This window comes from Pinus tabuliformis, chromosome 7, assembly GCF_031772625.1.
Source record: "Pinus tabuliformis cultivar Carrire ecotype Pingquan chromosome 7, CPIR1, whole genome shotgun sequence".
Taxonomy (NCBI): Eukaryota; Viridiplantae; Streptophyta; class Pinopsida; order Pinales; family Pinaceae; genus Pinus; species Pinus tabuliformis.
Window position 1 is genome coordinate 496,901,085 of NC_142293.1, and position 72,089 is coordinate 496,973,173.

The following is a 72,089-nucleotide window of genomic DNA, read 5'->3' on the forward strand; positions in this document are numbered from 1 at the left end:
GTGGTGGGGATAAGATAAATATTACTGCAGATTTCCGAAAGGAATGTTGTATGGAAATAGGCTATCAAATTGAAGAGAAAACCAATTCAAACGGTGGGAAAGACAACAGATATAGCGATTTATTCAGAGGTGTTGATAACATTTTCCAATTGGCATTTAGAACTGGAGATATTTGGAATTTGATTGATGACTTTTTTAGCATGTGGGAAGACATTGGCATTAAAAACCAAAGGGTCAAAAAGTCTAAGCCATTGATATGTAGCAACAATAAATCAGCTCCTGAACTGAAGCAACTTCCAGATGATATGACCATCACGCCTTGGAGGGCGATGCAAGGAGTGAAAGATGAAAAAATTGTCAAAACAATATTATCTCGTGTGAGGTCAAGGGAATTATCATTGGAAGAAATGTCTGAAGAATTTCAAAAGTAAGTTTGCTGAATTATTTTTACTTATTTCCAGGATTATAGTTATCTTTTAAATAAAACATGTTTTTATTGGTAGTATTTGTTATACATATCATTATATTAACTTTTTTTTACTTTATCTATGCAGTCACAAAGTTTACATGAAAATTCAGGAACAAATGGTTAAATTGTTGAACGAAGATAGTTGGGATGATGTTGTACGCAACTATCCAGATTCAAGTTCTACATCAACATTAAAAGCTTTTTATCTTTCATTTAAAAAGGTAACATGATTTATACATTCAGTTTTAATCATCTGTGTACTATTTTTAATTTAAAACTTACACATACATTTGTTTGTTTGGTAAAAGATGAGGAAAGAAGATAATGGAGCACCAGACAGTTTCAAGACCTTTATTGAAAAAATAAAGATTGAAAGACTGAGAAAGCAACGTATTAAGAATGTTGAACTTGATCCAACTCTTAATCATTTCATTTGGAATGGGCTAGACACTATTCAATATCAAGTAATACAAGGCGACTGTGAAGACATTGCTAAATTCGTACCAAAAAGGGATTATGCCCTGGTTATCGCAGATATTCCCCATCGTTTCAATATTCCAAACATTTACTATGATAGTTACCCTTATACTTATCAAGCTTTTAATAAAGTGGGCGGGATTTATGGAAGTGACGTCATCACCATTATGGAGATTTGTGACATTTCATTCAGACACACAATTGGCAATGGTATTGTCAAGCTTCAAGGGGAAAACAAATTCAAGGATGCAGCTTACATGGTAAGATGTTTAAAGGTATATTTGATTAATGTTGAAAAATTCATTTATGTACAAGTTAATTGAACTTTTACTATTTTATGTTACAGGCAAAAGTCAAATCTTCTTAACAATGAAGATCAACAATTTATAAATGACTGTGAGTTCATTCATATTGATAGTTAGGCAAAAGATGATAGCCATATGTCTATGATTTTTAATCGGGTGGACAGAAAGAGTCATAGCCAAATACTGACTTATGATGTTGTTGTGAGAAAACTAACATATGAAGACAAAGAAACGAAAGGAGAGATAGTTAACATTTATCAGAAACCACAATTATTGATTAACTATCTTATAGACATATGTTCAAATGAAGGAGATTGGGTTCTGGATTTATTTTCTAACTCGGGTAGGTTTTGCCACATGGAATTGAATTTCAATATGTTCTTTTTTTTTAATTAACATGTCATTGTACTAATTTACTTCATTATTTTTTTGTGCTTGATAATTAGGTACAACACTAGCATGCTGCCTTCAAAAAGGAAGAAATTGCATTGCAATTGAGAAAGATCCATTACAATGCAATTTCATTCAGAAAAGAATTAATGCTCTTCAATTTCTTCCAGATGCAATGCAAGAAATTGGGTTGAAGAAAGGGGACTTTAGTGAATCGCGTGTGGCAAAAAAGGCAAAGGAACCCCAACCACCATTACATGGAATGTTTGGAAAGACATATATTGGGAGATTTGCAGACATCAAAGACCCATTAGAAGAGGAAATTGCACAAAAGGAAGCAGAAAATATTGTGGAAGATGACAATGATGAAACTCTAGAGGACGAAGAGTTTGGATTACATGACAATGTTGATTAAATTTAAGTTACACCTGGAAATCAAGCTTTGCAATGTTTTGACTCTGACATTTCATGAAAAGAATAATCAATGAATTAAAGTTGTTATGTGTTCAATATTTGTAATTTGTGATTTTCGCATTCATTTTTAAGTTAATTATTATTTTTTGAAAAAAAGGTTGTTATTATTATTTTTTTGACATGAAATTCATAAAAAAAACTATTATTTGACCATTTTTAGTTAATATTTTTGTATAAAAATTGTGATTTTTACATGTTAATTCTAGCAAAAAATTATCAAAACGTTTAGTTTTTTTGTTATATTTATGTTAAAAATGGTTATTTTTATGTCCATTGTTAAAAAATGTTGTTTTTTAGAAAGAATTATTTCATGTGGATTGAAAAATTAATTAAGGATGTATAAATATGTAGATTATCTAAAATTCAAACTATCGACTTTCTAATTTAAAAACGCAAAACAATAAAAACCCCACTAAAAAAAAAAAAAATTAAGATAGAGAACAAGAAAATATGAATAAAATGACCACTTCAAAAACTATCAAATTTAGAAAATAATTTTTTACATTTCACACACTAGAAAATTTAAAGTCAAAAAATAGGTCTTTTAAAAAAAAGGTGTGATGCAAAATACTCACTTTTTAAAATCAGCATGAAAATCATTACCATTCTAAAACTTAATGCACATGAAAAAAATTAAAGTTCCAAAAACCATGTTCTAAAAAAAACATGTGTATTCTGCATCACCACTTTTGAAAATCGGGTCATTTTTTTGCTATCTCTACGAAACGGGTAACAGTATCAGTTCCTGTTTCAAAGTTTACATTGTTCCTTTTAGCTGTCTAAAGTTCTGCCAATTCATGATGGCTTTCTACATATAAGCTAGAGGGTAGAGTTGTCTTTTAATTGCAGCAATGAAATCATTCCAAGAAATTGAGATCTTATCGTGTTTTTAATCTCCTCTTCGGTCTTTGATTCCCACCATACTAGTGCCGCACCCTCCATTCTCAAGGAAGCTAACTAAATCTTTATGTCATCCTCTTAAAGGTTTTGAATCATGCAATAGACCTCCAACTGATGAAACCAATTATCAAGCTTATCTACATTCGCTTCACCATTATACATGGACAGCTCGAATTTAACATCAAGTTTTAAAAAAGCTAATTTACCAGTTCCTTTTGAAGTATGATGATGAGTATGAGTAAGGGTTGTATTGGTGCAAGAGGGTGAAGATTCTTGTGAAGAAGAAGATGAAGGAGATGGTGGAGAGGATGAAGGTTTCTCTCCATTCCAATTACCTCCTTTTCCATTACCTCCTCCTGAATAGCCTTCTCCTTTGGCAGGTTTGGAACTTTCTCCTTGCCACCTGCTATTCCTCTTTTCATAGAGGACCTTCACCATCTCTATCATATCAAAGAAAGAATTTCTGAAGGTATTCTCATCTTTTGTCATGTTTGTGGGTTCTCCTTCATGAGACATGATCTTTGGAGTCTCAACTATGACTTGAGGCTGAACTGGTGTTGGCGATTGTGGTAACCTTACTCTTCTTCCCCTTGACCCAACTTCAAGGCTTCCAACCAGCTTTCCTTCACCTCTTTTGAGTTTTAACCTTGTAAGCATGACATAAACTTGCAAACAATTAAACACTTCTTTCACAAATAAAAACCTAGTGCTCTGATACCAAATTCATCTAATTTAGAATATTAGTTTGCAGTGCTAAGATCTTCCTCAGATTATTATACAAAATGATTTCATTGTTCTTAAGGATTCATGAATTTTTTCAAATGAAATGAAGAGTTTTTATGTTAATTTTATGAGAAATTTAACATAAGTCAGAAATTGAACAACAACATAAACATATACAGAACATCATCAAAAACACAGTACAACAAGCACATGATAAAGGAGATCACCCCTCTCCTTGGTCTAGCTTGCAATGGCTTGGGCCTCTCTATTATGCTCAAAAGTGTAAAAGTTTGTGTTTACAATGCTCAAATGCTTTTGAAACCTACTCCAATCAATTCAAAATGTCAAAAAATGGCTATCTAACCTCTTTTTTTTGCTAATTTGGAGGAATACTGAAGAAGTTATGACCTCCCCTAGTTTTCCCACTATTCATTCCACAAATTTCTCCCAACCTGACATGATCCTACAAATAAGCTTCAAAAATCCACTAACTAGGTGAAAATTTTGCCGCGCGGCGGCCCATAATCCGTCGGCACCAACTGTCCATCACAAATCACAATTGGCGAAATTTGGCAGGTCTTATGGTCTGTGAACACAGCGAGCGATGTGTTATTGCGATATGGCAGGCCCGACAGGACATTAAACTGCATCCTAACCTTACCTCATCTGGGATATGCAATCAGCGAAAAATTAATGGTCCTATACATATGCGGGATCTTTCCTGTTGCGATATGTGATTTTGATATCGCATCGCAACCCGAACCTATCGAGGCCAATTCTGTAACACCTCCCTTGACATTTGTGTGATTGTGATTCTCACATTGCACCCTGGCTTGCTCTAGGGCCTCTTTTTAATCTCGACCCACCTCGCAGCCTGCCACTTGGCAATTCCCGATTCGCTGATGAAACCTTCCATGTCATCTAATCTTGCCATGTGAGCAATTCAAACCTGAACTTTGACTTGCTATAACTTCTTCATATGTGATGATATTTGAGTGTCATTCACACTCCTGGAATAATAATGACGAGCTCTTCGATCTGAAGCTAAGTTTATCAAGATTATGACACTTTGATTTTTGAGCCTAATTTCGAGCACCTAATCAAGGAGAGAGGGAGGGAGATAATGAGAGGAGCATAGGACATAGAGAGAGAGAGAGAGAGAGAGAGAGAGAGAGAGAGAGATGGGGAAGAGAGAGGAGGGCAGGGGATAAATGGAGAGAGATGAAGGATGCGAAAGAGGACTTACGAGAGAGGAGGAGAGAGGGAGGGATAGAGAGATGCATTTGGAGGGGGAGAGAGGGAGGGAAGAAGAAATACATGGAGAGTGAGAAGTGGAGAGAGAGAAGGAGTGAAAAGGGAGAGATGGAGAGAGAGTGTGTATATTTATGGGTGAGATAAGAGGCGAAGAAGGAGAGATAGAGAGAAGCAGGGAGAGAAGGACAGAGGGAGGGATATAGTAGCATAGTTGGAGAGAGAGAGAGAGTGATGGGGGAAGAGATATGACTTGAGCGAAGAGAGAAAGAGAGAGAGAGAGAGAGAAAGAGAGAGAGTGATGGGGGAAGAGAAAGTGAGGTAGGAGAAAAAGGGATAGAGAGGAAGAACAAGAGACAGGACTTGAGAGAGAGGAGGAGAGTGATGGGGGAAGAGAGAGTGAGAGAGAGAGAGAGAGAGAGAGAAATATGGGGGAAGAGAGAGGTAGGTAGGAGAGAAAGGGAGAGAGAGAAAGTACGAGAGAGAAGAGGAGAGAGGGAAGGATAGGGAGATGGAGTTGGAGTGGGAGAGAGGGAGAGAAGAAGAAATACATAGAGAGTGAGAAGTGGAGAGAGAGAGGGAGTGGCAAGGGAGAGATGGAGAGAGAGTATGTATATTTGGGGGTGATATAAAGAGAAAAATAAGGAGAGATGAAGAGAATGGGGGAGAGAAGAGAGAGGAGAGAGGGAGGGATAGGGAGTGGCAAGGGAGAGATGGAGAGAGAGTATGTATATTTTGGGCTTCCAATGAAATAAATTTCTGAAGGAAACTCGCACAGCCATAACACGCTAAAATAAAATACTCACACACATAAAGTAAATACCAGACATGGCGGAAAAGGCAGAGAGCCATCATGTGGCCTCTCATACTCATGCAATTCTCTCTTATTCAAATAATTTAATAATACATTTAAATACATGAGCAAGTGGTCTTAAGATAATGCGTCTATCTTAGACTCACTTGGTTGATACAGTTTCTCGGCTTACACACTAATTTAGGAGAGCTAGTTGGAGAGAATCTCTCATCCAAACTAGAATCCTTGGTTTGTGGAATTCTCATGATTTTATTTATTTAATTTAATAATTGGATGTATTATTGATTTTTAAAAGAGTGGGGCTAACATTCCCCCTCAATGATAAATCCAAAACGAACAAGGAACCATCTTCCAAGTTCTCAAGTTGATCGTTAAAATAACATTTGCTTGAAAAACCGCCAAAGTTGGATGCTGGAAAAAACTCAAATCTGAAGAGAACATAAATCAACTGCATGACTGATTCATCTTTGAATGTCGCTTGACAACTCCATCATGTGTCAAGCTACAAAAGTATCCAACTGTCCTTTGCTTGAAAACAGCATCCAGTGTCCACTAACACAATTTGATGAATGCCCACTGGCATATCTGCTGATGATGATCACCCACTGGCTGATGAAGATGCCCACTAGCTGCTTCACTAATGTTGTCGAGACTTTCAGTATGACAACCACTTACCAATTTCATTGACATTTCCCCCCTTTGTCAGCTGAAAGGAGAGACAATCATCTGTATTTGATATCTTAACTTTGAACTCCTGCCCTTTAGGCATAGGAGAGTTTCACTGCTGTAATCCCCCATTCAACGACACGAGAGTACCTTCTTCATTTGACTATTGGCTGCAATATGTGTGAGTGAATTCAATTGTAAAATTTGTACAATCTTCTGGCTATGGATGACCATTCCCAGGGATCAATCCATGGGTAATTTATCTTCAATCTAGCTGACTGTCATTGGTTGCAGCATTTCTCTGATGTATGATTTGACTTGCCACAATGGCTATAAGGATGGAGATCAAAACATTGATTTTCTAGATGATTGGTTCTTTGACAATGAGAACATTTCAGTTTGTCTGCAACTTGAGTTTGTGTGCATTTCTATTTGTCTGAAACTTCAATTTGTGTGCATTTTTGTTTGTCTGCAACTTCAGTTTGTGTGCATTGACGTCGGTCTGCAAGTTGCTAAGAACTTGCTGAGGTGATTTGTTCAAGTAATCCGACATTGACGAACTAAATGGGATTTGAATAATTAGAAATATGTAAGTTGTCATTATCTTTGACATATCCTAAGCTGCGTCGATTTCGATTACTTTGAATTTCTTCCCATGGCTTGATGATGGGTTTGGAAGAAAGTTGAACTGGAACAACTTCAACACTTGAAGCTGGTTGGATGAATGAATTCGAATGATCATCTGTCTTTGGAATTGTCAAAGACTTGGAAGAAAAACTCTTCTCTTGCAACTCAATTCTCTGCGGTTGCGATTCTAGTTGAAGGAAGTCAATCGTTTCATATGCATGTTGAAGATGCACTTGAATGTTAGCAAGAGTGGTTTGGTTGATGTGCACCATGTCGTCGGCTGATGATAACATTAAATTGTAAAGAATTTGGGGCAGTTGAATGTGTGTCGCCATGTTAGCTTGCTCACTTTTAATTCAAGCTCGCTGATACTGTTGCTTATTGATGATGCTGTAAACACTTGCTACAGTTTTATAACTTGTTTGCTTGAACTCTTGATTTCACGCTCGCTTTATGATGATTGCATTGCTTGAATGCTTCACTGACACTCTGTGAATGCTTCAATCAACTTCACACTGGCTCGTTTTTTGTAGATGTTGTGCTTTGAACTTTCGCACTTAATTTTGACACGCTCGCTTGCTTGGTTGTTTGATTGACATGCTCACTTTCTTTTATTGTTTGAATGACACACTCGCTTGCTTGGTTGCTTGATTGACACACTCACTTGCTTTCACACTTGCTTGCTTTCATTGTTTGAATGATGATTGCTTTAAACACTAGCTTGATTTGATGCTCACTTGAACATGCTTGATTGATTACTGACACTTGTGATTTCTTGAATTTACTCACTGAATGTGATGATTTTTTTTTTTTAAAAGGAAAGGGTGTCGAACACTTTTGAAAATGCACCCAAGATACAAATGAAAAGTTCAATCTTGATGACTCAGTTGAAGACTTACTGGAAATAATGTATTCACCTTAACAATTCAAATTAGGGTGTTGGTTACAATTGATAATGCACCTATACAATTCAGTTAAAAAATGTTTATCTGCAAGTGATATAGAAAGTGTTGATGATGTTGATGTCGTCTTGGATTGAAATGATTGATGTTGATGTCGTCTTGGATTGAAATGATTGATGTTGTTGCGTCCTTAACTTGATGGCATGACTTAGCTATTGTGAAATGTTGCTGTAGAAGATTCATTTTATCAAGTCGGTGATGTGACACTTTGTGTTTATGAACTTAAGTGATTATGGGAGCTTTGATTTCAAGAGCTTGATTGATGACTTGTTTTGTTTTAGCATAAAGAGAGTGTTTTACAAATTCGACTTCAAATCATGCAAGCACGTTCAGGACACAGAGTGTACCTATGACCCCCTTATTCAATTTCGGGTGGATCTAGGACACAATCACCACAAAAAGATATTTTTTGATTGATTATGAATTGCATCAACCTTCACCTTCACAACATCGTGAATGAAATTTCTCAAACAATGAGAATGCCTAGCTCACAGCCCCTTGAAGCAACTTGTCTTCACAAATAAATGTACACTTTGCTAAAAAGCTTTCTTTAAAATACAACAATGAACTTCCCTTTTAAAAATCTTCACTTGTCACCCCAAAAATTGACAAAATATGCACCTTATGACTCCACAAAATCACTTCTTACTTCCTTACATAAAGAATTGGAAATACTCCATATCGCTCCAAAAAATAACTCATAATTAAAAAATACACCGTTTTCAATTTACTTATGTCTCCCTCTTTGTTTAACTAAAGTAATGATCTTGTTTTATACTATGTCAAAAAAAAACTTTAAACCATATCCTTTAAATTTCATGCGTTGAAAAGTCACTTAGGAATTTGTGCATAGAATTGTATACCTACATGCTCCCTCCCTCCTAAGCCGGTGATCTGTGTGCGAGCTGATTCATTCAAACCCTTCTCGGATGATGATTACTGATTGCTATAGATAGAATAAAACCATATTTTTTTAGAGGGTTTTGAACATGCAATCTCTGAATTCAAACTGTTATGCATAGTCCCAGGAGTCATTTAATGGTAGATAGGCAGGCAGGCAGTCCCCCAAATGACCAGATAATCCAATCTAGTCAATGAGATAGAGTATACAAGCCAGAAAGTTGTACTTCATAGAATTCAAAAGGTGAAGGTTTTTCCTTAGTTGGGCATGTGGTAAGATTGCGAGTAGTTCTGGTGGAGATCCAAGACAGTGGAATGACAATGTCTGGTCATTATGTAAACATCAGAAAGCGTCAGCTGAAAGAGCGCTTATCTTGCCCTCTATGCTGCAAGTTTTTGAGAGAAGCTACAACAATATGCGACTGTCTTCATACATTTTGTAAGGAATGCATTTATCAGAAGCTTCTCGACGAGGAGACATACTGTTGCCCTGTATGTGATGTTTATCTTGGTTGTGTCGAATGCTAAAAATCAGCAGCAGTGGTCTGGTACTTTCAGGGAAGATATCACACCTCAACTTGCCACAGAGCAATTGAATTAAATCTCAATCAGAAGGTTTTTTCTATTCCCAGAGACTCCAAAGGGCACTTCATTAGATCTACGACAATGAATGAGGAAAAGGAAGGCCATCTCTCATATTCTCGATGGAAACAAGCAGATAGACACAAGTGTATAAAGTGGTCAAAGAATTCTGTAAACACTTCTGCAATACACAATGAAACTGATTTTGCTATGAATGCTGCCCTTTCCTATGCAAGAATTTGGAAAATCCACTCCCATGGAAACATATATTCCTGTCTTCTCCAGCGATTATCCTGATGGGTGGAATCCCTTTCAAAATATCAATCTGTTCCTGAATTAAATGGTGTTGTGGCAGGGCAAGTGACACTTTCATCTTTTGTACGTAATCATGTCGAAGCACTGTTATCACATAGCCTTGTAGCCAACGCCTCCTTGCAGGTCTACGCAAGCTCCACGCATAATGTGTCCATGCAGTAGCATATTGAACCGGCTTCACCACGCTACAATATCCTCACTCACACCTAGCTCTAATACCACATGAAGGAAACTCACACAGCCATAACAAACTAAAATAAAATACTCACACACATAAAATAAACACTAGACATATAGAAAACCAGACATGGCAGAAAAGGCAGAGAGCCATCATGTGGCCTCTCATACTCTTGTAATTCTCTCTTATTCAAATAATTTAATAATACATTTAAATACATGAGCAAGTGGTCTTAAGATAGTGTGTCTATCTTAGACTCACTTGGTTGCGACATTTTCTCAACTTACACACTAATTTAGGAGAGCTAGTTGGAGAGAATCTCTCATCCAAACTAGAATCCTTGGTTTGAGGAATTCTCATGATTTTATTTATTTAATTTAATAATTGGATTTATTATTGATTTTTAAGAGAGTGAGGCTAACAATTTTGAGAAGCTAATTGAATAATAGCCTGACTGAGCATCATTATTACCTGGTCAATGTTATCATACATTTAGAGTCAAAGTCGTCATATTAGCGAAAATCTTGGAGAAATCCATTATGAAGGTTAATAAATTATATTAAAAGATATTTCGTTTTATATATTTTGAGTTTAAGTTCACATGCTTTTTTTCAACTTTTCTAGAATATGTTGATAAATAGATTGATATGGACGAGTCTTTGTAACCTCAATCCTAATACATAATTTTACATGAAATTGGATGGTAAGAAGAATGACATAACTCGAATTTTATATTTGGTGTCATTTAACCAAAGGGTTTTCTATTTTTTGGATTCGAAATACAGTAATGTTTTTATTCTACATAATTTTTTTTCTTATATGTAAATAAGACAAGGAATTTAACATCTAAGAGATCTTTAACAGTATTTCTGATCACCATCTATCCAAGATTTTTTAGACTATATTTCTAAATGTTAAACAAATTTAATATCTTAAATAAATTTTGGTATATTAAGGTTGTGTAGATTCTATAATGTAAAATTATGATTTTTTTTTAATTAAATTTTGAATAAAATTTAAAAAGACAATGAACTATGATCTATTTTTCTATGTTTTTGGCTTTTTCTTGGTTATTTTTTGGTCAATTTTTCCCAAAATTATTACATTTTCTTTTTACCACTAATGAAAATATTTGTATTCTTTTCAAAATATTGCATAGTTCATAGATTTACATTGGGGTTACAATTCACATCTTTCATATACATAGGTATGACGCTAAACTAATAGACAAAGTATGGGGTTTTGGAGGTGAAAAACTTCCAAAAAGACTCCAAAATAAAGCAAAATCTGCAAAACCTTGAACCTACTTGAGGATAGGCCTTGCTTCCACCCCTCTCCCCCTAACACATGGGTTTCATTTATGGCCAAACTTCACTAGGTAACCTCCATTGGCACATTCATATGCTTCTTTATTTTGATCCCCTAAGGCATGGAAATAGTTAATTGAGGGGATTTTTTTCCGGGATTTTTGCGGCGATTTAATAGGTTTTCCAAAATCTGGTCCCTAGGAGAGGATCCTTTTACCATGTGTTGAATAATTAGAAGGGAATTCATAGTAATAGAAGGAATGTTATTTTCTTTAGCTATAAGTTGGAGGCCTTGTAGAAGACCAATGACTTTTGCCTGAGTGTTTGTCATCTTTCTTTATCCTAATGAGTACTTCAATACTTTAGTTCCATCTGGACCATAGAGTAACCCTCAGGCTCTAGCCATTACTAAATCCACCAAAAATTAGTTGCATTCACAAATTTTAAATTTATATTTTCCACAACTAAAATGTTGAATCTATTTATACATTCACAAACACATTTTAAATAATATAAAATCGTAATTTTACTCAATTTTATGAAAACTAATATCAATGAATTATAATAAATAAATAAACAACCAAAACATAGAACGAAAAATATATCTAACGAAAATTTATAAAAAAACATTATAACGTAAAGAGTCAACTTTTTGTTATTTTTGGAGCACCATTTGACTTTGAGTCGAATCATCATTTCACACAAATCCAACCTTAATTCAGAAGTATAAACATAGGTGTGAGCAATTACAACATTCGTGTTAGAGGCATGTACTTTTTTGGAGGCATATAGTTTACCTAACTAACAACTTGATAAGGGGAGCATGGGAGAGAATTTTGATACTCTATGGGGTCGATCGACTTAGAAAATTTCGATTTCCACTTGACCTAATTGTGCTTCCATACTTTTACCATTTTATCGAACACATTCACACCTCAGAGACCATAGAGACGAGCCAAAAATGTCACTCTCCTCACCTAATCTTCCCATATTGAATTGCATATATACTTTCCTCCCTCACATAATTCCTCAGCAGAGGTTCTCACATTGACGAATCTCTCCCTCACATATCTGTTAACCTCTCCCCTGCTACTTGTACTCTATTCCCATAAAAAAATACACATTGGCTTGAGAGACTAGTATATTAATTAGATGGCACTAGCTTTTAAATGTGTGTTTCTTCCACAAGGGAGGCGCAACTTCTGAGCTTTTGGAATGATGTCATTGCCACCTCCCATTCTCATTCCTACAGATGCATGACATATACTATAACCAATAGGTTACGAGGTACGGGGAAAGCGAGGCCCATATTCGATATTCCTAAGATTCTTGGGGTACAACAACCTGCCCACTTAGAGACGACATTGTCAGATCAGCTAAAACACATTTACAAGGAGAAGGTGTTTGGAAAAAGCGATGTGTTTCTCCCCATGGAGCCCCGTTGGACGGGGCCATCATTTGAGGGGAAGCTGGTGAGAGTGGCGTACCAAGGCATGCACAGTTCTTATTGCCACGAGGCGACATTTCGATCCTTCCAGAGGTGCGATGCCCTCCCCTTTTGTTGTTGGTGTTGGACCCGCCAACATTCAGGGGATCACCCTAGTATGAAGTCCCAACTAGACCTCACACTGTTTAGTGTGGGAGTCCCATCCGGTATGATGGCCTAGTTTCCATTGTCTTAAGGATTTACCTCAACTCTTGCTTGTCAGCATAGGAGAGTTGTTTGCTTTGCCTTCAAGAAGTGAGGTTCGTGTGCCTGGTGAATGCTAGTGTACTTGTGTCAATGGTTCTTTCATGATAAGGGGAGAGGGTGAGAGTGAGTCCCAAGTTGGTTGGGATGAAGTCCCAACTTGGCTAGGAACACACAACCCAACAGGATGTGCACAACTTCCGAAGGAGAAGTCCACACGAATGCGGCAGTCACAACACAAAAGGTAAGATAACAGGTAGAACACTCAACGGATGAGTCCAAACAAGTGCAACGGTTGTTAAAGAAAGCTTTATACGAAAGGTCTATCTAATGTTCGGGGAGATAGCCACCATGGGAAAGACAACGTTAACAACATATACAACACCTTTCCATTAATAGATTATGTATTACAACAAGTGAAATAGTTCAAGTGTTCAACACAGGTTAAAGCAACATCCATTACAAGTGTTCAAGATTATTCTTACAACAGTTACAATACATGTGTGAAAAAAGTGTTGGCCTTTGAGCAGGCTTTTGAATTAAGTGAAAGTTCCAAGACACATCATTACACCATACATCACTAACCCCGTGAGCGGGGCAGTGGAGCCACTACTTACTCCTCAAAGAAAAGATTATAGACTCTCTTGTCTATGTGGGAGGAGCTGAGGTGAAAAGTCCATTCATTTAGAAATGAGGGGGTTATTTATACTCAAGGGTGAAACCGACTCTTGTGGCTGTTCGACTACCCTCATGACTGTTTGACTTCCATGACTTTTCAACTTTGCATGACTCTTTTTAAAACAATTGGGTCTCTTGGACTTCCACATTGCATTACATTGATTGAAAACATAGCCCATAGTAGAAATGTGGGAGACATGACTCGACATGGCAGTGCTAGTATTTGTGCAGCTACTGGATTGAATGTTGAGCTACATTTCTACTAGGTGATGGGTGTCTTCATGGTATAGCACAACTTCACCTCCGCATGGAAAATTGTGCAGAGTATTCGATGGTCTTTGGTTCGCTCGATGATGCTTTGGCACGTTATTCCTTACTTTCATGTTGGAAGTCTTTCCAGGCTCATCTGTTCGCAAAAGGCGCATGTTCATCTGTTCATTCATCCGTGAGCACATCTGGCATGTTTGATCATCTGTCCGTGAGCGAACACATATTTGCATGATTATCAGTTCGTGAGCACGTCACTTCACATGCATCGTTCGTTCATCCGTTGGTGAACCTGTCCTTCTGTATGTGCTCCCTTCGTTCATCCCTTTCATTGTCTCGCCATATTTGTTAGTGTACCAGTGCTTACAGTGACTCATGACGAGACAACATCAAATCCAAAAACCTCCTAGTCTACCATGACATATGATCATTTCAGATGTAGGCGACTGGGAGAGGCAGCAAGGCTGCGAAGCAGGATGATGGCTCTAGGCACTATTGATGAAAACTACGCAAGAGTCACTGAGTGATGAAGATGGGCAATCCATGTCAATAGTGACTATCTGCGAGGTTCGACTCAGTTGGAAGGAAAAATTGTGCAAATCTTTGCAGGGACATTCCAGGTTGCAGGAAGGAAAGGTATAAAGAATCTGCGCAGTTTTCGGAACGAGTGGGCAGCAAGGGCTGGAAGGAAAAAATTTTGCAATTTTCTGGAGGAATAGGTTGGGCTGCAAGGAGGATCAACAGGCAAATATTGTGCAGTTTTTGGGAGGAACTGGCCAAGCTATCTGTGTAATTTCCTCAGTCAACAGAATGGGCAAGGTTAATGGGCTCTGCACAATTTTTTAGGAGTGTGAGTCCCGAGGTGGCTACCGGGTCCGACTGTCCGGGTGGTCAGAGTGAAATATTATTGGGTTGCTTGTGATCAGCGCATCTTCGAAAGACTTGCTTGGTCCTTCTACGTTATTTTGGGTGACAGTCGATCGATTCGATGGTTGGTTGATGATCCAGCTATCAAAGGGGGTCTGGTTGTCAGAACTTCAGAAAAATGACTAAGTGTGTGAACGATCGAAAGGTTCATAAGTGATCATGCAAACACACACTCACATGACTCAATGATGAAATGACTCAAAACATCCAGACACACATGTTTAGCATGACTAGCCGACAGTGCAAGAGACAAGCGTGACACTCATGATTTATCGTTGATCGACCGTGACGACTCTTGTGCAACAGTGAATGTGACTCTGTGTGTGAGTGCGATAAATTCTTTCATAGTGAACACAACAAGTACACACAAAGCAAAGACCTTGAGGATAAACAGAACATGGTCACAAGCGTGACTTAGACACCAACATATAGAAACTGGGATGGAATGAACAGGCAAGGCGGATGCAAAGACTCCCACGGGCTCACAGAGTCAACTTGAGGGTGCATAGTCGTCAAGCAAAACTCCCAAGAGAGGCTCCGAAATTAGGTGCATGCCAAAATTTTGGAGGGTGGTTGTAGCTACTACAACACTTGGTGACACACTGGTAGAACCCCAAATTCTTTGTTTTGGTTCATTGCTAGCACAAGGCCTTGGTATTTCAGGGAGTATTGAATTGTTGCGTGGGTTACTTCTGCTTCCCCACTTACCCCATGGACATACATGGTTCACCCTTTTCCAACTTAGTCAAACACAATCAGCATTTCATATTAGATCTCAGTGTTTCGAATCTAAGAAGGGTAGTTTAGCTTGCAAGTTGAAGATTTTCAGAGAATAATTTTTCATCTTTGGTGTTGCTTAGTTGCCAGCAGGCCTGGATAGTACCCCGATAGAGTCACGCAGGAACACAAACATTGCTCCAATGCCAGCAAGCCTGGTCAATACCCTGGTGGAGTTGCATACTTCACCTCTCTCCGCAAGAATATTTTCTCTTTTTTCACCTTTGTAATTTTCAAGAGGACTGTGCATAGGCACTTATTTATATTTGGGGCGAAAGAGGGATCTCGACTTATTGACACTAGACGAGTTTATTCCTTCAGAGAAGCATGTAAGGCCTCTAACATAGGTTTTCTCATTTGGATTTTCCCCTTCTCCATTTCTACTAGATGGATGAGCTTGAACAAACAGAGCAGAAGGTCGAGTACAAGCATGGGGCTTCCTAGTGTGGGCACAGGTTCATGGTTGGACCAAAACTTCCCTTGCAGACGACTCGTATTTTCTGTCAAGACTTCATCGACCAAAGGTTATAACCAAGCACAGAGAAGATGGGCACAAGACTGGCCAAGTGCTGTAGTGTCACAAGTCTCTTGAAATTTTAGCCACATACTCTATTCAAAAGCCAGAACATAGTAGTTGCCAGCACTTATTTCTGAAAAAAATAGTAAAAAAAAATGTAAAAAATAATAGTAAGCAGAATCAAATAAAGTAAAAACAAAGATAATAAGCAAAGAAAACAAGATGAAAACAACAAGGAGCAAGAAAACTATGTACATGGCATGGGCGCAGCCCGTCCTACTGAAAGTAATGCTTGAGATCTTGGCCGTTGACAGGAAGGTTATCAATCCTCTCATTAAGTGATTCCATATGATACGTGTGTGTGCCAAGCTTCTCGTGGACCAGTGTAAGTCCACCGGGCTCCGCTATTGGAACTCGATGGCGTTTAGAAAAACCTTTAAGTGAAGACAACACCACTCCTTCAGGTACCGCGTGCAACAAAGGCTCGGATGATGGCACAGGGTAGTTGTTTTTATTCAGGGAATGGTTCAAATTTCGGAAATCAATGCATAAGCGGATTTTCCCGGATTTCTTACGTGTGGAATTTAAATTAGAAACCCAAGTATGATAATGAAATTTGCAATTAACCCAAACATCCAACAATTTATTCAATTCTTTCTGTATAAGGAGTCCAAATGACATATGCAGTTTACATGACTTTTACTGCGATGGTTTAGCTTGTCCTTTACCTGGAATCCCATGTTGGGTTATTCGTGTATCGTATGTACTCAGGTCATCATATACCTTCATGGACACATCCTGGTACTGTTTGATCACGCAGTAAAAAGTTGACCACTACTGCAGCACGCAGTTTGTTCGTTCGTAATGGTGGGCTTGTGGGTTCTGTTGTTTCTTGGTCCTTGACCAAAGTTCTACAAATCATAGAGCTTGTTGACAGAACCCAACCCCTCGAAGACGGGGTTGCCTTTCTTTCCCTCAGTTGCATTTTTAGAGATTTCTTGTGCTTACCTTCATCAATTTTTATGTTCTTGAAAGTATCAACATTGTTCGTGGAGTGTAGTACTACTTTGAATGTGACCGTGTTGAAACTGAGGGTTCTTGGTAATCCCAACATGAGTGATTCATTCTCAACGATGTTGTTTGTCCATTCGAACCTCAAGCATATTTAAATCATGCATTTTTTGTTGTCTTGGGTGATTGAAATATACCTGGTCCTTGAGCCATCATATTTCTTTGATTCGTCAAAATCCATGGCACACAGCTTGTTTATACACGGACTGTTTGACATGCTTGTACTGCTGCTACTATTGGTACAATGAACTATACAGGCTTCATTACCATCAATTGGGCAAGGAAGGAGTTCCAACTGTGTGTTTGATGAGGTTGGAGCTGGCCATGCAGGTTAACACTCCAATGTTGTTTCCAGAAGGCAGTTGAAAAACATGAGTTCTGTGAAGGCCAACAGTTCATTCTTGCTGTTAAGGGGAGTGACGTTGTGTTTCATATACATCTCGGATAACACCCGAATTTGGTTGCATTTTCCCTTGTACAAAAGCAACATGTGAGACCAGTCTGTAGAAAAATATCCATCTACCTTGTTAGACTAGTCTCTACTGAGTAATAGGCCAAATGCTTCCGGTATGTCTACAACAACTATGTTGATGCATTGGTGGACTCGACCGTCATGAGATAGTTGGATGATCACGTCCGTTAGTTCACCAATGGTTGGTACTGATGTCCGATCAAGTTGGATGATTCACGCGGATATCTCGCTCCATTAAGCATTGATCTTCCTCGCGAAGGAGAGCGGCATGACGTCGGTTGTCGTGCTAGAATCAACCAAGCAGTTGTGAACATTGTATTTAAAAACTTCAAATTAAAGTAGGAATGGGGGGAAACCTGAGTTTTCTTCTTCCATCCAGAGAGTATTAAGCACAGTGGAAAGTGATCCGAGAGGTGTGCTTGCTCCCTTGCCAGTCCCTTGCTAGTAGAGGCTAAGCTTTCTGCTGCTGTCTGTCCCAATGCATGCAACAGGATATCCCGTTGACTCTGGACCTTAGCTAACTCAAACAAGCTGATGTTCACTCGAGTTTTCTTAATGTCATCAACAATGTTATAGTCTAGAGGTGGTAGACTCACCGAGGTGTCTGGGATGGAGCGGATGTTCGTGTTGTCTGACGGAGTCTTTTGCAACTTGTTTCTCATGGATGTACTCTTATCCGATGCTATCTTTTCAGACTTGCTTTGTGTTTTCTTCTTTGGGATGGCAGGTGGATCAGCCTTCTTCATCAATAGTCTCACCTTTTCTTGCATTTCCCCAAGTGTAGGGGGAGCCTCTTTACTCCTAATATTGTAATGATCATTTTTCTTTTGGGTTTGCTTCTTGGTGTTCTTCTTCGACATTACTTGCGAGCACTGATATGCGTTCACCACATGCCCAGAACTTGATGTTTCATTAGCTGTAACCTCTTCGTCATCATCAGTGTCGTCTTGTTGCTCCTGCATATTGATTTCCACATCGACTGTATGAATGCCAACAAAGCTAACGACTCGCTTCCAATATGAACAAGGGTTCTTCGGTGATGTTTTTCATGGAAGGAACCAAACTTAGGATTTTCTCACTATCCAAGTTGGAATGCAAGCTTCTGTGCATTTTTTGAAGCAAACTGGTTGTTTCTTGATGAGTTGCTCGATGAGTTGTTTACCTGTCTTCGTCTGGGTGGATGGCTGCTTGAAAATGTGTTCGTTTTCCATTTCTTGAGCTTGGACACTTCCAAGGTACATGGAAACAATCTACATGCTACGTTGTCAAATTGTATCTCAAGGGTCGACAACTATAGGTAGAAGTTGTCTAGGTGGTCTTCCGCCTTCACCGCTCTGTCAGGGTTGAACTTGATGTTCATTCTCTCTGCTCGCTTTGACATCTTTTTCAGAACAGCTGGGAGAGCCAATGGTCCCTGAGCCATCCATTCAAGATTTGGGTCAACCATCTCTTCTTCGTCATCATCCTCTTCCTCTCTTTCAAAGTCTGATGGTTTCGGCTCTGAGTCTGTTGGTTCATCTCCACCTCTGCCTCCTTCGTTGCCTTCCCCTCCACCCCCTATATTGGAGTTCTATCCCAATATCACAAGAGTGGATTTTGGATTCCTTGATGCATATGGAAGATGTTGTATGTCTGGGATCAGTCTGACTGATTTCGCAAACTAATGAGTGATCGGACGGACGAAGAGAAGTTGATGATATGGAGTCTTGTCTTCAACCCTGGGAGGTGAGGAGTAACCTATTGCAGAGTCTCGTGTGGGTGAGAGGGAGTGCGAGTTACTGCCTTAACTAGATAGTTGGTGAATGAGTGTGGTGGGATGTTCAACTATATACAACTAGCTGCCCTCCTTCTAGTGCCAGAAATGTTGACGGTGCTGGACCTCCCAACATTCAAGGGATCACCCTGGTATGAAGTCCCAACTAGACCTCACACTGTTTGGTGTGGGAGTCCCATCCGGTATGATGCCCCGATTGTCGATGTCTTAAGGATTTGCCTCAACGCTTACTTGTCAGCACAGGAGAGTGGTCTACTTTGCCTTCGAGAAGTGAGGTTCACGTGCCTGGTGAATGCTAATGTACTTTTGTCAATGGTTCTTTCACTGTAAGGGGAGAGGGTGAGAGTGAGTCCCAAGTTGGTTGGGATGAAGTCCCAACTCGTCTAGGAATAGACAACACAACAAGACGTGCACAACTTCCGGAGGAGTAGTCCACATGGATGCAGTAGCCACAACACACAAGGTAATATAACACGTATAACACTCAACAGATGAGTCTAAGAAACTGCAAAGTTTGTTACAGCAAGCTTTACGTGAATTTCTATTTGATGTCTGGGGAGATAGCCACCACAAGAAAGATAGTGCTAATAGCATATGCAACACATTTCCATTAATAGATTATGTATTACAAGAAGTGAAGTAGTTCAAGTGTTCAACACAGGTTAAAGCAACATGCATTACAAGTGTTCAAGATTAGTCTTACAACAGTTACAATGCATGTGTGAAAATGTGCTGGCCTATGAGCAGGCTTCTAAATTAAGTGAAAGTTCCAAGACACATCGTTACACCATACATCACTAACCCCATGAGTGGGGCGTTGGAGCCACTACTTACTCCTCAAAGAAAATATTACAAGCTCTCTTGGCTATGTGGGAGGAGCTAAGGTGAAAATTCCATTCATATAGAAATGGGCAAGGTATTTATAGCCAAGGGTGAAACCGACCCTTGTGGCTATTGGAATACCCTCATGACTATTTGACTTCCATGACTTTTCGATTTTGCATGACTCTTTGTACAACAAGTGGGTCTCTTGGACTTCCATGTTACATTAGATTGATTGAAAACATATCCCATAGTAGAGATGTGGGCGGCATGAATCATGACATGACTAGACATGACAATGTTGGTACATTCATGCTGTTGTTGGAATGCATGTCGAGCTACAATGCTGCTAGGTGATGGGTGTCTTGATGGTGAAGCACAGCTTCACCTCCACATGGAAAAGTGCACAGAGTATTTGATGGTGTTTGGTTCGCTCGATGATGCTTTGGCATGTTGTTCCTTGCTTGGATGTTGGAAGGCTTGACAGGCTCATCTACTTGTGAAAGGTGCATGTTCGTATGTTGGTGGGCTCCAGTATTGCAGCAATAATGTTGCAACTCCTGGGACTCCCTTCTTTACTTTTATCAACCCGGTAGTTCGTAACAAACTTGGAAGTGACAGTGCTGTATGCACAAGTACTAGCTCTTGCCATAGCTATCACTTGGTCAGCTGGCACAAGTCCGCTAGGGGCTTAAGTCAACTTCTATGAGCTCTTAGAAGAATCTTTTTAACTGATGGATGAAAGCTAACTCAAAGGAAGCTAATCTACTTGTGGGAAGAAACTGAAAGCCAAAAAGTAACACAAACCCTAGAAAACCCTAATTTTACTAGCTAGTCCTACTGATGCAAAGGAGAGAATGCAAACTATTGGAAGAGATGCCATTACTTCTATGAAGGTAAAATACATGTGTCTAGACTACCTCTATCTGAGGAAAACATCTTTTTGAATAATTTATTAGAATCATCATGCATGTGCTTTTAACTGTTTGTGACTGTGCAGAGGTGGATTGGCGAGAGGAAATTCTTGGAAGAGGTCAGGGAGGTTTAGAGAGGGCCTAAGGGGTCCCTAACACCCTTCTAGAGAGTTTCGCAGAGTTTGGCTATCAAGAAACCTCATTCGTGAGCTTCTACAGGAAGTCTGCAGGGGTTCTACAGGATGTTTCAGGAATTTCTACAGGATGTTCAGAAATTTCTACAGGATGTTTGAAAATTGGATCTTGGAGGATGGGTGAGTGAGGGAAGATGCATGAATGGATATGGAGGTAGGATGGGGCCCTGAAATGACCCAAGGACTGATGGATGGAGTGGTGAGAAGGTGTAGAAGGCTGTCTTGGCTTCAAGACGGCTAAGACAATGGAGGAGCAAGAAGGTAGGGTTGCGTTGGCAAAAGAGCATGTGTGAGATGAGGAACCTAACTAGGATATGGAGCAGCTGGCTTGGACGAAGCTTAGGCAGATGGGAGAGTGGTAGAGATGCCCTGCACAGTGTACATTTAACCGAATCAACAAAGTCCTGCACACAATCAAAGTCTTAGCTAATCTACTCTAACTGTCAATGAAACAAATGAACAGCAGCTTTATTTGTAAAGAGAACCATGTACATCACTCAAGCAAAGAAACATTTCATAGATCTGAACTTATAACTAACTTCTACAAATGAAAACAGTACACCAAGGATTGCATGGTCAAGCAAACTAGTGTTTTTGTTGGGGCAGCACTGTTTCTGCAATTCCAGCCCCTGATCCAATAAGGATGAGGTGAAACTGAGAGTGTTTTCAACCCCTTTCTTGGAGCTTTATCTATTATTATCCTACCAATCTATTCTAAACATCTGAAGCAATTCTATTCATAACCAGTGACCTATTTAACCAACACAACTAAATCTGCTCAACAGAAACATGTTTCAAATGCATAAAAGGAAAATCATGATGCATAAAGAAAAGGTAACAATACAAAGAAGGAAGCCCTAGGCTCTCAGGTTGGGCCCAACCCCGAGAGCTATGGCTCCTATAGAAAACTCAGGGTTGGTATAAAATCCGACTGCTTCTCATTATCAAAACATGATCATAAGTCAAGATTTATGCCAAAAATGGCTACAAGAGAACAAAATGAAGCTAGCAGCACTGTAGTGCAAAGTATGCAAGAGTTTCCAAAAGTCCCTCAAGAAGGCTGAGGCCTTAACATTTATACACCATGAGGGCCCTAGCTGGCCTCCTAAATCTATGCGACTTGGCTGCCCAAACTTTGAGTAGACAACTTCTTCCAAAATCTGCTTGGCTGCCTTCTAGATCCGGTTTTGGTGGCCTTTGGAGCTCGGAGTTGGGGGTGAAGATCCCGAGAAAGGCTATTTAATGCCATAGACAACCCTCCTACGAATCCTCACCCTAAGCTTGGCTATCGTCCAGCCCATGATTGCTCGGTTTTTCTCCAACATGTGTCAAAATGCCTTAAATGAGCACGTGTTAGCCACCTAGGAAGAGACTACCCTTATTCGTACAAATGACATAAACATACTGAAAAATAATGCATAAGCTATGAAAAATGAAGGATTGAACAAGGATAATTAGGCCAAATGAGCCCAACAAGTTACCAAATTTGGGGCTCATCATCACCCCCCTGCTAAAATGGTTGCTCATCCTCTGAGCAACTAGTCCAGCTCCTCGTCTTTCATTGCTTTAATCGCCACCCTCACATCCCAGGCTTCTGAAGTAGTATCCTCCTCACTGTCATGGAATCCGGCCTTCCTTTCCACCTCTTCCCACTGCTTATGCTTGTCTTTTTCTGTGCTTCCTTCTAACAATCCCAAAAGAAAAGGTGGGCTTAGCTTGAGGCCGATCCAGCTGGCCTGGAGGTTCTGCATGGACTTCTTGTAGAGAGGCACCCGTGCCAGGGCCTCCCTCATTCTAGTTGGAGTGTGATATTCCCTGATTTTGAGGCTGTGGGACAATGTGTTCCACCTACGGGTGCAAGCATGAACACAATTATCCCCTAATAATCGCTCCATATCCTTGAAGTGTGCTATAGCTTGAGCCTGCCGATCCATGTATTCTAATAAAGCTTGAGAGTTGGTTGTTAGGTGCTGGTGGGCTGATATCAATGCGGTGGGGTCCCCTGGCTCTGCTCTAATCAGCAGTGGTTCATGTAGCTCTCGGTTCATGACATCTTTGACCTCTTCTGCTCTCTTTTCTTCATGGTTTAACCATGAGGTCAGTGCCATCAGCTGCATATATCCCACGGCTGTGTTGGGGTCCCATGAGGTTACATTTGGAAGGGCCGAATTATGAAGGTAGAACTCTGATAGCTTGGTCTTGTCCTCTAGTGAACTATTGTTACATAATTCCGTGAACTGCTGGGGGTTTTGGATTTGGGAGATACCCCTCTGTGCCAATGCGTTAATTTGGAATTGCAGCCACTGGTCCCGTAGGTATAGGCCATAAGATTTGGCCGGCTGCCTACATTGCAGAGCGTCCATTGCCCAACTGGCCATGCAGGCCAGTTGTGCCTCCTTTTCTTGCACCTATTGTTTTAGAGCTTGTATCTCTATGCTTGCCTGCAATTCTCTTTCCTGTAGTTGTTGGTTTAGTTCCTCAAGATCAGCTTGCATTCCTTCTTTTTCTTGAGGTTCTGCTGTGGTGTCCTCTGGTGCTGTGTCCCCTTCTTTCCTCTGTCCTTGTAGTTGTAGTTTGAGCTTCTCATTTTCTTCTTGTAGAAATACTCGCTGGCAGTTTCCCACATGTTTTGCCATAGCCAATTCTCTTCTTGCCTCCTTGAGTTGTTCCTCCAAAGGGCCTATATCTGCTACTCTTTTAGACTTGGCTATTCTCATCCATGTGTGGGTCCTCACTCTTTCTTCCTCTAGTGCAACGAAAAGCGGCACTGTGAATTTATGTGGAATGATTTTTTCGGCCTCCAAAAAGTTATAATAAGAGCCCAAGCTGGGCTGGGGACTAGGTTCCATAATGTGCTCTACCTCTTCTTCCTTTTGTGGTGATTTGGATGCCTCCCCTTCCATTCTTTCGGTCTCCTTGAACCTGGCCAATGTTTCCTGTAGAACAACTTTAGCATCCTGTAGAGAGGTTTTTGAAGCCAATCTTTCCATTCTCTCCCTCCAGGTAGATGTCTTCGGGCTCCCCCGCTCATAAGTGATTGATGCTTTGGAGGGGGACTTCTCCTTTGGCGAGGCAGGGGTGTCTTCAATGGTAATTGGGTCTTTGGATTGAGGTTGGGGTATGCCGGTTTTAATTCTTACACTTCTTCTTGCTTTGAAATACAGAGCAGTCTCCCTCTTTCATTTTTCCTTTGGCTTGGGAGAGGTACTTAGGGTGGCCAGCACAGCTGCTGCCTCCCTAGCTAGAATTTTGGCTGATTTCTCCTTTTGTTTTCCTTTTTTAGGACTTCCTGTAGAAAGCCCTGTAGTGGCTAGTTTCTGGCTTCCTGTAGAAGCCGTTTTTAAACTTCCTATAGAAGTAGACGACACTGTTTTAGCCTGCTTGGCTGAGGGTGCCTTTCCTTTTAGCTTGGCTGAGGCTGCCTTAGAGGTGCCCTCACTGGCGTGGACATTTTCAGTACTTTCCACCCTGCTCTATAGTCTTTTCTCCTTGGGTGTTGGTGTGGTTTTATCACCCCCTATTTTGGCAGCTTGGCTTTTTCCTTGTGTTCCCTTCAGTTCTTTCTTCAGTTTTTTGCCCGGGGTTTCCTGTCCTTTATCTTCCTCCTTCATCTGAATGTGCTCCTTCTCCTCACTGTTGGAGGAAGTGAGCTCCTCAACCAAAATTCGGATGTCATCATCCTTAGACATATTCCAAAAATGTTCCCAGGAGAGAGGGACGGTGTAAGTGTGCAGTGCATCTTCCACAAGGAGCTTGATGAGCCCATGATGGGCTAGTTGGTCTGGCGTTCCCTCTCTCAGTTTGGTGGCACACTCAGTCATGGATTACAGGAGGAAGTAAGGAATGCTCAAATTTTTCTCTGAGGGTAGGTCCATTTGGTGCCTGAGTTTTGTGAGCAACCGGAAATGATAGCCATACACGATGTTAAATCGCCCCTCACACGTAATATACTTCATAATCTGGAGGCTGACCTCACTCCAGAACGGTTGTAGGCTGGTTCTTTGAACTCCATTATTGTCCTTTGAAAATTGTTCCTCTGGCAAGAAGAACTCCTTTTTAGCTTTCTGACCCAATTTTCTCTCCTCCTTATCCCAAGGTACCCCCATCGGTAGATCAGTTACTCTGCTAATGAGCTGTGGGGTGAGTCTGAGGGTCAATCCTCTGAAGTTGACAACGGCCAATGTCTTTGATTTTGGCTTCAAGGACCTTAGGAATTCTTCTGCAATTTCGTCATCGTGTCCTTGAAGCTTGTCACAGAATGACATTGAGTGTGCAAGGGAAAACAAGTCCACCACCTCAGGGGTTTCCCATAACTTCTTGGAGTCCGAAGGCTCTTTTCTAATGAACCCTCTCGGCATGGGAAAAAACTTGTTTTTTTGTTCTGAGCTTGCCTGCTCGTGTACAGAAGTAAAGCTTCGAGATTTTCTAGACAGAGCGCAGAGCTATGTCTATGTTATGCACACAGTTATATAAAATTCACAAATTTCTACCAGTGAGGCTTGACAGTGGCTCAATTGTAATTCAAAACCCCAGAGAAAATCCCGCATACAGACTACGACGACAATTCTCATGCAGCGATAAGAAAACGACTTGTGAATTCATGAACAGACTTTTATTCACATTTTCCTACCCCTTCAACACGTCAACTTCACCACCTTTTGAATCATTTGCATGGGAGAGTTATTTTCAGGCCTACATTATTCCAGAATTGCCACCTTCGACGTGAACAATCCAAAATTCTTCGTAATGACGGGTTCCCTGTAGCGCAGCTTCCTCTAGAAATCGTGCACGACTTTTGGGGAACGCTTCAGTGGTTCTAGACTTTCTGCGCAGCAACAGGACGTTGGAACAGGCCGAGAACTCGGGCTAACAACCTTCAGAGGATTGAGGGTGCGTACTCGGCTGCAAAATGGTTGTGAGTAAATGACTACAGTGCATCATAAGTGATTCAGCTGGCCGATTTGAATTGCTGCGGAATTCATGGCGCGGGGGTGAGCTGTCCCCGTCAACCCGTTGGCCGACGTCACTGCTATCATTCCGCGGCATGTCCCTGACCGCCGAATCCTTCCCTTTGCATTTTCCGCTGCCATTCCTGTTAGACTGACACTTCTCTCCAACTGGACGCTTCCCACGTGTCCATTTCCTGTCTTTTCGACATAACCAAAGCCTTTCGGATCCGACGAGGCCGTCAGAATGGTTGTGGTGGCCAGCTGAATAGCTACCCGACTTGTTCAATCCATTCATTCTCACAGTCATGCACATTTAGAGTATAGCTTATGTAATTTGACGAAATAAGGTTAGGCACTTACCTGTGCGGCCGTGGACGTGAGTTTTCTCAGGCTTTAGGACGAGGAATGATGGATTCGCTTGCTGCTGCTTCGTGCACAGGCACTGGAGCTCCTCTTCATTGGCTACTGCTGGTTACGAGACCTTGAGACCCGGTTTCCTGGCGGTGAATGCTGCATGCACCGGCTTCATGAGCTGCGGGTGTCTCCATGGTATGTGCTCTAGCCGGATCAGCTGCTATAGGATTCCTGTAGGACATCCTGTAGCCGTTTCTCCTCCTGGGGTGCATGCCGAAATAATTGAGTCACGTTCATAGGTGCAGGGTCCTGAGATTGCCTTGATAGGTAAAGTATGCGAGCCTCTGCATGCGTTTATTTCCCAAAAAAATTTCCTTTATCTGAGAAAACAAAGTTTTGGTATGACTGTGCAGGTATATTTTGACCGTATGGCAGCAATGGTGGTGAAAGGAGGTGAAACAAGTGGAGGATGGAAGAAAAGAGTGGTTGCATGCCTCCTCAACGGACTTCAAGCTTCAAATTCTTCTTGATGATCGGTCCTAGCCTGCCCAAAGGCTCTACAGGATGTTTCCTGTAGAAATACAGAACTTCCTGTAGAAAGTCCTATAGCTTCCTGTAGAAGGCTAAACTATGACCAGATTGCGTCCAAACCTTGGAAGAGATGAGTGTTCATGGAGGGAGTGTTTGTGAGGTTGCCTGGTAGCTTGGTAGGGACCCTTGTCCTTGAGTTGAGAGGCCTCCTTTTTGCATTGAATCCCTGCAACCTGCAACAATTTCCAAAGATTAAGCCTGTTTTTTCTGTTTCTGCCTCTTTCTCTTTTTCTTTTTTCTTTTTCTCTCTCTTTTTTTTTTTTTTTTTTAAGAGACAGCAGGGGCGCCTCAATGAGGTTTTCACCCCTACTATCTACCTTGGGCGCCTCAGAGAGGTTTTCACCCAAGGATCTTTTTATTCCAATTCTTTTTCAGAGAGACAGCAGGGGCGCCTCAATGAGGTTTTCACCCCTACCATCTGCCTTGGGTGCCTCAGAAAGGTTTTCACCCAAGGATCTTTTTTTGTTTTTTTGTTTTTATTTTTATTTTTATTTTATGATGCTTAGGGTATGCCCAAAACAGAGGCAGAACCCTTCTCTATGACCAGCACTGATTTTTCCACAGTTTTGATGAACTCTTGCCTCGAAAGAGGTTTCTTGTAAATCTTTAGTCGATGCCCATTGACGAGCATGGGATGGCTTCTTCATCAATGGTCCGAATAAGGATAGAACCATTTTCATTACACTTCTCCACTGCATATGGTCCTAGCCATCTTTTCCTCAGCTTCCCCTTGAAATCCTTATGTCTGGAATCATACAGCAGCGCCCAATCTCCTGGCTGGAATTGTTTTTCATTGAGGTGCTGGTCGTGCCATATATTCCTCTGAAGTTGAACCACTTCTGAGTGAAGGAGGGCCTACATTCGGTGTTCATCTAATCCATTCAGCTGCAATAACCTTTCTTGTTGAGCATGGCTGAGGTCTAGGTCCAGCTGAGCTGCCATCCTCAATGTGTTGTACTCAAACTCGATTGACAACAAAGCTTTCTTCCCATAGACCAGCTCATAAGGTGTGAAGCCGATTGTGGTCTTTCAGGTGGTGTTGTAAGCCCAAGTGGCCTCAACCATGTGATCTGTCCAATCCTTTCTGATACTGCTCACCACCTTAGTCAAAATCCCTTCTAATGCTCTATTGGTGACCTCCACCTGCCCATTTGCTTGAGGATGATATGGGGTGGAAGTCCTATGCTTGATCTTGTGATGAGCGAGCAAGTCTTCAATTAAGTTGGAGGTGAACTGGCTTCCTTGATCGGTGACTAACTCTCTTGGGTAGCCAAATTTGTAGAAGATGTTTTCTCTTAAAAACTCAGCCACCTTCTCTTCTGTCGTTGCTTTGATTGCCTTGGTTTCCGCCCACTTTGTCAGATAGTCTTTGCACACAATGATGTAAGACCTTTGCCTTGAAGGAGGGTTGATAGGACCCATAAAATCCATACCCCACTTCTCAAATGGTTCAAGAGTCACTTGAGGTTGGAGAGGCATTTCGTCCCCTAGAGTCGGTTTCCCCATCCTTTGGCATCTGTCACATTGGTTGATATATCTTTTGACATCTTGATGAAGCATGGGCCAATAGTAGCCTGCCTGTAGAATTTTGAAGGCAGTCCTCTTGGCTACAAAATGTCCTCCACAAGGCCCATCATGACAGGTTAGGAGGATGTCAAAGACTTCCTCCTCCCTTACACAACGCCTTAAGATCTGATCGGGGCCATGTTTGAATAGGTTACCCCCGATCCAAGTGAATGAGGCACTTTTCCTCACGATTCTGCTCTTCTCTTTTGAGGATAGATGCGGAGGGAACTATGCTGAGACCAGGTAGCTTGCTATATCAGAAAACCATGGAGAGAGTACTGAGATAGCAAATAGATGTTCATCTGGCATTTGGTCATCCACTGTTCCATCTTCACCTGCAGGTAAATCCAGTCTAGACAAGAAGTCAGCAACAACATTTTCTTTACCTGGCTTGTCAATGATAGTCAAATCAAACTACTGCAACAAAAGTAACCATCTAATAATACGAGCATTCACATCAGTTTTATTCATTAAATATCTAATTGCAGCATGATCAGTATGTACAAATGTTTGATAGCCAGTGATGTAGTGCCGGAACTTGTTCAGGTAATGGACCACGGCCAAGAACTCTTTCTCAGTTATAGTATAATTCATTTCTGCCTTGGATAAGTTTTTGCTGACAAAGTATATGGAATATGGGAGTTTTTGTTCAACCTGTCCTAAGGCTGCCCCTATGGCTTTGTTCGAGGCATCAGTGTGGATGTGGAAAGGTAGGGCCCAGTTTGGACCTCTCAAGATCGGGGCGGACACCAACTTATCCTTTAATTCATTCAGAGCCCTCTGACAGTCGTCCGTCCATTTGAACTCAACATCTTTTGCTAAGAGGCCAAACAATGGCGAGGCTAGCTTACTGAAGTCTTTAATGAATCTTCTATAATATCCTGCTAAGCCTAAGAAACTCCGAACATCTCTTACCTTCTGAGGAGGTGGAACCTTTTTGATGAGAGCAATTTTATTAGGATCCACCTGTAATCCTTGGCGAGAAATGGTATGTCCTAGCACGGTCCCTTTAGTCATCAGGAATTCACATTTTTCAGGACTAAGGGACAGGTTCATCTCAATTCACTTGGTTAGAACTTTTCCCAGATTGGACAATGCTTCCTATAAGTTGGACCCATAAGGAGTGAAGTCATCCATATAGATTTCCACCGAATCATGGACCAGCTCAGAAAAGATGCTCAATACTGCTCTTTGGAAAGTGGCAGGAGCGTTGCATAGCCCAAAGGGAAGGACTCGGTAAGCAAAGGTACCCCAAGGACAAGTGAAGGTGGTCTTATCTTGGTCCTCCGGGCTGATTTGGATCTGGTTATACCCACTGAACCCATCTAGGAAAGAGAAAAACTTCTTTCTCGCCAGTCCATCCAACACTTGATCTATGAAAGGCAGAGGGAAGTGGTCTTTCTTGATGGCTTTGTTCAGTTCTCTGTAGTCCACACAGATTCTCCACTTCCCATTTTTCTTGGGTAACAACACCAGAGGGGAAACCCACTCGCTATTCGAGATGGGGTAGATGAATCCTGCATCCAACAATTTTTGCAATTCTTCTTTGACAATGTCCTTAAGGGCTGGATTCATTCTCATCTAAGGTTGCCTGACCAGTTTACAATCTTCTTTAATGTAGATGTGATGGGTACAGACTGAAGGATGGACTCCTTTCATCTCCTTATAGCTCCAAGCAAAAGCATCTAGATGACTGGGCAACAGGCTATACAACTCCTTTTCCTAGGAAGGAGATAGAGAGGAGCTGATCTTTGACGTTCTCTCGGGGGCCAAACTCCACATTTTTAACTCTGGGAGAGGTTGGATCAGTCACACAGAGGTCCACTAAGGTGTTGGCTTGAGTATCCTCCACCAATTTCTCTAAGGACAATGCACTGGGAGGCGGATTCTGAATCAAGGTCTCAATCAAATCATCCTTGGTTTGAGGACCTCCACCGGTGGTTTCTAAGGTGCACAAGGGTGCAGAGTATACCTCATCTTCTTCTCCTTCTTCCAACCAAAGTGGTAAGTCGTGCTCTAGCAGAGGTTGGGCAGGAGGGTATAGGACTAGCTGCTTGGACATAGGACCATTTTTTATGGTCATGTTTCCTGCTTGGAAACTTATGTAAGCATCCGCAGTGGCTAATCAAGGCCTTCCCAAAATAAGGGGGTATCCAGTAAGCTTTTCTCTTGGTTGAAGGACCAAGAAATCCGCAGGATACTCCCAAGAGTCAACAGAGACCAAGACATCCTCCACAATCCCTTCGGGAGTCATGGTGGAGCGATCTGCTAACTACAGGACTGTCGAGGTCTTCCTTAAGGAACCCTGAAGGTTGAGTTTGAGCATGGTGTCCCTGGTCATCACATTAATGGCAGCCCCTAAATCAATCAAGGTGTGGGGTATGATGGTGCCATTGATGTGGACACCAACTACAGGACTCCCAGGATCCAAATACTTTGGACGGATTACTTGCCCCAACATAAGATCCGACAGTTGTCCTATGGCATTGATAGTTGAGGCATCTCTTTTTCGCCTGCCTGGGTGCCTGAAACACTTTTTCTTAACCAATTTGTTGTATATCGGTACATCTTTGATGGCTTGGAGAAGTGGTATTCTCACACACAACTGTTTGAGTTCTCCTAAAAGCTCATTCTCTTCTGGGTCGGGTTGTGTGGTTATTGTTAGTCTCTCAGGGAAGGGTGGAATGGCTTTGGGTTCACTTTCCTGTTTCTCTTCCTTGTCCTCTGGGGGAGGAGGTTGGCGATCTGGAAGAGTCTTCCTAGATCGCAGGTTGATCTCGTGGATTTCCACAGCATAGGTAGGGCATGTTGTTTCCCCAATATATACCTGCTGGGCCTGTCGGTTGTTGGGGTTTGGGTTCGGTTGAGCAGGCATTTGGGGTTGTCTTGGAGGAGCAAGAGGTAATGGTTGTGGTTGAGCCGGTGGTGGAGGCAAAATGGTGGGAGGAGTGTTGTATTGGGGCCTCCACCCCGGTTGAGGTGCATTCCACTGAGGCTGTGGCTGGACATGTGAGTGAAACGAATGAGTAGTGGGTTGAGTATGGTATTGAGGTGGGTAAGACCATGGAGGAGGTGCAGACCAGGAAGGATGAGCCAGGGGACCCCAAGAAGGCATAGGAGCAGATTGGTTGGGGCTATAATAAGTTTGGGATGTCCCTTGCATCCCCTATTGGTAAGGTCTAGGTCCATGCGGCCTCCTTTGGTTCACGAAGTAGAGGGGTTCGGTGGGTGCCTCAGTCCCTTGGTATATGGCCTTAAATCCAGGTAAGGTTGGGCATTGGTTCGTGGGGTGGTCCTCCTCACAAACGAAACATACCTCTACTAAGTGTAATGGACACTCGTTCTTAGGGTGCTTCCTCGTACACCTGGGACAGAAGATGGCCAAAGCCCTCTCAGCTTCCTCTTTCTTCTGCTGGACTCGGAAGGTATCTAATTGCATGGCAATGGTTTGTCTCACCTCACTTTTGAGGTCCTCCAGCTGATTAGCAAACTCATGCTTGGAGAAAGTAGTACTAGCTGAAAGTGGGTTTCCCCTACCTCTTTTCCGGGCTGCCCTAGAGTGGTTTCTAAACACAGTCTTTATATCCTCATAAGGTAGTTGGTAAATATCTCCTCCAGCTAGCATGTGAAGGGTATCTAGAAGATCTTTAGGGACTCCTCGGAGCAGGACCAGCTTTAGAGATTCGGGTTCAAGTGTGCACCTGGCCCGTTTATAGCTAAGCTGGAACCTTTCCTCGTAATCTTCTAAAGACTCATCGTTTGCATGGTCATCCGAAAGATTTCTCCCTTGGCTTCCTTAAACCTACAGTAGTCCCGGTATTTGGTATTGAAATCTTGTTGCATCTGAGCCCAAGTGGTGATACTGTTTCCAGGTAGCCCCATGAACTAGTGTAATGTTGCATCCTTGAGGGTAGAGGGAAAGAGTTTCAATTTTTGCTCATCTTCTGTGTAGTCATAGGTTCGACAAAGGATAGAAAACTCAAACAGGAAGGTATCAGGGTCTTCAGTAGTCAATCCATGGAAGTGAGGTAAAGCGGAGGGGCTTATGTTTTTCATTTTCATGTCTCCATTGGTCTCTCGGATGGGAAAGGCACCTTCTATTCTCTCATCTTCTCTTCTACCGTTTCGGTTTTCAGCCATGGCTTCAGATGGAGTGTTCTCTAACTCTTCTTCTGTTATAGGATCTTTGTATATCTCAGGAGGCTCACCTATAGGTTCTTCTGGATCACTGTCACCAAAGAAGAGAGAAGGGTGACTCAGTGAAGTGGTGGGGGTGTTGGGTAAGAATTTGCCGGTTTTATCTCTGTTCCTACGAGGCATGAAATGGAAAGACTTTTGATTTCTTTTGTTCTTTTTCTTCTCGTACCTGCAAAACTAAAATAGATTGAACTGCAACTAATCTATCTTGCTGAAATGGAAATGCGGAATTTAAATGAAAGCATGAAAGGACTAATCTATTTTGCTCAAATGAAATTGCAGGAATGAAATGCTAGTCTACGCTTGCTGAATTGAAACGCTAATTTACGCTTGCAAAATTGAAATTGCGGAATTGAAATGCTAATCTATGCTTGCAGAAATGAAATTTAGGAATTGAAATGCTAATCTATGAAAGCAGGGAATATCTACTTTACTTTTGCGGAAATGAAATTGCAGAATGGAAATGAAATAAACTATTTAGCAGAAGGCGAGAGTAGGAAAATAGAAGAAAAGCAAAAATCACCAATACTCTGACGCTTCCCCGGCAACGGCACCAAAAAGATGGTGGGCTCCAATATTGCAGCAATAATGCTGCAACTCCTGGGACTCCCTTCTTTACTTTTATCAACCTGGTAGTTCGTAACAAACTTGGAAGCGACGGTGATGTATGCACAAGTACTAGCTCTTGTCGTAGCTGTCACTTGGTCAGCTGGCACAAGTCCGCTAGGGGCTTAAGCCAACTTCTATGAGCTCTTAGAAGAAGCTTTTTAATTGATGGATGAAAGCTAACTCAAAGGAAGCTAATCTACTTGCGGAAAGAAACTGAAAGCCGAAAAGTAACGCAAACCCTAACAAACCCTAATTCTACTAGCTAGTTCTACTGATGCAAAGGAGAGAATGAAAACTATTGGAAGAGATGCCATTACTTCTATGAAGGTAAAATACATGTGTCTAGACTACCTCTATCTGAGGAAAACATCTTTTTGTATTTTTGAATAAGTTATTAGAATTATCTTGCATGTGCTTTTAACTGTTTGTGACTTTGCAGAGGTGGATTGGCGAGAGGAAATGGTTGGAAGAGGTCGGGAAGGTTCAGAGAGGGCCTAAAGGGTCCTTAACACCCTTCCAGAGAGTTTCACAGAGTTTGGCTATCAAAAACCCTCATTCGTGAGCTTCTACAGGAAGTCTGCAGGGGTTCTACAGGATGTTTCAGGAATTTCTACAGGATGTTTAGAAATTTCTACATGATGTTTGAAAATTGGATTTTGGAGGATGGGTGAGTGAGGGAAGATGCATGAATGGATATGGAGGTAGGATGGGGACCTGAAATGACACAGAGACTGATGGATGGAGTGGTGAGAAGGTGTAGAAGGCTGCCTTGGCTTCAAGACAGCTGAGACAATGGAGGATCAAGAAGGTAGGGTTACATGGGAAAAAGAGCAGGTGTGAGACGAGGAACCTAACTAGGAGATGGAGCAACTGGCTTGGATGAAGCTTAGGCGAATGAGAGAGTGGTAGAGATGCCCTGCACGGTGTACATTTAACCGAATCAACAAAGTCCTGCACACAATCAAAGTCTTAGCTAATCTACTCTAACTATCAATGAAACAAATGAACAACAACTTTATTTGTAAAGAGAACCATGTACATCACTCAAGCAAAGAAAAATTTCAGAGATCCGAACTTATAACTAACTTCTACAAATGAAAACAGTACACCAAGGATTGCATAGTCAAGCAAACTAGTGTTTTTGTTGGGGCAGCACTATTTCTGCAATTCCAGCCCCTGATCCAATAAGGATGAGGTGAAACTGAGAGTGTTTTCGACCCTTTTCTTGGAGCTTTATCTGTTATTATCCTACCAATCTATTCTAAACATCTGAAGCAATTCTATTCATAACCAGTGACCTATTTAACCAACACAACTAAATCTGCTCAACAGAAACACGTTTCAAATGCATAAAAGGAAAATCATGATGCATAAAGAAAAGGTAACAGTACAAAGAAGGAAGCCCTAGGCTCTCGGGTTGGGCTCAACCCCGAGAGTTATGGCTCCTATAGAAAACTCAGAGTTGGTATAAAATCGGACTGCTTCTCATTATCAAAACATGATCATAAGTCAAGAGTTATGCCAAAAATGGCTACAAGAGAACAAAATGAAGCTAGCAGCACTGTAGTGAAAAGTATGCAAGAGTTTCCAAAAGTCCCTCATGAAGGCTGAGGCCTTAACATTTATACACCATGAGGGCCCTAGCTGGCCTCCTAAATCTATGGGACTTGACTGCGCAAATTGTGAGTAGACAACTTCTTCCAAAATCTGCTTGGCTGCCTTCTAGATCCGGTTTTGGTGGCCTTTGGAGCTCGGAGTTGGGGGTGAAGGTCCCAAGGAAGGCTATTTAATGCCATATTCAACCCTCCTACGAATCCTCACCCCAAGTTTGGCTATCTTCCAAACCATGATTGCTCGATTTTGCTCCAACATGTGTCAAAAAACCTGAAATGAGCACGTGTTAGCCACCTAGGAAGAGTGACTACCCTTATTCGTACAAATGACATAAACATACTGAAAAATAATGCATAAGCTATGAAAAATGAAGGATTGAACAAGGATAATTAGGCCAAATGAGCCCAACAAGTTACCAAATTTGGGGCTCATCATCTGTTCATCTGTTCGTGAGCACTTCTTGCATGTTTACGCATCTATCCATCCGTCTGTGAACACATCTTTGCATGATTATCCATTCATGAGCATATCTATTTGCATGCATTGTTCATTCATCTATTGGTGAACCTGTTCTTCTGCATGTGTTCCCTTCATTCATCCCTTTCATTGTCACGCCATGTTTGTTAGTGTGCCTGTGCTTGCACTCACTCATGACGAGATGACATCAAATCCAAAAGCCTCCTAGTCTACCATGACATATGATCATTTCGAATATAGGTGACAGGGAGAGGCAGCAAGGTTGCAAAGAAGGATGATGGATCTGGGCACTTCTAATGAAAATTGCACAAGAGTCACTGAGTGATGAAGATGGGCAATCCAAGTCGACAATGACTATCTGCGAGGTTCTGCTCGATTGGAAGGAAAAATTGTGCAAATTTTGGGAGGGACAGTCTGGGCTGTAGGAAGGCAAGGTAGGAAAAATTTATGCAGTTTCAGAAACGAGCGGGCAGCAGGGGATGGAAGGAAAAATTTGCACAAATTTCTGGAGGAAGAAGTCGGGCTACAAGGAGGATTAACAAGCAGAAATTGTGCAATTTTTGGGAGGAACTAGCCAGGAGCCTGGTAGTCAAAACTGTGCAATTCCCATAGGGAACTAGTAGTTGGTTGTTGGGTCATTGGCAACAGAAACTGCACAAATCCTAAGGGGAACACGCAGTCAGCTACTGGGTGCTTGGCAATAGAAACTGTGCAATTCCTGGAGGGAATTGGCAGTATATTTGTAGGAGTTTCTGGTGAGGAAAACTGCATTGAGGGTGATAGGTTAGCCTGATGATTATCTCTACGCAGTTTCTAAGCTGAGAAGACTGTTGTCTAGTAGAAGGCCTACTCATGAAAACTGCGCAATTTCCTGGATGAGCTGTTGGTCAATTGTCGGGAGGAATGGAGGGGAAAACTACGCAATTTTATGAGGGAGACAAGGATGGGCACTTAGTGTCTATCCGACCTGTATGCGCAATTTCCTCAATCAATAGAGTGGGTGCGGTCAGTAGGATTTGTTCAATTTTTGAGGGGAGTTAGTCTTGGGGTGGCTATTGGGTCCGACTATCCGGGTCGTTAGCATGAAAGCTGATCGGATTGCTTGCAATCAGCACGGCTTGGAAAGACTTGCTTGGTTCTTCTATGCTATTATGGGTGACAGTCGATCAAGTCAATGGTGGGGTGATGGTTTGGATGTCACAGGGGAGTCCATTCGTTAGAACTTCAGAAAAATGACTAAGTGTGTGAACGATCGAAAGATGCATAGGTGATCATGCAAACACACACTCACATGATTCGGCGATGAAATGACTCAAAACATACAAACACACATGTTCAACATGACTGGCCGAAGGTGAAAGTGGCAAGCGCAACACTTTTGATTGATCATTGATTGACCGTAACGATGCTTGTGTGATAGTGAATGTGACTCCATGTGTGAGTGTGGCAAATTTTTTCATAGCAAACACAACAAGTATGCACGAAGCAAAGACATTGAGCATAACTAGAACATGGTCGCAAGCATGACTTAGACACCAACCTACAGAAACTTTGGTGGAATGAACAAGAAAGGCAGATGAAAAGGCCTCCATGGACTCATGAAGTGAACCTGAGGGTGCACAGTCATCAAGCAAAACTCCCAAGGGAGGCTCCGAAATTAGGTGCAGGCCAAAATTTTTGAGGGTGGTTGTAGCACTACAACACCTTCAAAGGCGGAATGGAATCCGTATTTGAGGCGTTGGAGTTGGAAACCGCCAATAGGGCAGTGGTTCCTATGGAGAACTCGCTGGACGGAGTGATTGAGAGGAACTACGATTTGATGTTACGCCATCCCGATCTCCATGTGGTGGGTTATGTATTATTGCCCATAAATCATTTCTTTCTATCTATGAGAGGGGCGTCGAAGAGGCGTTCTTTGAAGAGAGTGATCAGTCATCCATAAGCACTTGCTCATTGATAGAGATGTCTCACGGCTCTTGGTGCACAGGTGGAGGTCGTGCACAAATCTACGAGCGCCACTCGTTTTGTAGCGGAGAACTACATAGATGACACGATTATCATTGACAGCGAGATTGTCGAACTGAAATATGGTCTTTAAGTGGTTGGGAAAAGAAATACAGGAGGACATTTCAACTACCACCAAATTGTGATTTTGGGGAAGATTGAAAACAAAAACAATAACTCCTCAGTACACCTAGTGTCATGGCCCTATCCTAGTGGTAATTTTTCAATCACACATTGGCAAGTGTGGCACCGCTACCCAATTTATTTTCACCAATACTACTGAGTACAGGCTACATCTAACATTCAAAACTTAGATATTTTCTTCAATTTCACTAAGCATTCATCATTCTTTACACATTGGAAACATTCATCATCATCATTATCATATAAATATGCACAACGGATAAATCTTATTTCAAAGGGAGGGGCAACTCCTTAGTTAGAGTCTGCCCAAATGATAACAACAATACAAATTTACAAGTATTTTTACAACATCAGTATTTCCAATGAACCCGAGGTTCACATTTACAAAATTGTCAAAATCCAAATGGGCTTGTTGTTTAGGGTCGTCCTCCCCTAAGTCGCCCTTCGTTCAACTCGTGTAGTGTTTCAAGCAAGGGCGCCCACCTCCGTCTGTGCCTGCCATGCCCATTCAACCACACCCATTTCTCCATTCAATCATGTCGTGTCCACCATCTGTCCCACACCACAGTCTATCATTCCACTCGACTCTTCTGCAGTCCATCATTTAGCTCGACCACTCCATCGTTTCACCCAATAACACTTCATGTCACCATTCAGCACTTCGAGCAGGAGTGCCCAGTGAGTCGACTCATCTTGCAAGCATGAATGCACTATTGGCAGCTCGTCCGTGAGCAGAACACCCATTCCTCGTGTCACCCAACTCATCCATGGGTCTGAGCACCCACCCGATTCACCAAACCTACATCTCATCCACTTAACCATTGCTTGCTCATCCACCTATTCAGCTTGTACACCCAGTCTGCTTGTCCACATTTCTTCCCACCTGACCGCTACCACAGTTCATTGTGTAGTTGTGCCCAGACCAACTCGTCCACACCCGAACTTCACCAAACTCTGCAACTCGATTCTGTTTTCTTCTTTTCGACCAAGCGCTGCGGCCCTCAATCTACCTGCAATCTTGGCCTGCTCCTTCGCTCACCCTTCTCTTGCTTGCGCATTGAACTCATGTAGGTTTGATTTTTCTTGAATGAGATGATGCCTTATCCTCCAATTCACCCTCCAATATATATGTGTCCATCAAGGATCAAGGTGGGTCGGCCTGCCCAGGCCGACCATGTAAATCGCCCAAAAATCACCAAGAGTCACGTCGGCTCAACCAACTCGTCGCACCACACGTCGGCCCACCGACTCATTAGTTTTTCGACACTCCCCTATAACGTGTCGCACGCATTTCCATACTTAGTCTATTTTTTTATTTTTTGTTTTTCGACTCTCCCGATGGCTCATCCCAATTCGTTGTCACACGTTTTCCCAGGCGAGTTTAACCGAACGCACCCACTCATTGCACATGCTAGCTCGTCACCTTTATCTAAGATTATTCCACCCTTTCATCACACATCGTAAACGCTCATCTCGTGGGCGTGACATACTCCCCCACTCTAAATGATTGTCATCCTCAACAACACCATCCCAGAAACCACCATCACTAAGACTGTAAATCCATATATGTATATTTATGGGTATCCAAATGTGTCCACCTCTGACCTGTCTCATGTTATCAATATGTCAAACTTTACAAGAAAACCATGTGCTAGTACCCCTCATGTTGGTGACTATTTGGGTAGCTAATCCAACCATCCATCGCCTCCATAAGAACACATGCCCCTACATCATCATGACTCATCTCTGCACATTGTTTTCAATTATGTCCATCTCACCCAAGATGTCTACTCAAAATATTGGAGACTCATTGCCATGAGCAGCTAACAATGAGCCTCATCCCCATGTCAGTGTAAGAAGAGGGGGAGGAAGTGGAGGCCGAAGGCTCTCCCTTTTCCTCACATCTCAGCTCAATCCATTTTTCAGGATATTCCACCTCTAATCTCTACAAGTATGTTTCCCGAATCTCCGTCTAATCATCTAGTCTAGCATCATCATCCTTCTCCATTGCCTCTAGTCTGCTTGGTAGGTCCAAGATACTATCAGACAAATCTCTAATCACATGTGACTACTCCATTAGTTTTTCCTTCATGCAAGACAACCTCTTATAGACTTCCTCATCTCTCTTGACCTCCTCCACATTCATCATTGTCAACTTACCTTTGGCTGTCGTAGCCCCTATGGTTGGTATACCAATGGGTACTTCCTCACAGCCTTCGTAAATGTACAACTTCTTCATTTGTGGAACTATCATAGCTTAAAACTATTTCATAAATTGAATACCGATTATAGCTTCATAATCATCTACTCGCACAACTGTGAAATTGAATTTTCCATTCCATTCACCTATGCTCACATTAACCTTCTCAGCTACACCAATCATAGAATCAGGTGGAAAATTCACTGCTTCCAACTGTGCTTGAACTGGTATAAATTTTAGCCCAATATTCCTCATATTATCTTCACTCATGAAGTTATGAGTTGCACCAATATCCAGCATTGTGAGAATAGTGCCTTTCCCAATATTCATCTCCACATATTCCAACTACTTCCTTTCGGGATCTCTTAGTGAGATCACTTCCATAGCCATTGCAGCTCCCCAAATCTGCATAACTCTAATGGAAGTTTCTTCTTTCTTCTTCTTTGCATCGGTTTGTGCCATTTCTGCCACTTTTGGTCTTGAAGGAAAATTCTTCACCTTATGTGGTTCTTCACAGATCCAATACTTCAAGGCTTCTTCATCTTCGACTTGTCACTTGATCTCAAAGGCTCCTCTTTCGTAGATATCTCTTTCGGCTTGTCAAGTCTTCTTCTTTCGTTCTTTGGTTCCTTCATCATAATGTTCTACCAAGTGATCAACTACTACAAAATCCTCTTCAAGTGTATTTATATTTTTCCTCTTCACCTCATTACGTGCCCAAGGTTTCAATCCTATAATGAAATTGAATACCTTGTCTCTTTCTACCATATCAAGTAATTCCAAAAATGCACTTGAGAAATCTCGTTGATATGCTTGTAGGCTTCCTGTTTGTTTTATGCATTTTATCTTCATCCTTTCATCCCAAGTCTCATCTTGAGGAATAAAATGAGCCTGTAAAGCTTTCTTCATGTCATCCCACGAAGTGATTTCTACAGCATCACCACTAGAAATCTATTCCATCTTTCTTCACCACCACATCTTAGCATCTTTCATCAAGAATTGAGAAGCTACCTTCACTTTGGCCTCATCATCAAGCATCCCCAAATTCTCCAAGTATTGCTCCATATCCCATAAGAAATTACCAAGATTTTTTGCACTTCTCGTCCCGTCATAAGAATATGGTTCTTTGAATTTCACATGAGCAACTCCTCCACTAGAACCTTGCCCAACTGCTTTCTTAAAAACAACTATCTCATTTCGAGCATCATCAAGATCCTTCTGCAACTTCAATATTTCTGCTAAACCTTGGTCCCTTTTAGCCCCAATCTCTTTGACTTCTTTATCTATTTGCACATACAGCCATTCTATATGCTCATATTGGATTTTGAGGTCTTCAAAATATTCCTTCAACTTCATGTGCTCTACTTGCAACCTTGCTTCCATATCCCAATGTTCGAAATATTCAAACTTTGCTAAAGCTAAGTCAGAAGCCCATTCCTCAATCCTATCCGCAACTCGATCCATAAGAATTGGTTCGATATCCCTGCTAGCTTCCCCCGTCATAACTTGAGGTTCTTCTGCTTGATTTTCCATTAACTTCCTTTGTGATCTAGTGTAGACCATACACTTCCTTATTTTTCAACTTGGCCCTTTTCTTGCCCCTGTAAAACTTTCCATAATCCTTACGGAAAGTCTTCATACCACCTACTCACCAAGAGATACTTTCTTCCTCCGCAATTCAGCCTCCGATACCACTTGTCACACCCCTATCCTGGCGGTAGTCTTTCAACCGCACATAGGCAGGTGCGGCACCACTACCCAATTTCTTTTCACCAATACTATTGAGTACGAGCTACGCCTAACATTCAACACTTAGATATTTTCTTCAATTTCACTAAGAATTCATCATTCTTTACACAACGGAAACATTCATCATCATCATTATCATATAAATATGCACAGTAGATAAATCTTCTTTTAAAGGGAGGGGCAACTCCCTGGTTAGAGTCTGCCCAAATGATAACAACAATACAAATTTACAAGTATTTTTACAACATCAGTATTTGCAAGGAACCCTAGTTTCACCTTTACAAAAATGTCAAAATACAACTCGGCCTATCATTCAGGGTCGCCCACCCTCGGGTCGCCCTTTATTCAGCTAGTGGAGTGTTTCAGGTAGGGGCACCCACCTCCGTGTGTGCCTACTGTGCACATTCAACCACACTCGTTTCTCCGTTCAACCGTGTCATGTCCACCATTCAAACCGCATCACAATCCTTCATTCCACATGACTGTTTTGTTGTTTGTCATTCAGCCCGACCACTCCACCGTTTTACCCAGCCGCACTTCGTGTCACCATTCAGCACTTTGGACAGGAGCGCCGAGTAGGTCGGCTCATCATGCAGGTGCACCTGCACTGTTGGTAGCTCATCCATGGGTAGAGCGCCCACTTCTCATGTCACCCATCTCGTCCATGGGTCCGAGCGCCCACCCGGTTCACCCAACTTGCAGCTTGTCCACCCGACCACCACTTTCTCGTCCACCTGTTCGGATTGTTCACCCAGTCCGCTTGTCCACAGTTCTACCCACCCGATTTCTACCACAATTCATCATGCAGCTGCGCACAAACCATCTTGTCCGCACCCAAAGTTCATGAAACTCTGCAACTTGGTTCTATTTTCTTGTTTTCAGACAAGTGCTTCAGTCCTTTGTTCACGTGCACTCTTGGCCTGCTCCTTCACACACCCTTCTCTTGCTTGCTCGTGCAAGTCATGTAGGCTTGAGTTTGCTTAAATGAGACGATGCCTTATCCTCCAATTCACCCTCCAATATATATACGTCCATCAAAGATCAAGGTGGGTCGGCCTGTCCAGGCCAACCTTGTAAATTACCCATAAATCACCAAGAGACGTGTCATCTCAACCAACTCGTCACACCACACGTCATCCCACTGACTCGTAGGTTTTTCGACACTCCCCTATAACTCGTCACACGTCTTTCCATACTTAGTCATTTTTTTGATTTTAGACTTTTCGACTCTCCTGATGGCTTGTCGCAACTCATCATCGCACATTTACCTAGGCGCGTTTAACCAAAAACACTCGATCGTCACACATGCTAGCTCATCACCTTTAACCGAGATTATGCCACCCCTTCGTTGCACATCAAAAATGCTCATCTCATGGGCATGACACCTAGGGTCGAAGACGATAGTGGCCTTCACGTTGAAAGAGGGAATGACGAATCTATGCAAGGAATTCTCAATATTCGCTATGAGAGACATCAAAGCGACAAAGATCGAATCCCACCCCTAGTGCAAGAAGCCCCTTGCGTATGGTGATGAATGAAGAGAAAGAGTATAGGTCCAAGTGTTGTTTTTTGTATGTTTTCTTCGTAGATTTGGAGACTCCCATATCAGATCATCATCCAGGCAGCGTGCAGATAGCTCTGGATGAGCTCGACCAAATTACCAGTTTTTCGAGAGTCGTGGGAAACTACTCCACCATTTCCATGGTTTCGTAGCTTCAAGCGGATTGTTTATTTTACTTTTGTAAAGGATACAAACATACCTATGCAGGCTTGTATAGTTGTGAAGTGCAATATACAATGTGTTTTATTTATTGTAATTAAAATGATAGGTCGATGGCCTCTATCAGATTTCTTAACAGAAGCGTTGTCATAAATCTATACAGTCAAATACGTGTACATCAAATATGTGTAAGACGTTATCGCTAACGTCTTGTATATATCATAATAATTATATATATTCATGTCTGCCTTATAGCATCTAGGCAAAAGTTGAAAATGGGATTCTTCTTACAGATGCACCTAGTTTTGATTTGCTAGGGCAAAGTTGGTCAAAAGATTAAAATGGGGTTCTAGTTATAGATGCCCATAGATTCGGTTTGCCTGGGCATAGTCAGCATAATTTTAGTGCACGTTGGGTAAAGTGGGTGGAGTACCAAAAAATATCTAAAACTATTTCTTTTTGGTAAAGTTATATTGGAAAAAATTGGTAGAATCTGAGAATTATTGTGCTCAAAGTTTTCTTAAAAGATGTTAGGATCTTGAGAGTATTTAAAAATATCTGAAGTGATCCAAAAATCTTTATAGACCCTAACATCTTTTGAATGTATTTTTTTAATAGACATTTTTCTTTTTCAAAATTTGCATGCGAATTTCCTCGATCGGGTGTGAGCCAGACGCACTCCCATCAATATAATTTAATACGAAGGATATTGGGGTACAAACCTGCCACCTTCCACACGCTCGAGGCCATAGGTGCAGCGGCTCCTTGCATGCAAGAGGTTAATACACCCATAGGATGTGGAAACGACATTGTGTTTTGGGTCTGGGTTTATGTCAAGCCCTCTGCGAGGGTTGATGGTAGGTTCTGTGTGGAAGGGTGACACTGAGTGTAGAGGAACGATGCGACTCCAGGCGAGGTGGTGGGTAAATCTTCTCCGGGTGAGGGTAAAATGGTATGTGAACTTCTTCTTCTCTCCCTTCTCCATGCATCTCTTTGTCTGGTTATGGGATTTGGATCTGCATGGGGTCGACTTGCCTGAGGTTGGGAGAAAACAGGGTTTCAGGAAGATGTCAATGATTTTTCCTTAATGTAGTATGTTATGTTAACTTCTATGGTCCCTGTGTTGATTCGATTCGAAATTCTTCTTTCTTGAATGGGGTTATATGGGATATGTGCCTCTATTGTTGGCCCTTGGGACCTTCTCTATCTGGTTGGTTTGACGATCCTGGGGTTTGGGGTTGGGTCATCTTCAACTCTATCTCTAGGCTCATTTTTCTGTAATCCCTTGAGATGGGTGGAAGTTTTTCTCCCTACCTGTTTGTTGGCCCCGGAATCGTAATGTTTTCGTTGTTTGTCTGATCAATTCCCATGCCCCTAGCCTCTGTGGAAGTATTTGCGAGGTCACATTCGAAGGTCTGCAGTGGTCTGGGTACGAGGACTACACTTATGCTATAAGTCATGTTGGTCTTTTAAATTCCTCTTCTGGTTACTACGATAATTGGTTCTGGCTTGTGGAAGATGTGTCCCTGTGTGGGTCAGATGGCAAGGAAGGGGTGCATGAGATAAAAATCGCAGAAGTTCATCAAATTTTATCATGGAAATTACTATTTCATTCTCCCATAGAATATGTGCAGGGCAGTAGGGTCACCTGGAATTGAAAATATTTTGGGCTCCAGCCACCACCTGTATAGGCAACTCACCATACCCACCTTTTCATTGGGCACTATGAGCTTGTGGTAATGGCGTGGGTTATGAATGCTAGAGGTTGTGGTAGGAGAACCCAGGTGACTGCGTAGGAGGAGCAACCCAAATCCCCTAGGGAAAAAACAAGGGGCTACAAATCGATAGCCAGCATCACAAACGATGCAGAGACAACATATTGTGAAGGGACCAACGAGGAAATTAGGCACTTAATCGAGGAGTGTGAAGTTGATTTAAACCAAAATGTGGGCTCGATGGACATTGAGATGGAGGACTGACGAGTGACGGTGTCGGATCTTGGGAATATCCGAGGGTGAGTAACCCAATTTAAATAGACTTTATACCTATATTGGACTATGAACAGTCCCCTAGGAAAGGCCTTGGAGCAGATCTCAGTGAGTATGGCAACAGTGGTGCAGAACTTCCCCAACTATAAGCAGCACTTCTAGTTCCAATTGCAAAAACAAGATGGTCGCCTACATCGAATCAAGGATCACCTCCCTTGCCTTCTTCGTAGACAGTACTTCAGGGTTCCACTATTAAGGACTGACTCTAGTAGAGTGTGCATCTGCCGAGGTAGAAGAGTAGGCTGCTAGATGGTTTCATTTTTTATTATTATATATGCGGTTAGCTCTTAATTTTGAGAATGTAGTTTTTTATGTTCATAGGTAATTAGTATTTGGACAAGGTAAAGACATACAAACTTATATAGCTTGGGTAGAAATACTTATTGTGTTACTGGATGGCTTATCATGCTGTTAGGTGGCCGATAGACTTGGTTTCCCTTTAGGCAAGTTGAGGCCATCTAACTATTCAGATGTGGATGTAACTTGCTTTGATTTTAATGAAAATGGAATGATCTACCAATCTTATGAAAAAAATCGCATGCGAATTAGCAACTTAAACAAGTTTCAGCAGTTAGTCTTATCACACAAATTTGCAAAAAAATATTACTTAACTAACACAACCACATTAAAAATATTAATGTGGTTAATATAGCCGAAGGCTTGATTTGTATCTACTATTGATAAATATCTAACAATAAAAATAATAATACCATAAAAAACTATTACACTAAAAATATTATTATTATCATTATACTTATTAATAATTATTTGTTTATAATAATTATTTCTTTATAATAAATATTATTTAATATTAAATGTTTTTTTTTTTTCTCTGAATAAAGACTAATTCTATTAAGATAAGAAGAGTATAGTACAACCAAGCTTGCATGCAAGCGAAGCAGAAAAGTAAGGGAGCCAAAGGAGATAGGCTCCACCTTGCTCCTTGGCGAAAAACCAGGAGAGGGCTAGAGAGAGCACGGAATAACAAAAAATTGGAACTAAGCAGAGAGAACTACCCTGAGGGGGCAGTTACTATCACACAACTTTTTTTCCTTTTTTTCTTGCTCACTTTGACCCATCCAGTGGAGTTTGGCTGAGCCGTAACAAGTTGTAGACTATTCTGCCCTGGCGGCGGAATATCCTTATCAGAGTCTGAGGACAAAGTAAAATGAGAACGTTTCTGAGATATCTGAGAGACGGAGGGGTTTGTCGGATCGTCCAAGGGAGCTTCCAGCAAAATCTCAATCTGCTGCAATTTCCTCCTCATCCGAACTGGAGGAATCTGAATCGTCCATGGGGAGGAGGCACACAGGGATTCCAACTTTTGGACTTCGGTTTGCACTTCAGATTCTTCTTTTTGTTGAGGTACTGGGAACAGGAACTTTGGAGGTGCCATGTTTGATGACAATGGCGGCAATGGAAGGCTGTATTCTCGTAATCCAAGATTTGAGTCCAATGGAAATTTCCATACTTGATATTAATCTAATCCGGCAGTCCTTTGCTAATATCTATTTCTGCACAGATTCTATCGTAGGTGTAGAGCCCATTTTCCTTCCGAGAAGAATCTATAGCCAGGTAGCGTCCTAAAGTTTCTGTAATGGCTATGAAGACAGAGATATGCCATAGATGCGCCGGAAGGTTCGGGAGCCTGACCCAAATGGGAATCTTGGTGATAACAGCTGTAGAAGGGTCGAAGTCTAGAAACGAAGGAGTAAGAAAAAGCCCAGCCAAGCCCCAGAACCAAGGACCTCCCGTTAAGGCCTTCTGGTAATCTTCATTTAAGTCAAAAGCCACAATGAAGAATCCTTTTGAACATAAGTATATCTGGCTTTTTTTAGTCCAATTGGTATGGATCCATTGGTATAGATCTGATGTGCGAGGCCATAGCCCATTAAATCTGCATATAAGTGCGGATTCTGTAAAAAGCTGATAGCGGTCATCAATCCCAGGATGGGAGAGATAGATGGAAGGAATGTCCTCTGATTTGTCTACCAAAAAAGGCTTTGGAGCCTCAAATGGATGGCCTGCTGTCGAAGAGGGCTGTGAATGGGCAGCATCTTTGCGGACAACATCTTTATAAGAGAAAGAAGGGGAAAAGGAGGTCTGCCTGAAGGAACCCCCTCTCAAACAAAAGGTAGCTACAATAGAGGCGTCCCTCTGAATGCTGTAATAGGAGAGAGGAAGGGTATTCATAAGTTGTTTACCCTTGTATAGCAGTCTGAGGTGAGATGAGGGGATCCCTAGCCGACATTCAAGATTTTGCAAAAGTTCCTACACAAGATCCGTTTCGGGTGCCCATTTCATTGTTGTCTTGCCCGAGAGGTTGACTTGGATCTGGAAAACATGTGATTCTTCATGCAGATCTGGTTCAGATCTGGCCCCTGCTACCTGGATCTGGAAAACATGTGATTCTTCATGCAGATCTGGTTCAGATCTGGCCCCTGCTACCGGGCTCCAACAGGTCGAGGATTTCTTAGAACCATGGCGAGGATAGGGAGGGTTATTCTCCTGAAATGCATTCATAACAGTAGGCCCAACAGTAAGCGCGCTGCCACAGCTAGCAACAGTAAGCACACCACCACTGCAAGCAATCACGGGTGCTACCGCTTGGGCAGACGCCTCAAGAAAGGGCTCCAGCCATACGCGTCCACTGCGTTCATTTCTTGCCTCCGCCAGCCCTTCTGTGTCCTCTGAGCGCGCCCTCGATCTCCTTGAGGAGGACTCCCCTCGTTCCCCAGAGTACTCTCCTCGCTTCACAAGATTGCTCTTTTCTTCCTGCGCTAGGGTTTGAGCTGAAACACGATGTTCTGCTCCAGAACCAGGCACTTGACTGACTTTCGGCCCTGATCCAAGGCTGCAAAGTTGTTTCCTTGACCAGTGGAGCCCCGAGCCAAGTCTGCCACCCTCACAGAGAAGTGAAGTCGCATCGCCATGGTTTTTGGGAGAAACTTCTTCTCTGCGCTTGGCTGCCATTTTTCCAGCTCTCAAGTACCCTTTTATTTAATATTAAATGTTATTTATTATTATTTATTTTAAACTATGTAATATAAATATGAACCATAGGAATATGAACCCTTAGATTAATAAATCCAAGGAATGAATGTTATAAACCAAGAGAATAATAAACCTAAGGGGTTAATACTAAAACCTCAAGGGATTATAAACCCAAGGAATTAATACTAAAAATCCAAAGGAATATAAAGTCTAGGGTTTTTAGTATTAATCCTTCGGGTTACTATTATTCCCTTGGATTTATAATCTCTTGAGGATTTAGTGTTAACCCCTTGGGTATATTAAATTCCCTTGGGTTTATGATATCAATCCCTTGGGTTTATTAATACAAGCGTTCATATTCTCATGGTATAATATTATTCATAGGGTTTGTAATTAATATAAATTCATTTAGTTTAATATTATTCCCTATGGTTTAATTCTTTGGGTTTTTAGTATTAATATTAATTCCTTGGGTTTTTAGTATTAAACCCAAGGGATTATATACCCAAAGGAATAAAATTAAAACCAAGCAATTAATATTATAAACCCAAGATATCTAACCCTGAGATAAATATGAAATACCCTCATATAAAAATGGTTGACCATGGTCCAACATCACATTGTGACAACAACTGTCTCAAAATGAAAATCAACCATTGTCAACCATGGTCAACCATGTTTATTTTAGGGTTTATATTATTTATCTTAGGGTTTATATACCTTGGGTTTATAATAATAATCCATAGGATTTAATATTATTCCCTTGGGTTTATAGTTCCTTAGGCTTTTAATATTATTTGCTTGGGTTTATTATTCCTTAGGTTAATATTATTCCATTTGGTTTAAAATCTCTTGGGGTTTTAGTATTATACCCTAGGAATATGAACCCTTAGATGAATAGACCTAATGAATTGATATTATAAACCCAAGGGAAGAATAAACCCAACACGTTAATACTAAACCCCAAGGTATTATAAACCGAAGGGACTAATATTATTAAACCTAAGGGGCTAATATTATAAATCCAAGGTATATAAAACCTTGGTTTACCATTATTTATATTGAAACTAAGGGATTAATATTATTAACCTATGAATAATATTATACCCTAGGAATATGAACCCTTAGATTAATATACCAGAGGTATTTATATTATAAACACAAGTGATTAATACTAAAAACCCAAGGGAATATAAACCCTTAGATTAATAAACCCAATGGATTGCTATTATTGATATTAGTGTTGACCATGGTTGATATTGAGAAATTCGTTGTCACAATACGACATTGGATGATGGTTGACCATGATTGACCATGGCTGAGCATGGTTGACTTTCATAGTGAGACAATCTTTGTCACAATGCAACATTGGACCATGGTTAACCATGATTTATTTTCATATTGAGAGAATCTTTGTCATAATTTAACGTTGTACCATGGTTTACCATGGTTGATTTTCATATTGAGAATCTTTGTAACAATGTGACATTGGACCATGGTTGGCACAATGTGACATTGAACAATAAGAAAATATTTGTCATAATGTGACCATGGTTATTAATGATCATTGACCATGATTGAAAATGGTTGACCATGGTTGATTTTCAAATTGAGACAATCTTTGTCACAATGCAACATTGGACCATATTTGACCATGGTTGACAATGATTAACCATGCTTGACCATGGTTGATGATGGTTGACCATGGTTAATTTTTATATTGAGAATTTTTTTTTCACAATGTGCCATTGGACCATGGTTGACCATAATTAACCATGGTTGATTTTCATATTGACCATGCTTGACCATGCTTGATTTTCTTATTGAGATAATCTTTGTCACAATGTGACATTTAGCCATGGTTGACCATGAATGACCATGATTGACGATGGTTGACGATGGTTTAACATTGTTGATTTTCATATTGGGACAATATTTGTCAGAATGTGACATTGGACCATGATTGATTTTCTTATTGAGACAATATTCGTCACAATATGACATTTAACCATGGTTGACCATGAATGACCATGGTTGACCATGGTTGACGATGGTTGAACATTGTTGATTTGCATATTGGGACAATATTTGTTAGAATGTGACATTGGTCCATGCTTGACCATAGTTGACCATGATTATAAACACAAGGAAATTATATTAAACCCTAGGAATATGAACCCTTATATTAGTAAACATAAGGGATTGATATTATAAACCCAAGGCACTAATAAGCACAAGGGATTAATACTACAAACTGAAGGGATTATAAACCCAAGGGAATAATATTAAACCTAAGGGCTTAATATTTTAAACCCAAGGTATATAAACCATAAGATAAATATTATAAACCCTAAAATAAACATGGTTGACCATCATTGACCGTGCTTGATTTTCATATTGACACAAACTTTGTCATAATGTGACGTTGGACCATGGTTTATTTTTATATTTAGACAATATTTGTCACAATGCGAACTCAAGGGATTAATATTAAAAACCCAAGGGAATAACATTAAACCCTAGAATGGATATTAAACCTTAAGAATATAAACCCTAAACTTAATAAACCTAATGGATTAATATTGTAAACTCTTAACTTAATATTAAACCCTCAGAATAGAAACCCTATTATTAATATTATAAGCCCAAGGAATTTATATTATAAACCTAATGGATTATAAACTCAAAAGATTTATACTAAACCCTGGATTAATTATAAAGCCTATGAATAATATTATAACCTAGTAATATGAACCCTTACATTAATCAACCCAAAGGATTGATATTATAAACCCAGGGCACTAATAAATGCAAAGGAATAATACTAAAAACCTAACCTATACTCATGAGGGTATCCCGCCACTGCCTCAATCTTCATAGCTTGTTCCAGGGCATCTTGTAATTTGTCGATCTTTTATTTCATCAAATGAGATCTGGTTAACGATAACGAAGATTTAATGAACCAATCCCTTTGATGGTGAGGATAAATATGAAGTCAATTTCCCAATTGCATCTTTAAATTGTTGCATGCACTCCCATGCAGTTTATCCCTCACGTTATTTGATATCCTACAACTCCGCTAAACCTTGTTGGTATGTATGAGTAAGCTTTTTAATTGTTTAATAAAGTCTCATTTAATTATATCAAGACTTAGATTCATATTTAAATTAGACCACTTAATGAACCATCTAAGTGCTCTATCTCGCAGAGTTGTCTAAAATTCAATAATCTTAGTGGCATTTGGGGTTTGTCTAGCCCTCCAGATTGCTCCGAATATATACCTTTATTTCTCAACATCTTTGTCTCCTTCACTCGAGAACTCAGGGTACCGAGTGAACGATTGTGCTACATTTCCCGCCATTACTGTTTGACCAGGTGGAACTAATACAAAACCTCTAGAACTAGGTTGTGAAAAGAATTCAAAATTTGTCTTAACAGTACTACCAAAACTACCAAATCCACTAGAGCTACCAACTGTGTAACTACTGTAAAATTTATGAAATTTCAAAGTTTTAACTAATTCGGAAAGAAAATTAACAAGGTTTTGATAGAGTACCAAGGGGAGGTTAGGGAGAGAGTTAGTTGCATTACTGCTTTGTGGAATGCTACTTGTGGGGACCAGATCATCTTCAAAGGCTAATTGTCTCATCAAAAATTTCATTTCATCATATACAGGAGTATTTTGGTCAATCATTACAATTGAATGTCTCGGCGTTTCGAGTGTCTAGATTAGTTCTGGCTTCTGGTTGATTTCACTTACCCTATACTAGTCTCTTATCGCATCTCCTCTTTCTCCTCCTGTTTTTATAGAATGATATCCTTCTCCTACTTCATTATTCCACATCTCTAGGCTAGTCGTTCCTCCTATTCACAACCTCAGACAACTCAATGCTTCACCTATTCGTTGTAGCTCCCTTCTCCTTCTCCTAATATCTTACAACTTCTTTTTACACCACTCGTCATCTATTTGTTCCCTTCTAAGTGCCCTAAATCATGTGCCTTTCACAACTCTTCTGCATCCATCACAACTTCCCCTCATCTTTCGCAACTGAGAAACATCTCTCCCCTAAACCCTACCCCTAGTACCTAGGGTTTTACACTGCCATGTTAGTTTCTTGGAACGAGAGTAGTATCTCTTCAACCACAAGAACCTTGATCCACAAGGGGGATTTCTTTCAACAATATTCCACACAACATGTACTTAAACACTGCTTCAGTTTTGGAGAAATATTGGTGGTTCTCTGCAACAAATTTAATAATGCAATCTTCAAAGGTCACTTGGGCCCAAAATTCAAAAACTTTGGTTAACTTAGTACTAGGCGATGCAACACAACCAAATAATTTATGGTCCAATTTCTGAATATTCGACCACAACTTCCAATTTATGCTTTGTGCCACAATTTAGTAAACCATTTATATAGTTCCTCAAGAAACTTACACTGTAAAATATTGTATTGGTCACATGCATAATCTGCAAATAGAGTTTCCTCCATAACCCAATCTATGTACTCTCGTCTTATTTGAGCTTGTTATAGGATAAACGAATCATGTTTCTCATAACACCACTCATGAATATCACCCTTAAGAATACTTGACACCGTGATATAGATCCCCTCTGAATGCGCAGTGTCTCGACAATGGAACCATTTGTTGGCTGAAAGTTTTTTCATGTAGACCCAGGGTTCAACCACTAGTTGCCAACAAAACATCTTGTCATAGTCTAGCACAACATCAACCTTTTTGTTCCTCTGCAAGGGATAAAAGTATCACTCAATGCATTCCAAGACTTCTTAAATGTGAGAGGAAATTTTAGATAGTGTCAGAATTTAGATTGTTACATACATTATTCATCATTCATTCAAATATACTAGAAATCCTAGTTAACATTACACACAATATACAAACATACAATAGGTTATCTATCAAAGCATTTCAAAAATTTTAAAGGGAAAATACATAACACAATGCCATTCACTCACAAGACACACAGAGTATAGCCTCGCAACATCTTCGTTATATTAGATGAAAATCGAATAATTGCAATGCAAATCTACAAAATTGTGCAAGGTCTACTCAAGATGATATAAATAAAACATATTAAACTTGGATTACAATCTCAATACATGCACAAATTTTCAAATCTCATTCTGACAACATGTTGTCCTGACTCTCTCTTCTCTCTCTTATTCAGCTTAATCCATGTGGCTTTTATAGATTTGATTCTCTATTTTGATACCTGCTCACTTGATCTAGTCCAATTTGATCCCTTTGACAAAATTCAGGTCCTTTGGTCCACTTATGCTTTGATCCCTTCAAAACGGATACCTAGATCCTTCTTTCACGGCTTTGACAAATCCCAAGATAACCATTTCCTTTCTCCACTTGCCACTTTCTCTTCTTTGTCCTTGTCTTCCAACCTATTTTTCCATTTACTTTTCTTGTTCTTTCTAATCATCTTTGCGATTATTTTCCGACAAAATTGGTCAAAATTATCCAAAAAACGAAGGACCCAACAAATAGAGTGTTCTGTTAAGACACTCCTTGGTGTAAAAGTAATGGTTCAAAACTTTGTGGGAAAAACATAGACATGCTACGGGCTAGTGTGGCTCAAGCCTATGCGATCCCTGGGTGATTTTGACGGCTTAGATGCCCATGGGTCACAACTACTCAAGCCAAAGGTTAAGTGTGTTGGCCATCTCAGAACTCACATAACCTAGCAAATGAAAATACATAGTAATTTATAATTGACAACATATTGTTATTATTCAATACCAAAATCAAAAAAAAAAAATTACTATTCAATATTAACATTAAAATATAATTTAGAAATGAAATAAATAAATAAAATTTTTAATTCATTTTTATTAAGATTTAATATCTTATATTAAAATATATCATCATATATATTAACTCTAGATATATATGGGAGGGAAGAACAAAGACATAGAGTGATAGAGGTGGAAATATAGAGGGAGTGACAAGGGAGAGATGGAGATAATCTGAAGGAGAAGGGAGAGGAGAAATGAAGAGAGAGAGAGGGAAAGGAGTGAGAGAGGTAGAGAAGCATAAGAGAGGGAGAGGGGGACACAAAGAGGGACGAGGGAGAGAGAGGAGTGATTTGATGTAGAATATTAGTTTGAAGTGCTAAGATCTTCCTTAGATTATCAAACAAAATGCTTTCATTGTGCTTGGATTCATGATTTTTCGCACGTGAAATGAAGAGTTTTTATGTTAATTTTATGAACAATTTAACATAAATCAGAAACTAAACAACAACATAAACATATAAAGAACATCATAAAAAACACATTACAACAAGCACATGATAAAGGAGTTCACCCCTCTTGGGTTGTGTCTCCTTGATCCAGCTTCCAATGACTTGGGCCTCTCTATTATGCTCAAAAGTGTAAAAAAAATTGTTTACAATGCTCAAATTTTTCTAAAATTTGCTCCAATCAGTTTAGAATGTCCAAAAATGGGTATCTAGCCTTTTTTGCCTCTAATTTAGTGGAAAACTAAAGAATTTATGATCTCCCCTAGTTTTCCCACTATTCGTTCCACAAATTGCTCCAAACCTGACATGATCCTACAAATAAGCTCTGAAAATCCGCTAACTAGGCAAAAATTTTGCTGCATGGTGGGCCATAATCCACCGGCATTGAATGTCCATCGTAAATCACAATCGGTGAAGTCTCCCGAGTCTTATGGTCTGTGAACGTGACGAGCAATGTGCGATTGTGATACAACAAACCCGACGGGACATTAAACTGTAGCCTAAACTTATTGCATCCGGGATCTCACAATTCATGGAAAACCAGTGGTCCTATAAATATGCAATACTTGTCCTATTGTGATATGTGATTACAATATCACATCGCAACCCGATCCTGTTAGGGCCGATTCTGTAACACCTCCCTTCGTTGATGTACGATTGTGATTCTTGCATCACACCTTAGCTTGCTCAGGGGCCGATTTTAACACCAACCCACCTCCGATATGCAATTTGTGAAATGTGGGGACCAATGGCGGCCTGCCACTTGGCGCTTCCTGATTCGCTATTGAAACCTGCCATGCCATCCAATCCTACCATGTGAGTAAGTCAAACCTTAACGTTTACTTGCTCTAAGTTCTTCATATAAGCTTGGATTTGAGTGTTGTTCACACCATTGGAATCAGAATGACGAGCTCTTCAATCTAAAGCTAAAATTATCAATATTCTGACACATTGATTTTTTAGCATAATTTTGGGCACCTGGTCACTCCTCCCCATTGGAAGTCTTTTGGACCCCAAAATATCACTTTCAATTGACCAGTAGGTGAGGGTGCAGTTCCCTCACCTTTCCAATCTTGATCCATTGATCACTGAATTGGAACTTGTGATCTCCACGATCCTTGCCGTGCATTTCTTTGTAGTTGCCTTTAACCTTTTCAAGTTGTTCTTGCATTGTTTTATGTACCATTTGGAGTTGTTCAATGAACCCTTTGCGCTTGTCCATGCTACTATCAGTAGAAACATCATTCTTACCAAGATGATACAATACATTATGATGCAAATGGTAAATAAATTCATCCACTTGATTCCTTTGACTCAAGCTTGAATGTACATCAACATAGTTACTGATCAAACGGGAACTATTGCCACAAAACAGGAACTCGAGCCCAAACATCCCAAAAAAACATGAAGAAACAACCCAAAAATAAAAAGTGTTGATTCTGCATCACCATTTTTTCATCGTAAATTTTCAATATTTTTTAAAAATAACAGTTAAAAACAATAAAAGCCATTTTGTTTGGTGCAAAAAACACCTTGAAATCGAAAAGTGTTGATACCAGCATAATGTCTTTTTTTTCAAGGTACATTTTCAACATTTTTTAATAATGACGTTAAAAATAAATATCATGACTGAAAAACTTTAAATTTCCAATGATTTTGAAGCACGAAATTAACAATAACATATCACATCTTTGAAAATCCTTAAAATTCCAACGATTTTTAAGCATGATTTTAAATTTAAAATATCACTTCTTTGAAAAACCTTAAAATTCCAACAATTTTCAAGGAGAGTGCTAAGAAAAAATATTTATAACCATTTTCAACCACAACACTAAAAATAAAATATCACAACTTAGAAAAACATTAAAATATTGACAAGTTTTCAACAATGGAATTAAAACCAAAGATTATCGCTACAAAATAATCTTAAATTTTCAAAATATTTCAAGCATGACATTATGGAAAAATTTTATGACTAAAAAAACTTAAAAAACGAACACCTGAATAAAATAGTTATTATACCAAAGGTATTTTTTTTTAAATGCTAAATGTACAGCATTTTGAAATCTTAGCCTAGGACAACTTGAGACATTGCAAAAAAAAAATTAAAAATCAACTATCAAATTGACACGCAATGTAGGTGAACTCAACCCATCCTAATGAAAACTTAAAGACCAACTATGAAATTAACACATTGTGGGGAACACTCGATTCATTATAACGAAAAATTTAAAATCAACTATCAAATTGCGCATAATGGGATCGAGTTGCTAGACAAGCGTCGACATGCACCCTAATATATATATATATATATATATATATATATATATATATATATCTAAAAAGACAAAAATTCAAATATTGAAAATAAAAAACAAAAAATAATAACAAGTAATAAAACATTAAAAAAATGACAAAAAAAATCAAATATAAAAAATATATAGTAATGACAAAAAAAAAAACTATAAAATGTAAAAAAGTTAACCATGCCATGTAAAAAAGAAAAAAAACCAAAAAAAATTAAAACTTAAAAATAAAATAAAATTACAAGAATAAAATACAACATTAAAAAAAAATTAAAACTTAAAAAAGAAAACATTCCCCGACCACCACGAGGCCAAGCCAGCCAAGAGTGGCAAGGGGACGATTCATGACACAAAATAAATTAAATTTCATAAAAAGAAAAATAAAAATAAAACAAAACAAAAAAAACTTGTAAAAATGAAAATTTTAAATAAAAAATACCATATATATATATATATATATAACAAACAAAGAAACCATTTTTTAAGTTAAAAATTAAAAATTCATTTTAAAAAAATGTTAAATAATTACCACAAAAATAAAATTAAATTAAAAATGAAAATGAAAAAAATTCAAAACAATTAAAAAAAAATTAAAACTATTTAAAAAAAAAAATTACTAAAAAAATTAAAACAAAATAAAAATTAACGCTCATCTCCCTCATCCCACTCATCTCCCCTCTCCACCTCTCCTCCCTCCCCCAACTCCTCCCCTCTCCCCTCCCCCTCGGTCCCCTACCCCGACTGCCCCCCCCCCCCCCCCCCCCCCCCTGAGGCCCCCCGTTCCCTACCCCGAGTCCCCGCCACCCCCACCACTAGGCTCTCCCCTTCTCTCGCTTCCCCCGTTCTCCCCCCGCGCCCCTCACTACCCTCCCCACCGACTGGCCAAGAGGCCGCAGGCCGATTCCCAGAATGGACCAGTGGCCTCTTGACCGCTAGCTGGGGGGGTGAGTGGGAAGAGGAGGGGAGAGGAGAGGGAGAAGGAGGGGAGAGGGGAGAGACGAAGGGGGTGAAGGAGGGGAGGGTTATTTTTTTTTGTATTGTTTTTTTTTTTTTTTTTTACTTATTTTTTTATCATTTTATTTTTAATTGTTTTGAATTATTATTATTTTATTTTATTTTTCTAATTTTTTTATTTTTTTTTAATTTTAATTTTAAAAACTAATACTTAAATTTTTGTTTATTTTACTTTTTAATTTTAATTTTGTTTATTTAAATTATTTAATTTATATATATTTTTTAACTTTTTTTTTTAATTTTAATAATTTTATTTATTTATTTAACTTTTTTTTAGTTATTTTAAGTTTTTTTTCTCTTATGAGATTTTTAATTTTTATTTGTTTTTCTAACTTAGAAAAATGTTTTTATATTTTTTTTTGTGGTTCAATTTGTTTTTCTTTAATTTTTTTTTTTTTGAAACAAATTCATTTATTTATTTATTGATTTTTTTTGTTAATTTTTTATTTATTTTTTTACGAGTCAATTTTGTTTTTTGTTTTTTATTTTTACATTTTTATAGGGTTTTTTTTTTTCTTTTTTGTTTTTTAATATATTTTTTTGTATTTGATTTTTTTTGTCATGTTTTTTTATTTTTATTTTTGTATTTTATTACTAACATATTTTATGTTTTTATTTTTTTAATGTTTTATTACTAACATGGTTTTTTTTTTCATAATTTTTTTTTTTTTTTTATGTTTTTTAAATTTTTATGTTTTATTACTAACATGCTTTTATTATTTTTATTTTTGTCATGTTTTATGTTTTATGTTTATTTTTACATTTTTACAGGTTTTTTGTTTTTTTGTTTTTTAAATATCTTTTTTGTATTTGATTTTTTTGTCATGTTTTTTTATTTTTATTTTTATGTTTTATTACTAACATGTTTTTTTTTTTTTAAATGTTTTATTACTAGCATGGTTTTCTTTTTCATATTTTTTATTTTTATGTTTTTTAATTTTTTATATTTTATTACTAACATGTTTTTATTATTTTTATTTTTGTCATGTTTTATGTTTTATGTTTATTTTTACATTTTTACAGGTTTTTGTTTTATTGTTTTTTAAATATCTTTTTTGTATTTGATTTTTTTGTCATGTTTTTTTATTTTTATTTTTATGTTTTATTAAAATTCACTCACATTTAAAAAAAATTATCCACACTTAATTCATTAAAAAATTTAAAGTATAAAAACTAAGCCCTTTAAAAAAAAGGGGTTGATGTTCATTAGCACTTTTCAAAATCAAGATGAAAATCACTGACAAAAAAAAAAATTCACACTTGATACATAAAAAAATTAAAGTGTCAAAAATAAGCTCTGTAAAAAAATTTGTTGATGTTGTATCAACACTTTTCAAAATCAACATGAAAATCACTAACATTTGAAAAAATTATTCATACTTAATACATAAAAAAAATTTAAAGTAGCAAAAATATGTTAAAAAAAACTGTATTTTTAATCCCATTTTTCAAAATCGAGTGATTTTTTGCTCCCTCAAAGAAATGGGTACTAGCTCATTTTCTCGTTTGATTGGTAACTATGTTCATTTTGAAAGTATGTATTTTTCTGAACATAACTTTCATGTAAAACAAAATGATGCTCGAGGAAAGTAATTATACAAACTATAGGCTTAGAAAGGGGTGGAGGGAAGCGGAGGGGGTAAAGGAAAGGAGAATTTTTTTTTTTTCAATAATACTTAAATTTTTGTGTATTTTAATTTTTAATTTTGTTTAATTAAATTATTCAATTTAAATATATATTTTTATATATATATATATATATATATATATATATATATTTTTTTTAGTTATTTCAAGTTTTTTTTCTAATGAGATTTTTATTTTTTATTTGTTTTTTTAACTTAAAAAAGTGTTTTTGTATTTTTTTTGTGGTTCAGTTTGTTTTTTTAGTTTATATATATTTTTTTGAAAAAAATTATTTATTTATTTATTTATTGTTTTATTTTTTTATTCATTTTTTCTTTTACGATTAATTTTGTTTGTTTTTTTTTTTTTTTTTGGTTTTCGTTTTTTGTTTTTTATATATTTTTTTGTATTTGAATTTTTTTTTCATGTTTTTTTATTTTTATTTTTATGTTTTATTACTAACATGTTTTATGTTTTTTTTTTTTTGTCATACTTTTTTTTATTTTTATGTTTTTTTATTTTTGTCATGTTTTATGTTTATTTTTACATTTTTATAGGTTTTTTGTTTTTTATATTTTTTTTGTATTGTAGAGTTGAGGCTTTTGTGATCCATATCAAGTTTACGAGAGATTTTTCGACGAAAATCACATGAGATATCATTTGTCGACGCGTTTCAAACCAACCAGTGTGGTTCATCGTCAGGACAAGTTGAAGAAACAGATCTAGCTTAGCATGTTAAATAGTCTGAGTAGAGCCTCCAACGGCTAACTTGACCAATGGCTAATTTTTACTTTTTGGAGCAGGGTCATAAAATTTTTATAATTTAATGGAAATTAGTTATATTAGGTGACCAATCCCTTAAAATATATATATATATATATATATATATATATATATATATATATATATATATATATATATATTAATTTTAATTGGTGTTACTAGTTAGTTAAAAGGTATTATTTAATAATTAAAATCATAAGTTATCTAGTATTCAAATGGAAATTTGTTTTATAAAGGACCTTTCTTATAATATATGTATAAATTATATGTATATATAAATATATATATATTAATAGGTTGTTAAGATAAAAGCTAGTTAGAACTAATAAATATATTAGAACGAGAAAATAAAATTAAGTTAACCTAAATATTAAAAAAAAAAGGAAGAAGAAGAAGAAATTAATGAGAAAATAATATTAAGTTAACTTAAATATATATATATATATAACGAGAAAACAATATTAAGCTAAAAAATAAAATATAAATAAATAAATATAAAAAATAAATAAATAAATAAGAGGAGCCAAAAAACGAGGAGGGGGGCGGAAAAACGACTAGGAAGAGAGCGTTGGGACCCAACACCTACTAATTTTATAGCCATCCTCTCTATTGAGATTGCTCGGCCTCTTTTCAATCTCAAGAGCTTCCCTAAATTTCCGATGATGGAAGCGCGAAACTTTAGCAATAACATTGGCCTCCTCAATACAGACATGATGATTGGTTTTTTCAGCATGTTTAGCTAAAGTGGAAGACTTTGCTCTACTATGCTTAAGGTCAACTTCATGCTCACTAATCCTTTGATTAATGGAGCGACCAGTCTCACCAATATAGGGGGTCCCATAGGAACAGGGGATCATATATACCCCATTCATATCTTTAGGGTCGATAAGGTCCTTCACTGATCTGAGGGACATACCAATGGTGTTAACGGGCCTAAAGGGACACTATGCATCTTGAGAATCCTTGCAATCTTATCAGTGGTCCCTTGAACAAACGGAAGATGGACACTTGGAATCCGTTCCTTCGGTTCCCTGTTAGTTAGAGAATTCTTGGCAGCTTTAAGGAAAGCCTTCTGACCCAAGTATCTACTATAACCATTCTCAACAAGGACATCAAGGAGATGGGATTTTTCTTTCTCAAAACTCTTCTTATCCGAGATCCTTAGGGCCCGAGTAGCAGGAGATCTGATACTCAGTTGGAGAATTGTTCGGGCGATTCGGGTGAAGTCGTTCGGGGGAGATGGGTGAAGTTGTTCGGGTGAGCCGGGTGAAGTCGTGTGGCGACCCGGGTGAGGTCGTCCGGGCAAACCGAGTGAAGTCGTGTGGCGACTCGGGTGAAGTTGTTCGGGTGAACGAGTTTGGGTGAACAGGTGGACATGCAGATGGGTGGCCGGGTGAGGACGCGCCGTGCATGACGAAACAATGGAAACAATGAATTTTACCAGGTCGCTCGAACAACTTATTTGATTTTTTTTCTCATATTTTTTTATTTTTATTTTTATGTTTTATTACTAACATGAAAATCACCGACATTTAAAAGAAATTATCCACACTTAATTCATTAGAAAATTTAAAGTATAAAAACTAATCCCTTTAAACAAAAAGGGTTGATGCTCATTAGCACTTTTCAAAATCAAGATGAAAATCATTGACAAAAAAAATGTTCACACTTGATACATAAAAAAATTTAAAGTGTCAAAAATAAGCCCTGTAAAAAAATGTGTTGATGCTGCATCAACACTTTTCAAAATCAACATGAAAATCACTAACATTTAAAAAAATTGTTCATACTTGATACATAAAAAAATATAAAGTGGCAAAAATATGCTCCAAAAAAAAAGTGTATTCTGAATCACCATTTTTCAAAATTAGGTACTAGGTCATTTTCTCATTTAATCGGTGACTATGTTCATCTTGAAAGTACATATTTTTTTAAATATAACTTTCATGTAAAACAAAATGATGCTTGAGGAAAGTAGTTATACAAACTATAGGCCTAGAAAGTACATCAACAAACTTGTCGCTTATACATTTCTTATACCTTTTGACTGAGTGGAATAGAAGAAAACCCATCCAATGGAAGTTTCTTTGTCACTGCAACTTAAACATTTTATTATTGAAAATTTATGAATGAAAAGAAATGGCTTACCATAGTGCAAATAGACTCTACCCATGGCATAGTCACATACAACAACTTGCAACTTAAATGAATATCTCAAGTGTGGAAGTGCAAGTACTGGAACTGTACTGATATTTTGTTTTAAAACATCAAATGCCTCTCGTTTCTTGCCTCCCAATTGGAAGACCTTTTGCACAACTTCCAACAAATGCAAATGAACTACAATTGAAGAAAAATTAACAAAATTTCTCCTCCAACATTGGGCTTCTTCCAAAAAACCTCTTATCCAAATGACTATCTTGAGCCTATCTGCATAAATTATGAGTAGAGCAAAGGCATCTACGGCTTCACGAGGATGTATGATTCTTTCACTTGTGTCTACAGGAATGGAGTCAATACCACCACAAAATGTTACGACATCAATCTTGGATAGGTCTAACTTCAACTCACCTCCTCCACGTCCCACGCAGACTACCAAAAAGCCTTTGGTAAACTTAACATTCTTGGAAGAACTAATTTCCCGACTCAAATACATCAAAGATGTTTTATCCAACATATACTTTGACATCTTCAGAAACATTTTTTCTTGACATATGACATCAAGTATTTTTTTCTCACACATGACATGTTCATAATTTTATGAAAATGAAAATGTCATCCAAATAGACTGTTATGAAACCAACTCACAAAAAGATAAAAAAGAAAGGTAAACACCTTAGAATTCAGCCTCTTTGAGGGGGCAACCTTCTTTGCATTACAAAAATGAACAATTCTTGGATGATACAAATGACAAAACCTCCTTTCTATATATAGGAGTCTAAGGGGTCACAATATAATCACAGCCGACCTAACAATAATAATATAAGGGCACAACAATAACAATAGTAATGGGGGAATCACTAGTATTATAGGGACCTAACATGCTCCTCTCCATCAAAAAAGTGTTGTCCTCAATGCTTGAGTAGTTATGGATGCTTCTGTATAAAATTCTCATCCTCCCATTTGGAATCTTCAGTAGATAAGTTCTTCCACTTAACAAGATACTCCGAAATTGATCGATTTCGCAATTGTCGAGTTCTTGTTTCTATGACTGCTTCAGTTTCCAATATGATTTTTCCTTCCTCGTCAAGTTCTGGAAATATTGTTTGAACTAGGAGCTTGTCACCAATAACCTTCTTTAAGCATGAAACATGGAAAACTGGGTGCACTCGGGAAGCTATAGGAAGCTCCAATTTGTATGCCATAGTACCAATCTTTTGCAACACCTTGTACAGACCATAATACTTTGGTGATAATTTATTATCCTTTTTAGCTTGCTCGAGAGACATTTGTTTATATGGTTGTAGCCGTAGAAATATCCAGTCACCTATATCAAAACTTCTTTCGCTACGATGTTGATATGCCTGTTGTTTCATTCTATTCTATGCCAAAGTTAGGTTATCCTTTAAGAGTTAAAGAACTTGTTGTTGATGCTCGATGTGATCTTCCACTGCCTGAACCTTAGAATTTTCTCTTGAATATGATGTGATGGACAGTGGGTGATATCCATAAAGTGCCATGAATGGGGTCATTTTTTCTACAATATGGAACAAAGTGTTATACCACCATTCATCCAAAGGAAACCATTTGACCCATTGTGTCTGTTTATCATATACAAAGCAACGAAGATATCCTTCCAAACATTTGTTTACTATCTCAGTTTTCCCATGAGACTAAGGATGATAAGATGAGCTATGAGCTAACTAAGTACCAAGACAAGAAAATAATTTTGTCCAAAAATATCCAGTGGAAATGGGATCTATGTCACTTACATTAATCTTTGCGTTTCCATGCAGCTTTTGAATTGTTTCCATAAATGTAGTAGAAACTATATTGGCTTTAAATGGATGAGATAATGCACAAAATTGTTCATACTTGGTAATTTTGCCAACTACCACCATGATGACACTCTTTTCTTCGGACTTGAGAAAACCCTATGATGAAATCCATTGAAACCTTGTCCCAACATTGACTTGGAATGGATAAAGGTTGTAATAGACCCGAGGTCTTAATTTTTCCAACTTTATTTTGTTGGCAAACCAAACATTCTGCCACAAACTTTTGAATATCAGATTTAAGGCCCTCCCAAAAAACTCCTTCTTAACCCTGTGGTAAGTTTTTAAAAATCCTAAGTGCCCTCCTAAGGGAGAGGTGTGCAATTCCATAAGAATATTTTGTTTGATTTGGGAATTCTGACATAGGTATAAGTGATCTTTGTATCATAACGAATCATTTTTCCAGCTAAACGTATCAGATGGACTGGGATCTTGTTGTATCTTTTGAATGAGTGCCCATACTTCTTCTTCATTCTTTCATTCATCCCTTGCTTCATTTATCCAATCTAGTTGGATAATAGAAATGGCACAAAGCAATGCTTCCACATCCTCATCCTTTCTTGAGAGTGCATTTGCCACAATATTTTGCTTCCCTTTTTTGTATATGATTTCAAAGTCATAACCCAACATCTTTGTGACCCATTTTTGTTGCCCTTCTGAAGATAATATTTGTTCTAAAAAGTATTTAAGACTATCATGATCCGTTTTTACCTTGAAGTGTCTTCCCATTAGGTAGGGTCACCATTTCTTAAGTGCATGTAGTATTGCCAACATTTCCTTCTCATAAATAGCTTTGTGTAAATACTTTCCTTTGATTGGATAACTTTTGAAAGTAATGGGTCTTTCTTTTTGCATTAAAACAACACCAATTCCATTTCCCAAGGCATCACATTCCATAATAAAGGTTTTTGTGAAGTCTGACGTACCCAAGACTGGTGCTTGGCATATTTCCTCTTTAAGATGTTCAAAGGCCTTCATTGCTTCTGGAGTCCATAAAAGTGCATCTTTCTTCAATAATGTTGTTAGAGGTGTTGTTATTCTCCATAATTCTTAACAAACTTGTGATAATACCCTGTCAACCCGAGAAATCCTCGCAGATGCTTTATGGATGTGGGGATTTTTTCCTTAATGGCTTTAATTTTGCTAGGGTCTACCTTGACACCTTCATGAGATTTAATATGAACCAGATATTCCACCTCTTGTACTCCAAAGAAACATTTGGAGCTTTTTGCATATAATTGTTTCTCCTCCAATACCATGTTGAACTTGATCCTTCTAAGACTTGCTATAGATTAGTATATCATCAAAAAATACTAATTGTTGGTACTATTTTATTGCCATTCTTTTCTTCTAAAAATCCATCATTCATCTATCATTTTCTCCCATAAACCCCTCATAGTCCATTGAAATTGATCAATTAAGAATTATAATTGTTATTTTACATTAAATTTAATTTGTGGACTTTTATGTTAAAAATTAGAAATTTTCAACAAAATTACGGGATGTCATGACTTCCTGTAATTGGTTTATGTTGTGACATGTGGCATGGCAGGAAAATAAAAACCGAGGATAGGGACATGATCACAGATGTACATACATGGTGAAAGATCTATTCAGCATCACATCTGGAGCTCCTGGATACATGGTCAATGCTGATCAAACCCAACTTTTTTTGGTCATAAAAGCCGCAAAAAGCCAGAATTACCTAAACTGATTTCGTTTTGTTTTGGAAATCAGTTAAGATTAGAAAAAAACAAAAATCGCCTTTTTGATTGTAAAAGCAGAAACATATGCATGATAATGTATGTACATTCGATTGCAAATAGGACTGCATGATAAGAGACATTAAGCATATCATATTGTATGGTATTGTTACCAGAACTCTGTTCTTACATGTAATTGATTTCCAGACTTTAATCACATGTAGTGTTTCATCATTCCAGTGTTTTATGTGTTAATGATTTCAACATCTGAAGTTTTCTAAGTGTACCATCAACACGTGGACGGGCCCTACGTGGGGACTGGTATACTTTTATTTCACTTTCATAGCATTTAGAATTTAGATCTGAATAGTGTTTGATGCCATTTATTTGCTTGTGAATTAATTAATTCGATTAGAATTTCTTGCGAAGTGTTATTCATGGTGATAGCTTGAAACTTCAATTGCTAAATTATTAAACAAGATCTTGTAAAAGATTTAATGGAGCACTGAATTTTGAAGTATCTCTGTGGACTCTATTGTCATGCATTTAAGTCTTAGTATGCTTAAAAGAGTTTTTGGTTTTCATGAATTCTTAGTGTGTTCGTTGGAAAGAGTTTTTTTGAATGATCTCCTTGTAAGAGGATTGAAAACTCATACTAGTAACACGCTGTGTTTTTACAACAGTTAATTAAATTAGATAATCTGAGTGTTTAAAGTGTGAAAGGAAACATATTCCAATCTCTTGTAAAAGAGTGTTGTAGCCTATCACAATATACACTTATCTAGGTAGATGAGATCCTTTTAGGTCTATAGATTGTAGACACGTGCCTCTAAGTTTACCTACCTTGGTTGACATTAAATTTAGTCTAATCTAGACCCCTGGATTGGTCACTACGCTAACACAAATTTTCTAAGGGTGGGTTTAAAAATGGAATTCATCAAACCTTAAAATGTAAAAGGTGCATTGGTAAGGCCAAAAGGCATGACCAAAAATTCATAATGACCCTCATGAGTTCTAAGTGATGTTTTCAGAATGTTTTCAATCTTCATTCTGATTTGATGATATCCTGAATGAAGATCCAACTTGGTGAAGTAAATTGATCCATGCAATTCATCTAATAGTTCATTAATGAAATGAATGGGAAATTTATCTTTAAAAGTGAGCTTGTTGAGCTCCCTATAATCTGGACACATGTGCCATGATCTATCCTTCTTGTGCACCAATACTACTTGAGCAGAGAAATAACTTTGACTAGGTTGAATTATACTAGCCTCTAGCATTTATGCAACCATACATTTAATTTCAATCTTTTCGGCATAGGGATATCTATAAGGCCTGATGTTTCGAGGAACACTTCCTGGAATCAAATGAATAGCATGATCATGATTACGAATAGGTGGGAGACCTTTGTGAGTCTCAAACACCTTGGAATGATTGTCCAAGGCATTTTGGAGATCTGGAGAAATAGATGATTTTGATGTGGGAACCTCTAGCGAACATAATTGTGAAATTACGCCTCATTGTTCTATCTTTAGAAGATTTTTCATTGCATTAGAGTTGATTATCTTTCATGGTTTCCCTGCGATACCTCTTAATTCAACTTCCTTTCCTTCCGAAGAAAATTTCATGAAAATTTCTTGAAAATTAAAAGCTATTGTACCCAAGGATTGTATCCATTGGACTTCGAGTAAAACATCATCACCACCCATTGGAATGGAAATCATTGGGCTATTCAATATATATTCCCCCATGGATAGCTTGATATTATGGCACTTTCCAGAGCAATTTATGGTTCCTCCACTTGCAACCATCACTTGACACTTTGGTGCTGGATATAGGAAGCAATTCAATTCCTAGCTATCTTACAATGAATAAAATTATGGGTACTTCCCAAATCAATCAAAACTATTACCTTTTTCTTCTTGATATGTCCTTCTATCTTGATAGTTTGAGGAGTGGTAATTCCGGCCAATGCATTACAAGATATGTTTGGATTCATTTCTTCTTTCTCTAGGGTTTGTTCCTTGTGTATATCCTCTTCTTTTTACATTTGTTGTTCATTTTCTTCCTCTTTTTCACAATCTATGTAAAATAATTTCTTCTCATCACACTTATGACTTTTAGTGTATTTACTATCACAACTGTAACAAAGCCCTTTTGCTCTTTTTTCTTCCAATTGTTGAGGTGTCAACCTTGTAGGTTGTGGAAGGATAGGGGAAACAACACTTCCATCCTTATAGTTGTGCGTGGTAGGCTTCCTCCTTGCCATAATTTTGCTTTCCATTTTTATTTCCAACCTAAATGTCTTCTCCAATGAGTCAGGTTCCCAAAGCCAAACCTCATGTTGGATGTTATCCTTCAAAGTCCCTATGAACACATCAATCCTATTCTCCTCTAGAATATCTTTTACCCTTATATTCAATTTTTGGAAGTCCTCAATGTGCTCCATCATTGAACCCTTTTGTTTGAGGTTTATCAATTGGCTAAAAAAAGTGTTACTTTTTGTATCCTCATAATGTGCTATCATTTCTTCTGTAAAAATTTCCCAAGTGGTAATTTGTTTACGAGAGCAAATCCATCGATACCATACAAACTGATTTGGTTCCAAATATAAAGTTGCAATGTGTACCTTTTGTGTGTTTTGCACATTATGAAGATCAAAAAATTTATCCATCTGTAATATCCACGTTATGGGATCCTTGCCATCAAACTTCTTCATATCAAACTTTGGAACATGGTGGGTCTTCAATCCAATATTAGAGTCTATGAAATCATGATTAACATTTCTTTTGTTCTCATGATGAGTTTCCTTGACTACCCTTTCACCATTAGTAAGCATTTCTTGTAGAAACTTATTCAAATCTACAAATCTTCCATCTTAGCGTCCATGCTATTCATCTTAGCTTCCATGCCATCCATATTAGCTTTCACGCCATCCATATTAACTTTCACACCATTCATATTAGCTTCGGTTACCTTTTGTGAGAGTGAAATTTGTTGCATTTGGTCTCGTAATTTTGATATATCGTGTTGCATTTCTTCCTCTTCTTCATGAGTCATGCTAGAGCTTTCAAATTGCTTACTAGGTGTTTCCATTTTGTTTCTTTGGGGCATCAATTAATGATAATTATGCTTCACTATGCCCTTGTCTAGTCAATTTAATGTCTTAAATTGCTCTACATAAATTATCAATCCGGGTATCGTAAACTGATGAAGTGTGGTGCACTATATGTGCTTAGTAACCTTTCTCTTACTTCGTTGTTTTATAGTTTATGTTTTTTTTGGGGTTTTGTTCTTGTTGGTTTTCTAAAGTGTTTAATGCAAATGGAAATCCTATTCTAAGGTCTTAAGAGTACTTTTAAAGGACAAGTATGGATAAATATTTCAAGACAAGGCCTATGTCCCTAATAGTAATTTCCAAAACTTAGCACTTCAAAAGAACTTAAAACATGTTATTGATGGAGTTAGTATTTAAACAAAAGTGTAAATATACAACTAGTTCAATCAAAATAAAATGCAATAACCAAATAATGAGCTAATGACTATGAGACCCAGTATCCTTGCTGCTTCAGCAAAAGGACAAGATGATTCTATCACGTCATTAGTTCATTAAAAGGTTATGTGCATCACTAATCCACAATCAACTTGAAAGCAATTTATGTACAACTAATATACATGAGAGAAATGTAAAACAACAGTAATCAAAACAACTTGTTATGTACAGCTAATATACATGAGAAAAATGTAAAACAACAGTAATCAAAAAGCTTTGTTATGTACAGCTAATATACATGGTGAAATAAAGTGAAAAATTAAATGACAACTATACAAGGCAGGGGCCCTCTACCATCTATGAAATCAAAGCAAAATTAAACACACTTGCATGAATTAAAATTGTATGAATGAAAAATCTAATCTACCTTACATTCTACAAAGCAATATTTACAAAATGAAATTTACTCTACCTTACATTCTACAAAGCAATATTTACAAAATGAAATCTACTCTACCTTACATCCTAATATGCTCCATGAAATCTACTTCACATCTCCTTCCATGTTGAGAACATCAAAGCTTTATTCAATTTCTTCAAAAGTACAAAGTACAACAAAGTTCTCCAAAGCTTTCAAAAGCCATCAAGGAAGAACTACAACTTAAGAACTAGGGACTAAAAAGACTAACAAATGAAGGAGAGAGATCTCCTATTTATACAAAAAGATGAGAGCCATCTCATTAATGAGAATCCATGAATCTCTCCCTCTACCTCTAGAGTCCTAATCAAAATAGGAACTGATAAGACACATGTCTTTTTAGAGTTACAATACAATTAGGAGATGTGACACATATCCTCATGATCCCATGATTCTTTCCAACCAAATTCGAATTTGGCCTTAGAGTGCCACATAAGGGTCTTCTAGAAGTCTCCTTTCAACCTACACATGTCAACAATCTCAACCCATTTGTTATGTATAAGCATATGCACATTATTTTCTAATGTTTAACTACAAATTCACTTAAAAGGCTTAGAAATAATAAAGATTGGAAAAACATAAAGGTGGCCCAATGATAATGAAAGTGGGATGAATGTGGTGACATAGTAGTGAAATGGAGGTGAAATGGAGGTGATATAATGGACATAATAGTGAAAGTGTAATGGAAATGAATGACATTTTCAAGACTCAACATACCCCCCAACTGAAGCTATTGCATGTCCTCATGCAATATATATATTACATTAACTCTTTTGATCCTTGAGCTTTGGCTTAACTTTGCATGATATCATTTGATAACTTCATATTTCTGCAAAGTGTTTTACTTGAATCGCAACATGGTTGGTTCTTGTGTTACAACCATTTTTTTTTCTTTGTTGTCTTCTATTTTGATCTTTGAACTTTGCATAATGATATTTTGATTATTGTTGCAAAGTATATCTCTATTGGATTGCATGATGGTTGGTTCTTGTGTGACAACCATGATTTTGTTTGTATCCAATTTATCCTTTAAGCACTTTTTCAAAAGCCATTGTATGCTCATAATAGCAATGTAATAATTAATATATGTTGGAAGTATGTGAGCTCCTGAATATGATATGGACATGGCAAGATATGAATGTATTCCCCCCCCCAACTGATGGTATTGGCAATTTTATGAAATGAGGAAGAGAAATGTTTTTCCAACAATTATCATTCTAGCTTTTTATGGAATTATATGGTCAAAAGTTAGAAAATGACGTACCTTCACTTACCCTTTGGAATGGATGAGTTGTATGTGTGGCGGCTGAAAACTTCTGATCATATTCTTCTTCAAGTGGCTCAACAAGAGGAGTCATGGATAGAGAGATAAGATGACTTTTTATTGCTTCTACTAAAACTTGCTGAGTCTGCTCCAAAATGCTGAAAATAATGGTCTTCATGTCTTCAAAACTCATTGGCACAATTCCTACTATGTGAAAAGATATTCTGATGTCGAACATAGTAGGAAATTGTTGGCTTAGTGGCCATTAATGGATGCCACTAGTCAACACGAGAACTCTCACCATTGATGACAATGAGAGTCAAGATGCCCAAACACATCTTGCTAGGTACGAATGAATTTGCTGATGTCGAGTCACCTAGAAGATCTAACGAACAAGGGACATTAATGTATTCCCATTGTTTGTCAGCATGAGGACTTGCCATTAAGGCATGCAAGCCTCAAGGTGTTTTTACAAAGAACTTAGGCTCAAAGGACTA

General features: G+C 38.7%; 1 pseudogene; it reads left to right on the forward strand.

Annotated features, from left to right (window-relative positions):
- Nucleotides 1-12,492: 12,492 nt before the first annotated feature.
- Nucleotides 12,493-43,610, forward strand: LOC149248216 (arogenate dehydratase/prephenate dehydratase 2, chloroplastic-like; annotated as a pseudogene).
- The last annotated feature ends 28,479 nt before the right edge of the window (nucleotides 43,611-72,089 follow it).